Source organism: Saccostrea cucullata, unplaced genomic scaffold (assembly GCF_032062105.1).
Source record: "Saccostrea cucullata isolate Sc308-1 unplaced genomic scaffold, CSIRO_AGI_Scuc_v1 ctg7564, whole genome shotgun sequence".
Lineage (NCBI taxonomy): Eukaryota > Metazoa > Mollusca > Bivalvia > Ostreida > Ostreidae > Saccostrea > Saccostrea cuccullata.
The window spans coordinates 210-72,298 of NW_026938733.1; the positions used below are offsets into that span (position 1 = coordinate 210).

Below are 72,089 nucleotides of genomic sequence, written 5' to 3' on the forward strand. Positions count from 1 at the left end.
AGATTGCAATAATTTTAGTGGTTTTGGCCCCACCCCTCAGGCCCCAGGGGGGCGGGGACCATGAAATTCACAATTTTTGTTCCCCTCCACCCATAGATGCTGTATACCAAATTTGGTTGAAATTGGTTCAGTGGTTTCAGAGAAGAAGCTGAAAATGTTCAAATGTTAACACACGACACACGACACACGACGCACGACGCACGACGCACGACGACGGACGAAAACGGATAGCAATAGGTCACCTGAGTTACTCAGGTGACCTAATAAAGTCTCTGTGTCTATTAACAATGGATCCAAAAAAAGACTTGATCGCAAAAAATAATTGTCCCAAACTACTTTATCCCCAGTATATCATGATATAAAGTCATCACAAGTAAAAGTTGGTTTATAGTATTAATCTTACAATTTATATATACAGTTTCTGTAACTTTATTTTTATAATTTCCCTAAATACAAATTATTCTTGATACATGTATCAATCATGGTTGAAATTTCACACATTTGTCATTGAATAATCAAACTGATCTGTATATCACCTGTGGGCCTCCACTTCCAGCATGGAGTCATTCATACAAATAAAGTAGTTGTTTGGCCCCGTCTTCACCACCTAGAAAAAAAAACAACAAAAATTGTATTCATACATATTTACCATGATGGTAATAAAACAATTGTCAAAAGCATTATTTTTTCAAACTTACTGAACAGTGTTATTAAATTCTGAATTTATTTGATGTCCAATTTTTTTTCTATTGTACATTATTGATACATGTACTAGTAAAACCTTACATTTACAAAATCTAAATTTCTCATTCACTGATAATCAAACTTGGTATAAATGTTCAAACATGTCCTGTCCATAACCTTAAACTAATTTGACATTATACTTGATCCCCTTGCTTACAACCTCATTATCAGGAAATCCATATTTCTCATTTACTGAAAATCAAACTTGGTATAAATCTTCAAACCTGTCCTGTCCTTGACCTTACCTTGACATTATATTTGACCCCCTCGCTGATGAACTCCACATCCACGTGGTTTTTGAGTGACGTAGCCAGCAGGATCTGTCCACGCTCCAGTGAGGTCTGGAACATCTGGAAGCACTCCTGGATCTGGTGGTCCCCGATATGGAGCGCTCCGGATATCACCCCCAGCATGACGTCCGGCTTCTCCGCCTGGACGTTCTCAGATATCAGCTTGTCCAGCCAGCCCGTCGTTATCTTGTTGTTCTGGTATTCCTCGGTCTCAAAGAGTTTGATTAGGTATTCCACAGTGGTTCGGAAGTCTCCCCGGATTGAGAGCTCCTTCAATGCCACCACTAAATTCCTGTCATTTGATTAAAATTAAGTATTTAAAGAATGCTTCCTTCCATAAATTTTCTGTTCATTAAACTATTGATCATTCATTATAATTCCTCTTCATTTTTTTCCATATAAATTCTTTAGTTACTGTACACCAACTTTTATTCGTGTGCGAGAAATTTTCGAGAAATTCGTGAGAGTCTTGTCATCGCAAATATTTCTCGCTGTAAACTGGTCTTGAAAGTCTCGTTGTTTTAAATTAATAACAGATCCAAAATCGGTTTAATCGCCAAAATTTATCGTAACGAACTAGTTTTACCCAAGTTAATCACGAAAATCGCCATGAATTAAAGTTGGTTTACAGTATATCAGGGGATATTTCAGTGAGTAGAATTTAAAATGGTTGGTAAAAATTAATAAATTTATGCATAAATAAATTAATTCTATCTAAAGAAAGTGAACATTTTCCTTTGAACATAAATTAAATGATTGCAATTTATTTGAAATTTCTTTTGAAACAAAATATCCTGATATCAGGCATTACCATAAATTGCCCTACCCCCTCCTTCAAACCTTCCCTATCCCCTCACTCACTCTCTGGCGTCTTCCCGGTTCTCTCCCCAGGAGAAGCAGTGTCCAAACTGTGAGTCTGCATACTCATGTAGTCCCCCCGTGGCAGACACACTGAAGTACCCCCACACGTTCTTACTGCTGCGGAAATTCAACTCCTGGACTGTCCCAGAACTAGGCTTAAATCCCTACCAAAAGAGAATTTTAATACGCTATATGATTATTGTACTGTATAATATAATCATAATGAATTTAATGTTATTAATGGGATTCTACAACTATTGAATAAAAAGGAATATTTATCCTATATCAAACCAAAATGTATGAAAAAATCATAAAGAAGGGAAACATTAAGTTTACTCCACAACGGGAAACAACTCTATTTCTTGATATATGGATTGAGTTTTCCTTCTCATTTTGCTGTAACAAATTTTGATGTCTTTTTAAAGAATCTTACTTCGTCAGGGTTTTCGCTGGTGATCCTGGCTGCTATGACATGGCCCCGGGGTCGGGGGTGTATGGAGGGGTTAGAGAAGTCAATAGGACTGTCCCCCCAGGTATCCACCTCATACAGCTGTCTGATATCCTTCAACCGGTACAGGGGCAGACCCATAGCAATCTGTAATACACGAAATATACACTTATAAATACTGTATTATGCAACTATATTTATTCATCAATTGCAATTAATATTGTCTTTTTCATCAAACAATTGCTGGAAAAAAAATGCAAAAGTTCCACTTCTAAAATTCATGTGAACTATCAAATGAAAATTCTGAAACCTTTCTGCATATCTAACTAAAAATGATTAGGCTACTGTGTAAAATGTAAGAGGAGTTCAGGGAAGAAAAGTGACAGACCGATGAACAGACAGCTAGACGGACAGAGAGACATGAGTAACAACAATATACTGCAAATTCCTTAATATAGTTTGTGTCAGTTGGATATATATATATTGCAGCAATATAGTTTTGGTGCTTTTAGACACTGAAAAATGTAAATATAAGGCATATTTTTCTTGAAGCACTAGCACGCTTCATGAAATATGCCTAAGTGACAATTCTGTGTGATTTTTCACACACCAATAATTCACACTAAATTTAAAAACATTCCTTAAATATATACATAGAAGTTTTTTAATGGAGGTAAAAAGAATGTTGGCGAGATCTGGCAAACGTTCGCTCTGTTAAACAGGCCTCAGGTATGGGTATTTAAATCTATATTTATCTCTATTTTAACCAGGAAGTAAATTACAGATCTCGTTCAAGTCTCAACTGAAATCTCATTTGACATTCCAACGTCTAGCTGTCAACAATGTCATTTGTCGGTCATTCATAAAAGCTGTAAGTACATGTAACAATAAAGGTCATTTAATTTAATTTAAATCAACTTTTATGTGAATGATGGAATAAAAACCAAGAAAAAATTATTGGTGTACTAGAATAGCAAATTGAATGAATAATTATATCACAGTTGACATGTTTACAAATAATAAAAGATCCCCGTTCATGGTTACCTGGTATTTCTTTCCACATTTAATACTGCTCTTGGGGGTGAGACATTTAATCATATGGAGACGTCACCGTATGCTGGTGAAGGGCTTCAAATTTTTTACAATTACTCGGCACTCGGGGCCATAGAGCAGTGAGGGATTATAACGTGCAACGCGGCCGAGCTTGGTGTGTTTGGTGATATGTCTTGTATCACCGAGGCGTTACACTTAGGTTCGTTAACCTGTTAACTCAGGTTTTTGTTGACCAAATAAAACTACAATCACAAATATATACAAATAGTACAATGGGTTTCTCTTCTTGATTGGACAGCCACTAACTGTGGCCTATGGGTGTCTCCCGCAAGTAAATTTCTTCGAATCCTGCCACTCCACAATAGTACTGCCTCTTGGCACTTCCCCCACCTTTATCCGTGGTATGCCACCTCTCTCTATACCCAACCAACTGCCTTATTCAGGTCTTATGTTATGGTTATTGTAAAGTTTCAGCTATGTGCCCTCCGCAACTGTACGCCTTATTCAGGTCTTACTACAATGTATAAGAAGACACACGGCTGAAATTTGTAGCAAACAACGTCTCCAGATAGGTATCAAAACACTGTAATATAGCGTGTATTACTTCAGAGCAGTCCCTATACATTGGCAGATTCATACTACTTGTATGATCGTAAAATTAATATTTTTTAGTGTTTAAGAATTAAGTGAAAACGTAGGTCTAACGTTTATACGAAACTAAACAATGAAAATCAACTTCCGTTTCACTATCTTTATCGTGCCAACGCCGGCCGCTGACATGGGGCCTCTGTTTTTAAGGTCTCATCTGAAGGACCCGCAACTTTCACTTCAAAGTGCCGAGCGCATGGCAAAGGAACAATTGCTACCCATTTTATCGACTAGGTCAGTCGCGGCCAAGATACAAACTCACGACCTCCCGATCACGGAGCGAGCGCTCTACCCGCTAAGCTACTGTGAACGATAATATAGATTAGAACATTATAATGTATAAAACATATATTCCTATTTTTTCAGATGGCATTGTCTAAAATTGATATTCCCCTCCCAGCCCAGCACTTTTTAGAATGCGGCATTGAAGACTGTGAAAGAAACTGCGAGTTCTACTGCAACCTTTGTCATCAAAGATTGTGTAAACAATGCAGAGATGAACATCTGAAAAGTCCAGAAAACAAGAACCATGAGGTGGTCCTTTACCAGCAACGAAAACGACAACTTCCTGTGAAGAAATGCAAGATCCACCCCACAAAAGATGTGGACATGTTCTGTGAAGAATGCCAAGTTCCTGTATGTTCTAAATGTGTTACAAAGGGAGACCACCCAAAACATACATTTGTTGATCTTGAAGCAGTCTACGCAGAAAAATTTGCACTCTTCCAACAGGAAATCTCCAAAATTCACGAGTATTTTCTCCCCACATCACAAGATTTACAGAAAGAGATTAAAAAAGATTCCTCAGAAATCAAACACCTTATGGACAACATCAGAACATCCATGAAGACTGAAGGCGAGTCCCTGAAAAGTCTGGTGGACACAGTCATATCTGAGAACATGAAGCAGTTAGACCAGATAGAGCATTCAGTGTTAGAAGATCTAAACACCCAAGACAAGACCATTGATGATTACATCACTTATCTTAATAACCTTGTCAAAGAGCTCCACAGATGCCTGACCTCTACAGAAACCCAGAAATTAATGTCTGAGAAGAAACCAAAGATCCGATCCATACCAGAGACAACAAAACCAGTCACACCAGGATTTACTGCTGGTCAATACAACAAAAGTGATGTCACCAAGTTACTTGGTAAAATATATGTCCCCAACACTAAAGCAGAGAAGAGAGAAATACAGCCCATGGAAAGTGTCTACAATACAGCAATGAAACCTACACATAAACAGATGAAAGAGGACAGAAAGAAATCTGACAAGAAACAAACAATGTCTCTATCTGCCTCTGTCACCAAGGTCAGGGAGTTCAATGTACCAGGTGTTGATGAAGTATACCATGTATCACTAGATCAATTAGACAGACTCTGGATCAGTGACTATGATGGTAATCTTGTCCAAACAGATCTACAGGGGAATGTGATACAGAAGATAGAAACCTGGAGTGGAATGAAAGGTTTCCATACAGTGACACAGGGCAGGGATCTGATCTTTACAGACAAATACAAGACAGTCATCAATAGGATAACACAGGATAATAATATCACTGAATTCATTAAAACTGGAGACTGGTTACCTCTCAGTATACACTCCTCCCACATCAACGGTGACTTACTGGTGGGGATGATGAAATTAACAGAGACTAAAGGACTGTTTAAAATGAGGAAAATTAAAAAGGAAAGTAAAGTCACAAGGTACAACAAGACGGGAAAAGAACTACAGAACATTCAGAGGGATAACAAAGGACAGGATCTGTATGGTGAACCATGCTATATCACAGAAAACATCAATGGAGATATCTGTACATCAGGCTATGATAAAGCAGCCGTAGTGGTGGTGAATAAATCAGGACAATACAGGTTCTCCTACACAGGTCAGGCGTCAGAGTTCAGTCCTTTTGGAATCTGTATTGATGTCTTCGGTCACATCCTGGTGTCTGATGAGATCAGTAACTCTGTTCACCTCCTTGATCAGGACGGTCAGTTCTTGTCTCTATTACTCACACAACAACAAGGGGTAGAGTTTCCCCGTAGTGTGTGTGTAGATGATGAGAACAATCTCTATGTGAGACAACTAACCAACACACTGACAGTGTACAAGTATTTACAGTGAAAAATAACATTGCAGTTACATGTACTTATTCTTTTATACAACCATTCTGTGTGTTTACATGTCATTACACAGTTGTAATATTTTTCATTATTAAACAAGTACATGTAGACATTTTAAATCATGTGTATCAGTGGTATACTGGAAATGAACTGTTTTGCGTTATATACAATAAATGATAAGTTAAAAAGACACTTTAGTTTCAAAATAATCTAGATGCTATACATGTTAAAGGTGAATTATTTAACAAAAAGAAAATTTGTAATTCGTAAAGTCAAATGATATTTTCAGTCAGGTTTTATTCTGAATAATTTAACAGTTGGTAAATATATGTATATAAGTCTACTAGGTTTTGTTCGGTTTACATGTTGATGTATATAATTTGGGAGCAATCTTTATATAGCTTATATAATAAATTATCTTATCCTATTCTCTTGATTAATTAATTGATTGATATGGTATGCTGGAAATAAATTGTTTTGAGTAAAACAATAACTGATAAGTTTTAAAGACACTGCATAGTTTGAAAAAAACTTGTTGTTAATTAGGTGAATTATTTAACATATAAAAACTTTGCTAGTTTGTAAATTCAATTGATATTTTTTCAAAAAAAAATTTATTCTGAATTAAATTTAACAGGTGATAATTATATATGTGTTCTGGGTTTTGATGGGTTAACATGATTGTTGATGTATATAATTTGGGAGCAATCTTTATATAGCTTATATATCTAAACCTATTCTCTTGACTAATTTCCAACATGCACATTGTCGTATAGTAAACTGTTGCATTTATATGTATTGTACATTCGTTCTACATTTATGAGAATAACGTATTAAAATTGTCATGGCATCCATGATGTTAAGGTTTATGTTTGAGGGAGGGGGTGGGGGTGGGGAGATAGGATATGAGAATTGAGCATTAAATTTTGAAAATAAAGTTAAATATGAACTACCGGTATATTCCTTTCATTCTATTGTAATAGGTATTGGATATCAATGTTTACATGTCTGATGTGACCTAGCTTAGCCACATTTTCACTTGAAATGAACAAACTCGAATCTTTGTGAGATAATGCTTGTTTTTAATAATATTGAATTTTCAGGATCAGAATAAAAGATTTTGTGGTTGCCTATTTGTCAGGTCCAACACAATACCCTCATAAAGGTATAAGCTTGAAAAAGCTATATAGCTTTATAAAGGTATATAATTACAAATACCTTGATCAGTGTATTTTATGTAATGAAAATTCAAAAAATTTCTTTAAAAATTTAAAACTGAAAGTCGAGTTCTGAGTTGTCAGTAAATTCACCCATGCATGTGGGTAAAGCACTCTCACACAAAGAAATCAGAAAGCATGGTCGGGTGAGGAGATGTTCTTTTATGCATTCTTTTTTATGCCAGAGTGCTTTTCATGCACGAATGAACACACTGACAAAAACTCAGAATTCAACTTTCAGTATTTAATTTTTAAAATTTTTTTTTTGAATTTTCATTACATAAAATACCTTGATCTAGATGTTTCAAATACCTTGATAAAGCTCTGTAGCTGGACCTGTTTGTGTTGAAGACTGTTAATAGATTACCATACTTTAAAACATGCAAGAGAGGTTGTGGATGACCAGAAGCTAAAATCGACTCACTTTAGGATCAAAAGTTCAAGATCATTGTTAATGGTATCTTTAAACTCATGTTCTCAAAAACATATCCAGTGTTCCAGGTCATAGGAAATGATTCCTAACACTATAATTTCACTTTTTAAACCCAAAGCTACATGTAACAAGATGTGTTTGTTAAACACTGATGCCCCCGTATGGCACCATTTTGAAGATTAAACTTTTCTTGGATGCAAATTTAATATATTGGTACCCAAAGTAGGGTCTCTTACCTGGAAATACAATTGTAAAACATGAAAGCTCTATCACCATCTGTTCCCAAGTTATGGCAAGGCTAAATTTTTTTCATAAGTACAGAAATCTTTAAAATCAAGGTCAAGGTTATTTGTATCAAATGAAAGGTCTTTCCACAAAGATCATGTCTTTGCAGTATGGAAGCCCAAGCCCTAACCATTGAAAAGTTATGGCCAAGGTTAAATAGATTATATTAGTACAGTATACTCCAAGATCAAGGTCAAAAGGTCAAAGTTTTTGGTATTGAATGAAAGGTCTTGTCACAAGAATTACATATGTGAAGTATGAATGCCTTAGCCCTTACTCTTCAAAAGTTATTGTCAAGTTTAATGTTTTTTCATAAGTCTGGAAATCTCCAAGGTCCAGATCAAAAGGTCAAGGTTATTGGTATCCAATAGCTCCAGTAGCTCTTGCTACAAAGAATATATATGTGAAGTATGGAAGTTCTGGCCCTAGCCGTTCAAAAGTTATGACCAAGGTTAAGATTTTTTAAAAGGAGATCAGGAGTAAATTTGCTTAGTTATATAGAGGAAAAAACGGGACGGGAGGTTCACTTTGAGAGGCCGAGAACTTCGAGAGATCAGAGTTCGAGCTATCAAGATTCACCTGTATGTCAAATTCTAAGGTCAAAGGTCTTGATATTAAAATGAAAGGTCTAGTCAAAAGGATTAAATATGTAAAGTATGAAAGCACACTAGCTCTTACCCTTAAAAAGATATGATCAAGGTTTATTTTTTAAAGTAGGTCAAACTCCAAGGTCAAGGTCAAAGGGTCAACTGTCTTAGTATCCAATGAAGCGTCTTCTTACAAGGATTACATATGTGAAGAAAAAAGCTCTAGCCCTTATCATTCGAAAGTTATTGCCAAGGTTAAAGTTTTTCGTTAATACGTAAATCTCCAAGGTCAAATGGTCAAGGTTGGAGATATCCGGTAAAAGGTCTTGCCACAAAGAATGTATATGTGAAGTATAAATTTCCCGGTATCCACTGTTCAAAAGTTATGGTCAAAGTAAAAATTTGAATTTTTTGTGTAGAAGTGAGTCAAATTCCAAGGTCAAGGTCCAAAATGGTGGTACCAAAAGAAAGGTTTTGTCACAAGGAATACAGCTCTACTAAATCAAAAATTATGGACAAGGTTAAATATTTTGACAACAGAGAGACAGACAGATAGACAGATGGACACGACAAAAACTATATACCCCCGAAACTTCGTTTAGAGGGGCATATACATGTATATGTTAAATTACAAGTACAGTGGACCTTCAGATATCCAGACGCCAGATATCTGGACGCTTCAGTATCCGGACATTTTTTCATTGGAACAGAATTTTTTAATGCTATTTTTTCTTGTTTAACTGGTGATTCAGATATCTGGATGCTTCACATATCCAGAGAAATGACTGGGAACCAAAGCGTCTGGATAAATGAAGCTCCATTGTAGTTCTATTTTCTGGCCTTTGTTCTACTGTACGTCGAGTAAAATAAAGATAAAAAGTATTTCACCTGTTACTTTTCTTACCCGCTTGTCGTTCTTGATTCCGTGGTCTTATGATGTCTCAAAGGCCCACTGATTTAAATGGATTATTGGACATAATGTAAATCTAAACTTTTTTCATCAAGTTAATCATATTTTATTTTATTTTTTTTATTATAAACGCATGTCTGTGTTAAGATGAGTTATATGATTTTGTAGTTTATTCATTTCAAATTGAACAATTCGGTAGTAAATCACAGAAAACTGGGCTTTTCTTACGAAGATGACCCTGATGAATATCCTAAAATAATAACGTTTTTACTGGTAATAATAGGATGAATTTTCACTTAATGAAGCCATGATTTATTTCTTTATTTTTTTTCTTCGTACGCTACAACATTTTTTTGGTTTTAAAGTTGTTTGTATTAACTCGCATAATATACAAGTTTATGTTGTTTAGTTCTTGTCACAGTTGTTATTAGAGCAGAGGGACAGATGGGAGATGGAGTAGTGTTGTACATGAATATGTGAATACAAGATACAAGATACAAGATTTTATTAATCCAATTTGGGCCCCCGGAGGAGCAAAAAGATTTACAAATAGAAGGAGGAGGATCCAAATGATAGAACAAGCATGATGATGATATATGAATATAAATAAATGCTGTCAAATATTAAGAATTTAATTACTTGATCTTTTTCATCAATAAGTGTCTGAATAAAAATTGTCAAAGTTCCACTTCTAAAATTCATGTGAACTATCAAATGAAAATTCCGAAACCTTACTGCATATCTAACTAAAAATGATTAGGCTACTGTGTAAAATGTAAGAGGAGTTCAGGGAAGAAAAGTGACAGACCGATGAACGGACAGCTAGACGGACAGAGAGACATGAGTAACAACAATATACTGCAAATTCCTTAATATAGTTTGTGTCAGTTGGATATATATATATTGCAGCTATATAGTTTTGGTGCTTTTAGACACTGAAAAATGTAAATATAAGGCATATTTTTCTTGAAGCGCTAGCACGCTTCATGAAATATGCCTAAGTGACAAGTCTGTGTGAATTTTCACACACCAATAATTCACACTAAATTTAAAAACATATTCCTTAAATATATACATAGAGCTTATATTAACAATGGGTGATGTCATGGAAGTTTTTTAATGGAGGTATAAAGAATGTTGGCGAGCGCTGGCAAACGTTCGCTCTGTTAAACAGGCTAGACTGGTACCCTGACATTGGTTAACGGGCACAAGCGCCCTAAAAAACCAAAACTTGTAATTCCTAGCGGCAGCGACTGGAATCAAGGGCAGAGAACCAGTGCTATTAAACAGGCCTCAGGTATGGGTATTTAAATCTAAATTTATCTCTATTTTAACCAGGAAGTAAATTACAGATCTTGTTCAAGTCTCGACTGAAATCTCATTTGACATTCCAACGTCTAGCTGTCAACAATGTCGTTTGTCGGTCTTTCATAAAAGCTGTAAGTACATGTAACAATAAAGGTCATTTAATTTAATTTAAATCAACTTTTATGTGAATGATGGAATAAAAACCAAGAAAAAATTATTGGTGTACTAGAATAGCAAATTGAATGAATAATTATATCACAGTTGACATGTTTACAAATAATAAATATCTCTTTCCCCTAATTCTAAAACAAATATATATTAGATTGATTGTATATTGTTTAATGTCCCTCTCGAGAATTTTTCACTCATATGGAGACGTCACCGTATGCTGGTGAAGGGCTTCAAATTTTTTACCATTACTCGGCACTCAGGGCCATAGAGCAGTGAGGGATCTTTATCGTGCCAACGCCTGCCGCTGACATGGGGCTTGTGTTTTTAAGGTCTCATCCGAAGGACCCGCAACTTTCACTTCAAAGTGCCGAGCGCATGGCAAAGGAACAGTTGCTACCCATTTTATCGACTAGGTCAGTCGCGGCCAAGATACGAACTCACAACCTCCCGATCACGGAGCAAGCGCTCTACCCACTAAGCTACTGTGAACGGTAATATAGATTAGAACATTATTATGTATAAAACATATATTCCTATTTTTTCAGATGGCATTGTCTAAAATTGATATTCCCCTCCGAGCCCAGCACTTTTTAGAATGCGGCATTGAAGACTGTGAAAGAAACTGTGAGTTCTACTGCAACCCTTGTCATCAAAGATTGTGTAAACAATGCAGGGAGGAACATCTGAAATCTCCAGAAAACAAGAACCATGAGGTGGTCCTTTACCAGCAACGAAAACGACAACTTCCTGTGAAGAAATGCAAGATCCACCCCACTAAAGATGTGGACATGCTCTGTGAAGAATGCCAGGTTCCATTATGCTCTAAATGTGCTACAATGGGAGACCACGAAAGGCATAAATTTGTTGATCTTGAAGCAGTCTATGCAGAAAAATTTACACTCTGCCAACAGGAAATTTCCAAAATCCAAGAGTATTTTCTCCCCACATCACAATATTTACAGAAAGAGATTAAAAAAGATTCCTCGGAAATCAAACACATCATGGACAACATCAGAACATCCATGAAGACTGAAGGTGAGACCCTGAAAAGTCTGGTGGACACAGTCATATCTGAGAACATGAAGCAGTTAGACCAGATAGAGCATTCACTGTTAGAAGATCTAAACACCCAAGACAAGACCATGGATGATTACATCACTTATCTTAATAACCTTGTCAAAGAGCTCCACAGATGCCTGTCCTCAACAGAAACCCAGAAATTAATGTCTGAGAAAAAACCAAAGATTCGATCCATACCAGAGACAAAAAAAACCAGTCACACGAAGATTTACTGCTGGTCAATACACCAAAAGTGATGTCACCAAATTACTTGGAAAAATAGATGTCCCCAACACTAAAGCAGAGAAGAGAGAAATAAGGCCCATTGAAAGTGTCTACAATACAGCAATGAAACCTACACATAAACAAATGAAAGAAAACAGAAAGAAATCTGACAAGAAACAAACAATGTCTCTGTCTGCCTCTGTCACCAAGGTCAGGGAGTTCAATGTACCAGGTGTTGATGATGTATACCATGTATCACTAAATCAATCAGACAGACTCTGGATCAGTGACAGTGAGGGTAATCTTGTCCAAACAGATCTACAGGGGAATGTGATACAGAAGATAAAAACCAGTGGTGGACTTGGTTACCACACAGTCACACAGGACAGGAATCTGATCTTTACAAACAAAGAGAAGAAAGTCATCAACAGGATAACACAGGATAATAAAATCACTGAATTCATTAAAACTGAAGACTTGGAACCACTCAGCATACACTCCTCCCACATCAACGGGGACTTACTGGTGGGGATGATTGGTAAAGTCACCAGGTACAACAAGACAGGAAAAGAACTACAGAACATACAGAGGGATAACAAAGGGCAGGAACTGTTTAATACACCATGCTACATCACAGAAAACATCAATGGAGATATCTGTACATCAGACCTTCTTAATGGGGCAGTAGTGGTGGTGAATAAATCAGGACAACACAGGTTCTCCTACAAAGGTCAGGAGTCATGGTTCAGTCCCTATGGAATCTGTACTGATGTCCTCGGTCACATCCTGGTGTGTGATGGATTTTTTAAAAGTAACACTGTTCACCTCCTTGATCAGGACGGTCAGTTCTTGTCTCTATTACTCACACAACAACAAGGGGTAGAGTCTCCCTGTAGTGTGTGTGTGGATGATGAGAACAATCTTTATGTGGGACAACATGACACTAAAACACTGACAGTGTACAAGTATCTACAGTGAAAAATAACATTACAGTTACATGTGTCTTTTTCTTTTATACAACCATTCTGTGTGTTTATATGTCATTACACAGTTATAATATTTTCATTGTTAAACAAGTAGACATTTTGAATTGTGTGTATCAATGGTATATTGGAAATTAATTATTTTGATTTACACAATAACTAATAAGTTTAAAAGACACTATAGTTTGAAAATAATCTAAATGCTAAATTTTTTAACAAATAACAAATTTGCTAATTCGTATATTCAAATGATATTTATAGTCAATTTTTATTCTGAATAATTTAACAGTTGATAAATATATATAGGTCTACTGGGTATTGTTCGGTTTACATATTGATGTGTATAATTTGGGAACAATTTTTATATAGCGTTTATATCTAAACCTGTTCTCTTGATTCCTAACATGCACATTGTCGTATAGTAAACTGTTTTATTTAATATGTAATGTACATTGGTTCTACATTTATAAAAATAACATATTGTTATGGCACAACATTGTACAATTTTAAAGTTGTTTGATACTTATATGATAAGTTGTAATAACAAGAGGCCCATGAGCCACATCGCTCACCTGAGAAGCTTTGGCCATTCTGTTCTTTACCAGATTTCCCCCTTGTAATACATATTGTGACCCCACCCTACCCCACTGATCATAATTTACACAATTTGAAATCTATGCTTCCATATAAGTTTCAGCTTTGATTTTCAGATTTTTTTCTACATATTTCTATGTAAAACATTGTACCCAAATTGTGGCTCCGCCCAACCCCCGGGGGTCATGATTTGAACAATTTTGAATCTAAACTACCCCAGGATGCTTCCAAATAAGTTTCAGCTTCTCTGGCTCAGTGGTTCTTGAGAAGAAGATTTTAAAAGATTTTTCCTATATATTTCTATGTAAAGCATTGATTCCACGTTATGGCCCCGCCCAACCCCCGGGGGTCATGATTTGAACAATTTAGAATCTACTCTACCCCAGGATGCTTTCACATAAGTTTCAGCTTTACTGGCCTAGTGGTTCTTGAGATGAAGATTTTCAAAGATTTTTCCTATATATTTCTATGTAAAACTTTGATTCCCCATTGTGGCCCTGCCCTACCCCTGGGGGTCATGATTTGAACAATTTAGAATTTACACTACCCAAGGATACTTCCAAATAAGTTTCAGCTTTTCTGGCCTAATGGTTCTTGAGAAGAAGATTTTAAAAGATTTTTCCTTTATATTTCTATGTAAAACTTTGATTCCCCATTGTGGCCCCGCCCTATCCCCGGGGGTCATGATTTGAACAATTTAGAATCTACACTACCCCAGGATGCTCACACATAAGTTTCAGCTTTACTGGCCCAGTGGTTCTTGAGAAGATTTTCAAAGATTCTTCCTATATATTTCTATGTAAAACTTTGATTCCCTATTGTGGTCCCACCCTACCCCCCCCCCCCCGGGTCATGATTTGAACAATTAAGAATCTACACTACCCTACATGTAGAATGCTTCCACATAAGTTTCAGCTTTTTTGACCTGGTGGTTCTTGAGAAGAAGATTTTAAAAGATTTTTTCCTATATATTTCTATGTAAAGCATTGATTCCACGTTGTGGCCCCGCCCAACCCCCGGGGGTCATGATTTGAACAATTTAGAATCTACTCTACCCCAGGATGCTTTCACATAAGTTTCAGCTTTACTGGCCTAGTGGTTCTTGAGAAGAAGATTTTCAAAGATTTTTCCTATGTATTTCTATGTAAAACTTTAATTCCCCATTGTGGCGATGCCCTACCCCTGGGGGTCATGATTTGAACAACTTAGAATTTACACTACCCAAGGATGCTCACACATAAGTTTCAGCTTTACTGGCCCAGTGGTTCTTGGGAAGAAGATTTTCAAAGATTTTTCCTATATATTTCTATGTAAAACTTTGATTCCCCATTGTGGTCCCACCCTACCCCCCGCGGTCATGATTTGAACAATTAAGAATCTACACTACCCTAGAATGCTTCCACATAAGTTTCAGCTTTTTTGACCTAGTGGTTCTTGAGAAGAAGATTTTAAAAGATTTTTCCTATATATTTCTATGTAAAGCATTGATTCCACGTTGTGGCCCCGCCCAACCCCCGGGGGTCATGATTTGAACAATTTAGAATCTACTCTACCCCAGGATGCTTTCACATAATTTTCAGCTTTACTGGCCTAGTGGACTTTTGAAGCTCCTTTGGATTTTTTTCAGGATCAGAATAAAAGATTTTGTGGTTGCCTTTATCATGTTTATGTGTTTTAGACTGTGAATAGATTGCTTACAAACATGCTAGAGAGATGTTGAATGACAAGAGGCTAAAATCTACTCACTCGAGGAGCAAAAGTTCAAGATCATTGTTAATTTACTGTATCTTCTTACTCATGTTCTCGAAAACATATCCAGTGTTCTTAAAGGTCATAGGAAATGATTCCTAACACTATAATTTCACTTTTTAAACTCAACAGGGTAGTGTAACGTTTTCGGGTTCTTTTATGGGATTCGGCTGTTCTGTCTGAACAATTAAATAATAAATCAATTTTCTCAATCACAGATTTAGATTAATAGTATGTACAATTATTCCTTCGTTTCTCGGGAGCGCAAGCGCCTTCCAAGGACTGAAGCGCGTCCGCTTCTTACCTTCAGTCAAACAAGAATATCAGGTACTTTATCTAAATAATATATAATCAATCAAAGTCTCGAAAGTCTATTTCAGACACATAAGACTTGATTCAAGGTATTCCTTGCAGTACCTACCACGTTTGACTTCTCTGTTTACAACCGTCTTTCCAATTCGGCTGTCAACAACAGACTTACTAAAACAACAGATTGTCTCCGTATTTATACCTACAACAGGTCACATGACCTGCGGAGAACCTCAAGGAAACAAGAAACCGGAAGTCAGTGCAACTACCGAGAAATGAAAGGATAATATGATCTCGATTACAGTGTTTGCTTCACTACCCACGCCTCCAGGAAATGCGTCTCGCATTCCTCAATAAAGAAAAACTAAAGGCGTACAATTTTACATATGTTCATTATTATTTAAACCATGCAATAGTCTTCCTGACTATGTACATATTCCATAAAGATTTGAACATACTAAGCTCTCTGCTTAAATTTACAATGTTATTTGCCATATCTACAGTTTTAACCACTAAAACCAGAGTTCTTCCTCATGGGTCTCTACTACAGATTTTCCATCCTTTTGATATGTTTCCTGACACCGATCCAGACGTCTTCTCTTGGTCACTTCAGTCTGAGTAGCCTCTGTCATCTGCTCTGTGGGAAGAGTCTGTGTACCTTTGTCGACACCAACTGAACGGATGGAATCCTCGACACTACAATCCTGGACATCAGTCGACGATGCCACTGATACTGTTGCCGAAGGAGCTGCATGTTCTTTCACAGTCGTCATGGGATGCTGGAATGTAGCAGGAGCATCAGGAACTAACGAACGCTTGCTCAATAATCTCTTGACTTTTGGAGTGTGTACAGGAGCCGGTCTCGTTGGTTTCCTCTGCGTCACTTCGGAAGAAGGAAGGGAAGTCCCAGCCACTGTGGCTTCACCAACAACATCCGATAGATTCCCGGGATCCAAGTGCTCCCAATCACTCTCACTGTCCACCTGAGCGAATCCACCATGTCGAGTTTTACAATGTCTGACCATGTCGCTCTTCTTATTTGTAGCATAGTCGCAATGACTGCATTCAAACCGTTTCTGTCTGCGCTTTCTCCCACACTCAAGTACATGTTTCTCCCACTCTGATTCTTCACCAAATCTCTGAGAACACATAGGACAAAGGTGACCCTCTTTTCTTTTAGTGGTCTTGGTGTTTGCCATGATCTGCAAAAATCACAAAAACAAAATCCTGAGTATAAGATATTCTAAAAAAAACTAAACATATAATGAAATTGCGCTACACTAATCCTTAGTTGTACTGACAGCTTATAATTTGTATTCAACAATGAAGTCGTCATGCCACGCAGGTGCATTTCTAATGCGCCTTGGCCTATCTGAAGCACAACCGCTAGGGTTTTCAGCAATATCATACTGATCTTCATTTTCTTCTACAAGACACTCTTGTGTATCATCTTCCGCATTGTTTTGACTATTGGAATTACTGATATCCTCCTCTCTTTGAAGTATCTGTGATTTACACTTCCGCAAGCGATCACAGTGAATGATAGTGCTTTTGCCTTTTGTTCCACATGCAACCTTATATAAAACATCTGACAATTTGTCTTCAATTAAGAAAGGCCCTCTACAAAACGATGTTAACTTCGGAGAACAACCGCTCTTTCTGGTAGGGAAAAATACATAAACTCTTTCTCCGGGACTAAAGGATGACCATGCTAGTTTGGTATCATGGTACCTTTTCTGGCGCTGCATTTCACCTTGCATGTTTTCTCTGACCAACTTATGAGCTGACTCTAATCGTTCGCGTAACACCCAAACCCACTGACTTGTTGGAATATCCTTAATATCTGGAGGCATTTCATACATCAACTCTAATGGGGTAGTCGCTTCTCGTCCCAACATTAGCATGTTTGGCGAGAAATTGGTGGTGTCATGTTCTGTAGAACGATATGCCATAAGTATATAAGGAAGATGCAAATCCCAATCACGTTGATTTTCCTGTACGTAAGTGCTTAACATAGAGAGCAATGTGCGGTTAAAACGCTCCACCATCCCGTCTGATTTCAGGTGATAGGGTGTCGTACGGGTCTTTTTAATCCCAAGTAACCGACACATCTCTTGAAAGAGCTTGCTCTCATATTGTCGACCTTGGTCCGAATGAATGGTAAAGGGGATACCAAATCTGACAAATACCTGTTCCACCATAGTGCGTCCAATCGTCTCAGCTTCCATATTTGGCAGAGCGAATGCCTCTGTCCACTTGGTGAAATAGTCTGACACAACCAAAATGTGGCGATTTCCTCTATCAGTCTCAGGTAGCTCACACAGTATATCTGTGGCAATTCTTTCCATTGGCATACCTGATCCGGTTATCTGCATTGGGGCCCTGTGTTTAGGGTTTGGATTTTTACGTCTCGTACACTTGTCACAACCTGTAACATACTGGTAGACATCTTTTTGAAATCCAGGCCAGTAATATCTCTGCCGTATCTTAGCTATCGTTTTGTTCACCCCTAAGTGTCCTGACGTCTGGTTATCATGACACATTTCCAAGACGCGTCTGCGCTCTTGGTCTGGTATGATAGCTTGATAAACTTCTTTGTTGGGACGAAGCAGAGTCCACTTGCGCATGAGCAATCCATTCTCTATAGCAAGTCTGGAAAACTGATTCCACAAAGACTTCACTACGTAGCCATGCATAGACATATCGCTAAAACTTGGTCGCTCACCTTTCTCGACCCATGTTTTTACAAGCTTAATGTCTCTACATTGCTCCTGAGCCTCTTGCAGACTATAATCCATGTCGTCACTTTGTATATCCGATGACTGTAGAGTTCGTACAGCTGGTTCAACTTTCATATCATACTCAGCATTTTCCAATGATGGAGCATCAAACCCACACTGAGCGCAAGGTATTCTGCTCAGCGCGTCCGCATTACCATGCTTTTTACCGGGTCTGTGTTCTATTTTCATATCATAGGTACTGATCACTTCCAGCCATCTAGCCAACTGACCCTCTGGGTTTTTGAATTTTAAAAGCCATCGCAATGACCCATGGTCCGTTCTAATAAGAAACTGTTTACCATAGAGGTAGTGGCGGTAATGCTTAATAAAATGGACAACCGCCAAAAGTTCTTTGACTGTCACACAATATTTCCTCTCTGACTTGGACAATGTACGGCTAGCATACGCTATAACACGTTCTTTACCATCAATATTTTGAGATAATACCGCACCGATCGCTTCGTTGCTAGCGTCGGTATCCAGAATGAATGGCTTCGTTACATCTGGTAGAGCTAATACTGGCGCAGTTATCAGTTTGTTGCGCAGCACTTCGAATGCTTCTTGAGCTTCTTTACTCCACAGAAACTTCCTTCCCTTTTCTGTGAGTCGATGCAATGGTTTGGCAACTGATGCAAAATTCTTTATAAAGCGCCGGTAATAACTGCAAAGACCTAGGAAAGATCTTAACTCAGTCACAGTACTTGGCATTGGCCACTCAGCTACTGCTTTCACTTTCTCTGGGTCGGTTGCAATTCCGTCTTTTGAAATAATGTGTCCCAGACAGGATACCTTGCTGGCAAATAAATTGCATTTCTTGGCCTTTAACTTTAAGCCGGCCTGATGCAATCTCTGAAAAACATGTTGCAGGTTTTCAAGCATATCATCAAATGATTTGCCTACAACAATAATGTCATCAAGGTATACTAAACACTTATCCCATTGGAGTCCTGCAAGAACGGTTTCCATAAGTCTCTCAAACGTCGCAGGCGCACAGCATAAGCCAAAGGGCATAACCTTGAATTGGAATAAACATTGTCGTGTCACAAATGCAGTCTTCGGCTTGTCGCTCTCCTCCATACTAACCTGCCAGTAACCACTGTTCAGATCAAGCGTAGAAAACATCTCGTGTCCTGATAAATGGTCAAAAGCCTCATCGATTTTTGGAAGAGGATAAGCGTCCTTTGTGGTCACCTCATTTAATCGACGGTAGTCTACACAAAAGCGCATTGTGCCGTCTTTCTTGCGTACAAGAACTACTGGCGATGCCCAGGGACTGTTTGAAGGTTCTATTACATCCTTTTCGAGCATTTCCTTAACCTGTGCATCTACCTCATGAGTTAGATGAATCGGAATTCGCCTAAGACCTTGCTTGATAGGTTGTTTAGCCTGCTCCGTGTTTATCTTGTGGCGCACCACATTGGTCTGTCCTAAGTCATAATTAGAAGTTGCGAACAAAAACTGATTTTACGTAGGAAGTTATCAACTTTTGTCACTTGCTCTGGTAATAGATTACCTTTACATCTGTCTAACAAATCTTTCAGATCACCTCTCAGCTCTTTGGTTAAACCCTGAGGATAAAATGGTGATTTTGGTCTCTCCTCAACAGCTGTCATTTTCCCGATCAGAGTTCCTTGAAAAATCTGTTGCATATCATTAGTGACATTCATTAAGCAAATTGGTATCTTATCGCTACCTTTAACGAGAGTGCGTCCTACTAGCGCACACCCTTTCTCAATAAATTTTCGTTCTGGTTCCACTAAGTAATCAGCTCCTCCATAGTTATTATTTCCCGTAACATTGGCTGAAATAATTATTTCACTCCTCGGTGGTATGCAAATATTACTGGCTGCAGTGACCCTGTAACAACCTAGTGTGCCTTCCCAGGAAAATGGGCATGTCTCATAATTTAATCGCAGCGAACTCTCTTGAAGATCTATCAGCCCATTGTATTTCTTGAGAAAATCAAGTCCAATAATTCCGTCCACAGAAATATCTGCAACAACTGCATCAATAGTTCTATCTGTCTCACCAATCTTGAGAGAAAATGTTGCTTTACCATAATGGGACAGAACAGAACCACTAGCATTGAATATTCGCTGTGCGTTCTCCTTGAGTACAGGCTTTTCCTCCTGCAATGTATCAAACAATCTCTTTGAAATAAGAGTAAGGGATGCTCCAGTGTCAATCAAGAGTTTTGCACTGCTCCCATTCACATTTCCCTGGATGAAGATACCTGCTTCCTCGCACAAATTGTTTGCGCCAACATTGCCATTGTTTTTAGATTTTCTCTTTCTTTTACGTCTACTGCGCACTTGACATGCGCTTCCGCCATCTGACTTTGATTCATGTCGCCGCATATCCTTTTCTTTGTCTTGAACTTTGTTCTTCAACTTTGGGCAATTCTTTCGAATGTGTCCTTCCTCTGAGCAATAGTAACATTTTACCCTGTTCCGCTTGCCTTCCTTCTGAAAAGAATCTCTGCTGAATCTTGCATTTGCCTTAATCTGCCTCTCCAGATTATCTATTTTATTCTGCATTTTCTGCATCAGCGCTTTTAAATCTCCAGAGTCGGAAGCTTGAGCTCGGGCTTGTCCCTGACTTTCAATAGCGCGCATATGACTTCTTTTCTCTGTCTTATAGTAGGCGTCAAGTTCTACTGCCAGGCGAATAGCTTCATTTAGATTCTGGGGTCGACTCTGTTTAATGCGTAGTCTCATATCAGAATCTATCAATCCATCAATAAAAGCCTCTTTACCAAGAGTTTCTCTTACTTCTGCCGGTGCAGATGGATATGCCAAATACGTTAATCGGCGCACAGCTTGGCCTAGCTCAGATAGTGTTTCTGATGCCCGTTGACGCCTTTCTTTGAGTTGCGCACGGTACAACTCCGTTTGATTAGGTGGAGCAAATCTCTCTTCAAGTGCTTTCACTAAGAGGTCATATTGTTGTCCCGTTTCTGGCAAAACATTTCCTAATATCCCTTGTGCAGCTCCTCGCAGTGACACTGCTAAATACAACCCCTTTTCCTTATAATTCCAATTGTTGATAGCCGCACACGCATCAAAATGGGATTTATAATCTAGCCAAGAATGAGTTCCATCAAAGGTTGCTGGTTTAATGTTACACTTGGCTGTAGCTTTCTCACTTTGGTCCTTCTTCTCTTTATCAGCAACGTTGACTATCTGTCGGGGAAATGAGCTATCTATCCCTTGGTTTACCTCATTTCCTGAATTTCCATATCGACTCTGTGCATTCGCGGGTATCTGATGAAGCGCATCCACAGGTGTTTGATCCAGCGCATCTGCTATATCTGCTGCAGCGCATCCGCGGATGTACGCTTCCTTGGAATCGGTAGCTGTGCATTATGCTCTAAAGCAGTTCCTGAAATCTGCGCATTTAATGAAGATCTTGGAGTCTCAAACTTGTTTTGTATCCGACCCTCATGAAATAATTCTGCATCTTTCGTTTGCGCAGGAGGCCTATTCTGATACTCTCCTTGCGATGGCATTTCCCATCGAACTTGAAAAGGAGAATGCGCCAGAGTCTCACTCAACATATGGACCGGGTGTGGATGTGCACTTGACAAAATGCTCGGCGTTTTCCAATTTGGCTGTGGCACCATCGTTTCATATTGTTGAGCACGCGCAGCATAATCCCTTGTCGAACTGGGTGCATTTGGTTCTGCAGTCAAATTTCGTGTAGCTGTTTTTCTCCTCATTGTCACACCATCTAGCGCTCCTCCAGGCTGATTTCCTTGTGCGCGTTCACCAGTCAATGACGCAATTCCAGAATCGCGCATTGGTCGAGTTGTTTCAAAGGGTGTAGATTGCTGTTCTATTTCAAGACGCAATCTCTCACAACTCCTTTCAAGAAAGGATATCTCTTCGTTGATCATTTCCTCCATCGCACTCATGATTTACAAGTCAAATATAACAAAAGTAAAAAAACTTTTCAATTTACAATTTATATTACGTTGATTATTTGCCGAATCCCACCGCGCTGCCACCAAATTTATGTAACGTTTTCGGGTTCTTTTATGGGATTCGGCTGTTCTGTCTGAACAATTAAATAATAAATTAATTTTCTCAATCACAGATTTAGATTAATAGTATGTACAATTATTCCTTCGTTTCTCGGGAGCGCAAGCGCCTTCCAAGGACTGAAGCGCGTCCGCTTCTTACCTTCAGTCAAACAAGAATATCAGGTACTTTATCTAAATAATATATAATCAATCAAAGTCTCGAAAGTCTATTTCAGACACATAAGACTTGATTCAAGGTATTCCTTGCAGTACCTACCACGTTTGACTTCTCTGTTTACAACCGTCTTTCCAATTCGGCTGTCAACAACAGACTAACTAAAACAACAGATTGTCTCCGTATTTATACCTACAACAGGTCACATCGATGACCTGCGGAGAACCTAAAGGAAACAAGAAACCGGAAGTCAGTGCAACTACCGAGAAATGAAAGGATAATATGATCTCGATTACAGTGTTTGCTTCAGTAGTAACTTACTTTTGTAAATGGCACACCCCTGCTACTTTATACTTTTCTTACCCGCTAATCGTTTTTGATTTTGTGGTTTTATGACGTCACAAAGGCCAACTGATTTAATCGGATCATTGGACATAATGTAAATCTACACTACTTTATCAAGCTAATAACATGTATATAATTTTTTTTTTAAATATAAATGCATGTCTGTGTTCAAATGAGTTATATTATTTCGTAGTTTATTCATTTCAGTTTGAACAAGTCATTAATAAATTATGGAAACTGAAAACTGGGCTTTTCTTCAGAAGATGACCCTGATGAATATCCTATAACAATTACGCTTTTACCCTCCAAACACAAAGACATACTCTAATCAAAACTTCAGAAACAAACTATAAACATTTTCCATGTTTGATACAAAATCAAGAGGATATTTCATCGTCTTTTGACGAAAAAATATTAAATGTCTTTTTTAAATCCAAGAAAATCACGAAATGCAACAAAAAATAGAATAATAAATCAAGATTAACATATATCAACTTACAATAGAAATTAGGTCTATAGAAATATAAAAGGAAATTTTAACAAGACTTAGTATATCCCTCATGTATATTCCAAAAATAAACACGTGGACCAGTGGTATTGAAGTCCAGGCATGATAAGCGTTTATCACTCAAAATGTCAGCATTTGTTTGAAGTTTCATGTTCTCTGATCTGAAAGACACATATTGCTGCAATATCGATATAGCAGTAGAATCCCTGAGTATATGACATGATCGCATTCTTGTACAGAAAGACAAATGAACACATTAATTATTATGAGTACTACGAAGAAATTAATTTTAAGCTCAAAGCAAGTGAGATTCTTACAATACAGTCAGACACATTGATCCTGTTCTTTGATACAAGACTGTCAAGATACATGTATTAGTGAATGTACAGTGTATGCAGTACTTATTAAACTTTACTAAACTGAAAAACAATCGATTTATTTATTCTTTGAATCCTTATTATTATACACTTTATAGATGTATTTTCACTTAATGAAGCCATGATTTATTTCTTTATTTTTTTCTTCGTAGGTTACGATATTTTTTTTTGTTTTAAAGTCGTTTGTACTAACTCGCATAATATACAATTTTACATTGCTTAGTTCTTGTCATAGTTGTTATTAGAGCAGAGCGAGAGACAGGAGGTGGAGTAGTGTTGTACATGAATATGTGAATTAACTGAATATAAATAATCACTGTGTAATAATAAGAAGTGAATTACTTGACTAAAACATTAACAAAAAAAAAATTTTCATGTTTGACTTCACATTTTTGTTTTTAACATATAGGCCTGTCAAATACCTATCAAATAGGTGGCGCATTCACTAGGTCAATATTGTCACGGAGAATTGAATCCTTGACCATGTTGAACTCTTGATAATAAAAATAATGTTGTAAATAAATTGTTTTTAATACCCTGCAACATGAAAGTGAATTCATTCCCACACTCCCATCTTTCTCTCTTTGGATTGCTTTTAATTATCCTTTCTCTCAATCGATCGAAGTATCAAACGATGAGAATAATCACTGACTGATAAAAAATGACAAACATCTTGCAAATATGCTATGAAATTTATTTAAAAAAAAAAATATACCAGCCTGTTTGAAGATCATATGATTTACACGGTATCAGTGATGATTATGATATTTCTTAAAATTAAGGTGCAAAATGACACGACAGTTTGTAAACAACTCAAAGCTCTGAACAGCGACTGAGCCTTTCTGACATCATAGTCTAAGGGAGAGAAGCAAAAGCTCATTTTCCCGATTGAGTAATTTTGATCAACTGTGTTGTCGCTATCTTGCATTAAAAAGCTAAATAACATTTTCAGTCTTACTTTATCAGCTCAGATAAATTTATTCCTGTATGTAACTAACATGTTCAGGTATTTGTTTCTTATGACCTGCATTTGCCAAAAACTAAAGGAAGGAAAAAAAGCAGCTGTATGTTCTATTTTTTGGAGACACAATTTGACTCAAAAAAATATTATTCCACACAGAGAAATTTATTTTCCAAGAGAATCTTTATTTCACCTTTGCATCTACTACATGTACAATTACAAAATTTTAAAAATCAACAATCGTGACAACAATCTGTTCTCTGTTTTTCCTTTACCTGTAACTGGGCGGCCGGTAGGTTGATGTCTGCCACCATCTCCGTACACGGATGTTCCACCTGTAGACGTGGATTGAGCTCCAGGAAGTGGAACGTCTCCGTCTCCTCGTTATATAGATACTCCACAGTACCGGCACTGACGTACCGCACCATCTTAGCCAGGGTCACCGCGGCCTAGAGAGAAAATATAATACACTCATTATACAGGTACTCCACCGTACCGGCACTGACGTACCGCACCATCTTAGCCAGGGTCACTGCAGCCTAGAGAGGAAATATAATACATTGATTATATAGATACTCCACCGTACTGGCACTGACGTACCGCACTATCTTAGCCAGGGTCACTGCAGCCTAGAAAGGAAATATAATACATTGATTATATAGATACTCCACCGTACTGGCACTGACGTACCGCACCATCTTAGCCAGGGTCACTGCAGCCTGGAGAGAAAATATAATGCATTGATTAATAGCTATTTGTTAATTTCATGACCATTAGCTAGGGTGACAGCAGTCCTGGACAGAAAACTATATTACATTGATTAATTGCTATTAATGTTAATTTCATGGCCAATGACTTTTGTCTTGCTCAGTGTCTCAGAAAACATTCACAATCAATCCTTGCTATCTCAAACTCATTTGGATTGAGATAAAATGTACGAGTGCATAAGGATGTGAGATACGGGGTGAAATAGTAAAAAAATAAGTGTTTGGGGACCTCCAAATCACTTTGAGATACTGATAATGAAAATATTGGCATACAAGGTATTGAAATTCAATTATTTTTTGAAATAAACACACAGTCTTTTCTCTGCTGTAAGAAAGCATACAGTATTTCACTTGGCTCACAAAGTCTTGGAATAGTTTATTTAAGTAGTATTTAGTATTTAAGTAGTATTTATAATAAGGTGATAAACATATTTTTACCACAATTGCCCCCAAGCTCTACATACCTGTTCCATCTTTTCGAACACCTCGGGTTTGGCTATAGAGGCGGGTGCCTCCTCGATGATCTTCTGATGTCTCCTCTGGATGGAGCAGTCCCTCCCAAATATTGTAAAATTTCTGTTGGAAACAAAATGAGTGCATTTCTTTATAAGCAGATTCCTTATTCAGGATTCAATTTGGCATTATCAGCAAGGGTTCTGATCAGGCTGGCTAAAATTTATTATCCATTGACTATTGAACAATTCATTCTTTCTAGTCGTTATCACTATATCTCTTTACATTATAAAACTGCTAAAACTACCTCTCACTAAAAATGTATTTTTATACCTTTTTTTTTCATAAACCCTATAAATTTGCTTCTCACTATAATTTTCACTTATATGGTATCTCTCCTTATCCTTGCATAAAATTTCTTGTCATTATTTATGCATTTTACAACAAAATAAATTCTTTCAATTCAGTACCTGTCTGAAGAGATTGGGGAAGTCGTTGGCATTCTCCGCCTTCCTGATGCCCTTCCCTCCCCCTCCCTCCGAGGCTTTGATCACCCTCCGAGGCTTTGATCATCACAGGAAAACCCGATTTTATTGGCCCTTGTCAACATCCGCGACACATCCCTTCCTGTTGAGGTCCTGGGGCACACTCACTGGGTAAAATATTGTCACTCAGAGTAGTTCAGGGTCAAGCCTGGAATAGAAATTTTCAATAAAATTATTTTCGCGAGGTCCAATTTTCAGGATCATGATGCAGTGAAGAAAGACTGTTTCATGGTGATTTGTTTTTGTGGATAAATAAATTTTATGAATTACAAAGATAAGAGGGTCTCTTCAATGACATGCAAGTACAGCAAAAATGGTTGATTTCACAGTATCGTGCCAATTTTTTTTCTACTTTTTACAAAATCTAATACTTTTTATTGATTGTTTAAAATCCCTGGTAAACACAAAGAGCCATATATTAGTATAATATACTGACACGCAAAAGAAACGCAACATTACGGGGAAATAATTGTGTAAAGTAAAGAATTTTGTATCTTAAAATTATGGATATCTTCAATTTGGTAAATATCGGTAATTTAACGGTTGAACGATTTTCGTACCATAACCGGAAGTCAAGGTTGAGTCTGCTTAACAGAAATCAAAAATTGCATGTTTAACAAAACATTTGGCAATATTACGGGAGTTTTAAGGGTTTATACTGTTCATCTTAATTAAAACAGCAGTATTTCAAAAAATAAAATCTCCTTTTGTTTCCCGTTACAATGCTAAGGCTTCTCGAAAATGGCTTAAGTAAGCATTCCCATTGCTCTAACTGGAAAATCTGAACGTAAAGGTAATAGAGTTGATGATGCAAAAATACACTGCACTACGCCTCAACGGGGTCTTATGTATCATATGCATAAATTATAGTCCTTGGAAGGGAAGTCCAAGAGTTACTACAATGCGCTAAGTTAGAGAAAATTCGACCTAATCATCTTAAAAACAGGCATTTAAAAATGGCAAAGAATAATTCCTTTGCTCAGATCTCGATATTGATTAACCTATTGTATCGTAAAAATTAAGCTGCAATTGCTGTTTAGGATATTCTTGCACGTTGTTATTGAATGGCTGGGAGGGGGGGTTGTTTTAACAGTCATATGTTATTTAGTAAAGTTAAAAGACAACCATTTAACATTTTTATCAAGCCCCGATGTTCTGAAAAGTGAGTCTAGCCTTACTGTATTCTTTTTTGAAAATCATTAGATAAAAAATTCAAACCTTTGCAGATTACTGCTTGTTGCGTTTCTTTTGCCTGTCAGTATATATATACCTGGTCCACTCCATGGCATTGTGGGGACGTTGGCAGTCAGGGCTACAATAGAGGAGGCAATCTTGTCCCCCAGGGCCCAAATAGCTCCCTTTGGTGGACCTGTTCAACAACAAGAAAAGATAACTCTACACCCTATTTGAAACAAGTTAGACGAAGATTATGCCCCATACAGATATGATTTTATAAGTTAATAAAAAAATAGTTCTGTAAAATCACATATTTTCATGGGGTCAAATTTTCAAGGTTTGAGGAAAAATTAACTTTGCAGGACTTGATTCTGTGATTGGAGGATGTTTAGTAGCAATTTATATGACATTTTCATTTTTTGTAGAGGTCATAAATTTGTGGGTCTTTCCATGCCTGAAAAACAATGAAAATTAAACCCCCACGTGAATTAGTGATTTCACAGTATTTCTTTACAAAATATATTTTAAAATAATTTCCGCAAAATATATGCTACACTACAGTGTCTAAATTTGATATCTGAGAGTATAACTTAAAATTGACTAACTTTACCAATAAATATGATTCCATTTTTATGGAGTAGTTCTGGTAACTTGGGATTCTCTGAAGCATGGCCCCAGCCAGCCCAAACAGCCTGCAAAACAGAAGATAATTATAGATTCTTACATTGTATACATGAATACATTAATTTTATAGGCATCTTATCAAATACTAGAATACCAAATATAACTGAATATCAAATCTAAGTAGTTTTTTCAGGAGATGGGATTGTACATGTACTAAATAAAGTGCCGCGCCACAGCATGATACGCCCGTCAAAAAATTACTCAATTTTCTTGAACAGTTAAGGTGCTAGGAAATCACATCAACCTTGATTCTAAGATTTTGATGATTTTTCCATTCCTTAAAATATTTATCCATCCCCTGTGATGTAGGCATCAATTATAATAAATATTACATCACAGATAGATTTCTGTGCTGGTTGTGTTAGACCTTGTCAAATGCCCATCATCAAATTAGTCTTAACAACTTAATCTATACCAAATTAATTTTGAAAAGAAAAGGCTGGCCATCAAATGACCAACAGTTCCTCTGTCTAATCCCCAAAGGGTACAGCTTAATCAGAGCTACTGAGACAGCTAGCCTTCCAACATTGAACTCATTAATTACCGGTAATCTTTAACTGAATGCTTGTCTAATCTTTACTACCAAGAGATGAATGGGTCTGCACTATCTACTATAATTTTTGTTTTAAAAACATAAAAAATACTCAAAATTTTTTTTTTTTGGTTGAGATTTAATGTCCGACAGGTTTTAATATGTAATTCATATGAACATGCTGATTCCATCCCACCCCATAAAATTTGTTTTTAAATTAATAATATTACATAATATCAGATTAGTCTATTATGCAAATCAAATTAGTTTTAATTATTTTTCAACAAATTCATTTCAAAACTTAAGCTAGTCAACAAAAGCTATTTTTAATCGAACAGGCAAACACACGTTCTACCCAAGATGCATCAGATGACAAAGTTTGATAATCCTAGGCCTAGTAGTATTAAAGTTATGAGCCGGAAACGAAAAAGCTAACAGACAGATGGACAGCTAGACGGACAGACGGACGGACACGAAGCCTATAACATAATACGTCCCGTCTTAAGAATGGCGTATTAAAATATAATGTTCAAGTGACATTATATTTAATATTTAATGATTCTAAATTTTTCAGATATTCAATAAGCTCAGGACTCTCTATGATAATGTGACCTTACCACAAACCAGGTTTGAATATTTACCTGTACTTGAGTCCTTTTGGCTATATCCAGGATAAGTTCTACATTGGCGTAATTATTGTTGTTTGTACCGCCCTGTACTGGAACATACTGGTCTGCTAATCGGATGTATTCTGAAAGTCAAAACAGATGAAAATTTCATTAAAACAAAAAGAAAAGATTAATCTTGGAAAAATGCACAATGAGAAGTAAAGACATATATCAATTATTATTACATTGGAGATAACAAACTCAGAAAATCAACAAGAGGCCCACGGGCCTTATAGGTCACCTGAGTATCATGTAACAACTTTCCAGCGATTGTATTTGGCTTGTGTTTTAATCCAAAAGCCATGAAATTACCAAATTTTGGAGGAGGCACCATTGCAAAATAATTTTTCTGACTGATACAGATGATACTATATGCCTGTATATATTTGTATATTGTATTCTTGCCTTTTAATAGTTGATTTTTTTTTAAATTTCTTCAGGTTATTGTTTATTTCTTCCTCAAATGAACTTAACTTCTCCCATAGCTTTATTCATTACATCTCATGCATAAGCAACCCTTTCTGATGAATGATGCTTAGACTGTAAGCTATAACAGAGACCTAAACAATGTCCCTGGCAATATGCAATAGCTACCACGGGCATTTTAAAACCTGGGGGAGGAAAATAATTTACAGACAGATATTTTTGAAACGAATACATAACTATCTCACCAGCATGTCATTGTGCAACAAAGTCGTCAGCATTTTATTTGTCCTTTGAGGGGTGAAACCTTTTCCTGTCAAAAATCTTTATTTATTTACAAAATACGTAAAATGTCAGAGACACTGGTACCAAAATTTATATTTAAAAAAGTTGAATTGAAGAAAATAAGAAAAAAAATCAACAGAAAATATTCACTTTTAAATGAAAATGTTTACATAGCCAATCGGGTAACGTCTACCCATTCAGTACTCGTCTCCATCTTGTTCAACCAGGAAATGATGTAAGCGTCCGGGAATTTGGTACCCTTTTATCTATATTTCGACGCGGTACTTCCACAACTACCAGATGCCAATTTGTACTAAGAAAAAATAGTTTGAAATTGAATTACGTAAAAAAATGAAATACAGCTTATTTTTTTTTTTAAAGAATTACTTTACTATAATTAATTTCCTTCCCTGACGCCCCCCCCCCCCCCCCCATAAAAAAATTTTGGGAGGGGCAAATCTTCTCAAATAATTAGTATTCTACCTATAATTTAAACCCAGTAAATTTTAAGATCCCTCCCTCAAACCTGCTGACATTAATTGCTTGGCGCACATCTCCCCGGGGAAGAATCACAGATTAACGTTAATTCGGCTTTTATTGAGTTTGCTATATGGAGAGAATGCTAAGGTTTTCTTGGCATGGTAAAAGATTTTAACCCCCCCTTTTCTATTTGTGTCACGGTAAAAGATTTTAACCCCCCTTTTCTATTTGTATCATATAATCAATAGAGCCCCGCCCTAACACCAGAACCCCTGACCCTGGGGCCATAAAATTCACAATTTTGGTAGAGGCACTCTTGTTCATCATAACTATGTACTTAGTGGGTTTATTTAATACCCAGGAGCAGAGAAGAAGATTTTCAAAGAAATAATGCATTTTCACTACCCACTTATTTAGCCCCGCCCTAGAACTAGAAACCAGCGGACACAGGATGAGATCTAGATTCATCGTGTGCATCACATAAAGATTAGAAAAAAAAAACAAATTGTTATTCTCTTCCCTAATGTCTGTTAATCACCCTGCCACACACAATAGCTGTCTTGCCAACCCTAGCCACAGTAAAAACCGCCTTTAAGGCAGGGATACCAGATGCCTATATATAAATTAACATTTGACCTTGCTTTTATATATAATTGTGAATACAGACTTTTGTTGGTGTACAGTCCTTAACAAATATGTCAATGAAAGATTATTTGTGAGAAAAAAGTCGAAAAAGTCCAGGAATCTATATCGAAGGGGGGGGGGGAGGTCCTGTCCTCAAGCAGAAGTTTGCAAACGTTGAATATTCAGTCAATTGTGGCATTACAAGATGACATCAAAAGAAGTCGTCATGATGTTTGTATGCAACCTGATTGCAATTCCATCACATCTGACTATGTTTACCGGTAACATTCACATAAAAGACACCCTGTCACACACAATAGCTGTCTTGCCAACCCTAGGGGCCTTCAAAGCAGGGATCCAAATGCCCGAGTCAAGACGACCTTGGTTTTTATTGTTCACTTTAAGTGTACAGTCCTTAGTCACGGTATGTACAGAAGTTCCACAATATTCAGTGTACAGTCCTTAGTCACTGTATGTACAGAAGTTCCACAATATTCAGTCAACAGAGGAATGAGCTTAAGAAGATTTTTTTATTCAGTCATTTATGTGTACCAGTAACATTCACATAAAAGAGGCACGGAAGTCCAAGGGTTACTTCACTGCGACAGGTTCGAGAAAATTCGACTTCAGCATCTGAGGCACTTATATTTCCAAAGATTTCATTCTTTTGTTCCGAGTGATGAATCTAATGCATGGTAAAAATCTGGGTGCATTTATTGTCTATGGTTGATTTGCACGCTGGGAATGGAAAAGGGAGGATGGAATTGGACAGTTATGTGTTACCTTCTGAATTTAAAAGATAACATTCAATATTCTTATGAAAGCTTTGATGTTTCGAAATAAAGTTTTACCTACTGTCTTCATTTTTGAAAATCATTACACAAAATATTCAGATACATTTATTTGTATTTCACTGCTTGTTGTATTTCTCTTGGTGTCAATATAAAATGATGTGAAATCATGTATCAAAGAACACTAAGTTGATAAGATGCACAGTAGCAACAACCATTCACTGTACATGACTGTAACCACGGATTGAATTGGGTGAGGGACAGACGGACACCTTACTATCGCATAAGCTCATCTGGTCTCCAACCAGTAGAGCTAAAAATAAAGAAACAAAACATTTAAACTCTTTAAACTCAAAACCCTTTTTTCAAAGAGGTGATGGGATGGCAACAAAAAAATGAAGCAGCCAATCAGAGCATCATAATGAAAATTTCTATATCGAAAGATAAATATACTCAGAAACACATAGGGGGTCAGCCCCCTCCTTCCCCCACTGCATTCTACCAGCCTTTTCTAATTTTAAAAGTTTTAATTTCCCTCTTTAGTAGTTGTGTAGCTAAAATGAGATGGAAAACACAAATGGTCCTTACATATCCTGTCTATATTAATACAGACATCAGAAAGATTATACCCTATATCTCTAATTCACCATCTGTTTTAAGTGAGAGGAAAAAAACTAAACAGTGACTTCCTACAACACTGTCTTCCTTAACCATGAAAGGAAAACCAAACAATACGCAATCATTGATATCTTTTTATTAAAATTCACCACATGGCTAGGTGAAGCAATATTACTTTTACATTCAATTATTTAAATTTGTGTTCAATATACCAAAGTATATTTACTAAAATTCAATGCACACAAATGGACATTATTTGACAGTCAATAAATTAATATTCAGAATATACACAACTTGGTTTAAAAGTAAACACTATATATGATATTCATCAAAGGGAGAGTAATAATAAATTAGTACAAAAATAATCGTTTACAAACCCTGGTAATGATTCAAATATCATAATGAATTGAATTTCAATACAAATTCATACACAATTCTAATACTTAAGTCATTATGAATGACAGATATGGATTTCATATAATGCAATTTTATGCAAATTTGATCCAAATTGCACCTAATGATTTCATATGATTTGTTAAATAGGTATGTTTTTAAATACAGTCACTGTTGATTCTAATTGTTCATTCTTGTCACGTGTCCATGTTGGCCAGAATTCTGGAGACCTCTGACCTTTGACTTGAGGTCATGTGTTGTGTTAAGTGGACAATGGAATCCATGGCAACCTCTGGATTGTTTTGTATCAAGCTGTCAACAGAAAACAAAGTGTATTATTTTTGTTAAAAAAATTAATAGCATAAGTTTATCAATTAAAGAGACTATATATATCTTTTGTCAACAAACACAATCAAAAAAGGAAAAAGCTATTTTTAGTATATACACAGTCAAGGTCACAAGGTCATTGACCTTGGTTTTGTTTGAAAGAACTTAATTAGTATGTGTACTAAATATGAAATCTCCTGGTTCAAAAGCTATGGGAAAAAGTGGAAAAATATTTTTAGCATATAGGTCACAGCCAAGATTACAAGGTCATTGACCTTGGTGTTGTTTGAAAGAACTTAATTATTGGAGTATGCATACTAAATATGAAGTCCCTATCTCCTATGGTTCAAAAGTTATGACAAAAAGAGGAATGTAAAGCATACAAGTCACAGTCAAGGTCACAAGGTCATTGACCTTGATGTCATTTGAAAGGGCTTTATTAGTGGAGTATGCATACCAAATATGAAGTCCCTATCTCTTATGGTTCAAAAGTTATGACAAAACGTTGAAAAAGCTATTTTTAGCATATAGGTCACAGTCAAGGTCACAAGGTCATTGACCTTGATGTCATTTGAAAGAACTTTATTAGTGGAGTATGCATACCAAATATGAAGTCTCTATCTCTTATGGTTCAAAAGTTTTGGCGAAGGTTAAAGTTGACAACAGACGGACAGACAAACAGACAGACAGGACAAAAACAATATACGCCCGTGATCTATCGATCCGGCCACATGATTTTTAGGTGAATTCTATATACTGTATATCCCAACTATCAGAATTTCTGGCCTGTAAAACAGAAACATCTCATGTTGTCTAATACCTACCTCCTGACTTGTTGTAGGACGTGCTCCCTCTGTAGACATCTGATACCTACCTCCTGACTTGTTGTAGGACGTGCTCCCTCTGTAGACATCTGATGTTGTCTGATACCTACCTCCTGAATTGTTGTAAGACGTGGTCCCTCTGTAGACATCTGATTTTGTCTGATACCTACCTCCTGACTTGCTGTAGGACATGGTCCCTCTGTAGACATCTGATACCTACCTCCTGACTTGTTGTAGGATATGCTCCCTCTGTAGACATCTGATACCTCCCTCCTGACTTGTTGTAGGACATACTCCCTCTGTAGATATCTGATGTTGTCTGATACCTACCTCCTGACTTGTTGTAGGACGTGCTCCCTCTGTAGACATCTGACATCTGATACCTACCTCCTGACTTGTTGTAGGACATGCTCCCTCTGTAGACATCTGATGTTGTCTGATACCTACCTCCTGACTTGTTGTAGGACATGCTCCCTCTGTAGACATCTGATGTTGTCTGATACCTACCTCCTGACTTGTTGTAGGACGTGCTCCCTCTGTAGACATCTGATACCTACCTCCTGACTTGTTGTAGGACATGCTCCCTCTGTAGATATCTGATGTTGTCTTATACCTACTTCTTGACTTGTTGTAGGACTTGCTCCCTCTGTAGACATCTGATGTTGTCTGATACCTACCTCCTGACTTGTTGTAGGACGTGCTCCCTCTGTAGACATCTGATGTTGTCTGATACCTACCTCCTGACTTGTCGTAGGACATGCTCCCTTTGTAGACATTTGATACCTTCCTCCTGACTTGTTGTAGGACATGCTCCCTCTGTAGACATCTGATGTTGTCTGATACCTACCTCCTGACTTGTTGTAGGACGTGCTCCCTCTGTAGACATCTGATACCTACCTCCTGACTTGTTGTAGGACATGCTCCCTCTGTAGACATCTGATTTGGTCTGATACCTTCCTCCTGACTTGTTGTAGGACGTGCTCCCTCTGTAGACATCTGATGTTGTCTGATACCTACCTCCTGACTTGTTGTAGGACGTGCTCCCTCTGTAGACATCTGATACCTACCTCCTGACTTGTTGTAGGACGTGCTCCCTCTGTAGACATCTGATACCTACCTCCTGACTTGTTGTAGGACGTGCTCCCTCTGTAGACATCTGATGTTGTCTGATACCTACCTCCTGACTTGTTGTAGGACGTGCTCCCTCTGTAGACATCTGATACCTACCTCCTGACTTGTTGTAGGATATGCTCCCTCTGTAGATATCTGATGTTGTCTTATACCTACTTCCTGACTTGTTGAAGGACTTGCTCCCTCTGTAGACATCTGATGTTGTCTGATACCTACCTCCTGACTTGTTGTAGGACGTGCTCCCTCTGTAGACATCTGATGTTGTCTGATACCTACCTCCTGACTTGTTGTAGGACATGCTCCCTTTGTAGACATCTGATACCTACCTCCTGACTTGTTGTAGGACGTGCTCCCTCTGTAGACATCTGATGTTGTCTGATACCTACCTCCTGACTTGTTGTAGGACGTGCTCCCTCTGTAGACATCTGATACCTACCTCCTGACTTGTTGTAGAACGTGCTCCCTCTGTAGACATCTGATACCTACCTCCTGACTTGTTGTAGGACATGCTCCCTCTGTAGACATTTGATACCTTCCTCCTGACTTGTTGTAGGACGTGCTCCCTCTGTAGACATCTGATGTTGTCTGATACCTACCTCCTGACTTGTTGTAGGACGTGCTCCCTCTGTAGACATCTGATACCTACCTCCTGACTTGTTGTAGGACGTGCTCCCTCTGTAGACATCTGATACCTACCTCCTGACTTGTAGTAGGACGTGCTCCCTCTGTAGACATCTGATACCTACCTCCTGACTTGTTGTAGGACGTGCTCCCTCTGTAGACATCTGATACCTACCTCCTGACTTGTTGTAGGACGTGCTCCCTCTGTAGACATCTGATACCTACCTCCTGACTTGTTGTAGGACGTGCTCCCTCTGTAGACATCTGATGTTGTCTGATACCTACCTCCTGACTTGTTGTAGGACGTGCTCCCTCTGTAGACATCTGATGTTGTCTGATACCTACCTCCTGACTTGCTGTAGGACGTGCTCCCTCTGTAGACATCTGATACCTACCTCCTGACTTGTTGTAGGACGTGCTCCCTCTGTAGACATCTGATGTTGTCTGATACAGCGTTGTCTATACTGTCTTCTCTGATCTGTTCTGTCAACCACTCTACCATAGCTTTGTCATCCTCCCACAGGTATGCCTACAATGTCAGGAGACTATCCCAATCATAAAGCAATGACAATTATTTTAAACTTTTTTCACAAAATGTCATCAAAACATTTACTGTCAAGGAAATTTGATTTTTTCTTCACCTAAATTTTCTCAATGTACTTGTCCTTACATATCTGATTCACTTAAAATTACACACCTTTCAAAACTCAAAGTTAACTAGTGGGTATTGTTTTTTAACAAAAAACACATGTCTCCCCTTCTTTACCAACATTTACAAACGCAGCTTTACTATCAAGGGCAAAAATAATAATGCAGTGCATCTTTCAAGTCTTAAAATTGATCTAAAGTTATGGTCTGATCTTGTTGTTTTTTTCCTTAATTCAACCTTGAATGAAAAAAGTTGTCAAGGTCAAATAATTTGATGTAGTGTATTTCGGCTTAATGTTGTCTTTACTTGTTCCAAGTTTAAAATCCTTATGTTAAGAAAGGTCTCAAGTTATGACTAAGGATACATTTCATATCAATGTTTGACCTTGACCCAATACTAATTAGATCAAGGTAAAAATATTTCGATCACATAGACTCTCCATCTATGTGTCCTCTGCATATTCGAAGTTTGAGTCTAAATGTCAAAGGGTTCTCTAGTTATGGTCAAAATTTGTTTTTTTCTATATTTGACCTTGAAGAAAGAAAGGGGTCAAGGTCAAAGTCCTGGTGCACTAGATCTTTTATCTAATATTTCTATGTTACTGAAGTTTGAAGTCCTAATATCAAAGGGTACTAAAGCTATGACATAATCTCTATTTTTATGTTAAAGTCTGACATTGACCCAATAATATTGGACCAAGGTCAAATATTTTGATCACAAACACCTTTCTCAATGTGTCCTCTGCATATTACCATTTTGGAGTCTAATTGTCAAAGGTATCTCAATTATGGTCAAATCAAGTTTTTTCTCCATTTGACCTTGAAGAAAAAAAGGGGTCAAGGTCTAAGTTCTGGTAAACTGCATCTTGTACTTAATGTCTTCTTTCTATGTTTTAAGTTTGAAGTCCTAATATCATAGGGTATTCAAGCTATGGTCTAAACTCTATTTTGATGTGAAAGTTTGACCTTGACCTTATAAACATTGAATGAAGGTCAAAAATTTTGATCATATACACCCTTCTCTTATGTGTCCCCTGCATATTCCAAGTTTGAAGTCTAAATGTCAAAGGTATCTAAAGTTATGTTCAAATCAGGTTTTTTTACTCAATTTGACCTTGAAGAAAGGAAGGGGTCAAGGTCAAAGTTTTGGTGCATTACATCTTGTACTTAAGTCTTCTTTCTATGTTACAAGTTTGAAGTCCTAATATCAAAGGGTATTCAAGCTATTTCCAAAACTCTATTTTAATGTAAAAGTTTGACCTTGACCTTATAAACAGTTCAAGGTCAAAAATTTTGGTGGCGTGCACTCCACCTTAAGGTCATCTATTTATGTTCCAAGTATGAAGTCTTCAGGTCAAAGGGTATTCGAGTTACGGCCTGGACAAAATTTGGATGAAGAAGAATAAAAATAAGAATAAGAACTAGAGCAAAGCTCGTTGCAAAGCAACGAGTAGGTCTTCCGTCATGTTTGACCGGAAGTGGCTTTCATTTTTAACAGAAATGAGAAATAACGTCCAAAAATGGTTTGATTCCTCTAATTCCATGTTAATTATTGCAAAAGTAAGCCATTTTCTGTTACTTCCGGTTTGACCGGAAGTGACGACGACGGACGGAAAATTAATTATATTGCTCTTAGAGACATATGTTACCAGAAAACTTGTCAAGAACGGCAAAAATACGCGTGTTCAGACTACTTCCGGTTTGACGGAAGTGCTCCCTCTGTATTTTGACGACTTCTAGATAAAGCTTGACATTTTGAACAATTTTGCTTCTTTGACGTACCACAAATTTTCAATACCTACCTCCTGTACCCTGATTTAAAGGGCCAGCCCTTTTTTCGAGATGTCATTTGAAAGATCTTAAAATTCTACACCTTTTTTGTTCTACATGCTTTAACAAAATATTTCTAGGTAAAAAGTTATTGTTGAAAAAGTGCTTAAAATTTTGAAATTCTTGATAGGACTATTTTCGGGCCAAAGCGAGCGTCGGCGCTTCGTACTTCCGGTAGTTGTGATATACTTAGTGCACTTCTCCAAAGGTTGCTCTAGCATCACTGAAAATTTCAAGCTTCTGTGTAAAGTGCTTTTTGAGAAAACTGCCGGACAAAGTGACCCTCTAAAAATCACTAAATTGCAGGAAACTCCGAACCGGAAGTGACGTCATCGAAATAAAAAAATATGTGTCTAGATTTTTTGATGTTCTATCAGTCCTGAAAGTTTCATGAAAATCGATCGAGCCGTTTTCGAGAAATCGCGCGTACAAAATCGGTAAGAAAAAAAACAATAATAATAAAAATAGTGGAAAAGAAACCTGAAAAACAATAAGGTCTTCCGCTGAAGACGGAAGACCTTCCTGAGCAAAGCTCGTTGCAAAGCAACGAGTAGGTCTTCCGTCCTGTTTGACCGGAAGTAGCTTTCATTTAATAAATATGTGAAATAACGCCCAAAAATGGTTTGAATCCTCTAAATCCATATTAATAAATGCAAAATAAGCCATTTTCTGCTACTTCCGGTTTGACCGGAAGTGATGACGACGGACGGAAAATTAATTTTAATGCTTCCAGAGACATATGTTACCAAAAAAACTGTCAAGAACGGCAAAAATACGCGTTTTCCGATTACTTCCGGTTTGGCCGGAAGTGACGACGCCGGGCGTATTTTGATGACTACAATTGATTCAGCTTGACATTTTGAACAACTTTGCTTTTCACGTATCACAAATTCTCAATATTTTTTTTAGATATAAAGGAAAAACTTTCGGCCCTTCCAGGCCCCTAATTTAAGGGGCCAGCCCTTATTTCTAGATGTCATTTGAAAGATCTTGAAATTCTACACCTTTTTTGTTCTACATGCTTTAACAAAATATTTCTACGTAAAAAGTTATCATAGAAAAGGTGCTAAAAGTTTTGAAATTCTAGATAGGACTATTTCGGGCCATAGCGAGCGTCGGCGCCTCGTACTTCCGGTAGTTGTGATATAAGTGCAATCCAAAGGTTGCTCTAGCATCACTGAAAATTTCATGCTTCTGTGTTGAGTACTTTTTAAGAAAACTTCCGGACAAAGTAACCCTCTAAAAATCACTAAATCGCAGAAATCTCCGAACCGGAAGTGACGTCATTAAAATAAAAAAATATTTGTCTAGATTTTTTGATGTTCTATCAGACCTGAAAGTTTCATGAAAATCGATCGAGCCTTTCTCGAGAAATCGCGCGCACAAAATCGGTAAGAAAAAAAAACAATAATAAAAATAGTGGAAAAGAAACCTAAGAAAAACAGTAAGGTCTTCCGCTGAAGACGGAAGACCTTAATAAGAATAAGAAAATCGACAAAAACAATATGTTTCCCCTTCGGAAGGGGAGACATAATTAATAACAAAATATGTCTCTTCTTCACTCAATCAGAAAATCACAACAATCAATAAATTGTTAAGATAAAGTCTATGAAAATCATTAAATACATGTACATTCTGTACCACTAATTTTACTTGCTAACTAACTTTAAATAGCACTGGTACAGTTCATCTACTTACATTGACAGTGCCCCTGTCCTCCACAAACCAGCGATGTAACATGGAGTTGAGCTCCCCCTCCCCGACGTTCTGTGTGAACTGCTTCATCTTCTTCTTAAGCTGCCTCTCCAACAACCGTCGCTTCAGGTGCCAGTAGAAGAACTCACGGCTCTTCTGCCATTTAAGTATGTCCTGTGTGTTGAAAATAAAAATGAAATTGTGCATCAAAGGTATACTGTAAATGTACTATATTTAGCCGTACGATATTTGGCACTTTATGCCTTTCAAATTACATTAGAGTACATACAATGTATATCAGTGAAATCACTACCTATTACAAAAGTTAAAGTTTGTTTTATACGTATGGCAAAGAATGAAAGAAATTCAGACTAGAGAAATTCAGAAGTCAATCTTAATCTTTAAAATGTGAAAATACCAAAGTTTTTTTTTTTTGTTGTTTTTTTTTTTTTGTAATTTCACATCATCACATATTGTGAAATATTCAAATGATATCTTTGAATGTATACTTTTAAAATAGGTCATTGAAAATTATTTTCAAATACTTGATCTGTACAGTGTTCAAAATATTTATTTTCATTTCTTTTATTGAATTACACTCACAGTAATAACCCCCATTTCCTCCATTCTCCCAGGAGTGTCATGGAGGTCAGCGAACTGTATCGCCACCTGGTGGTACATGGGGAGTAACTTTTCCTGGCGAGCTGCCAGCTGTTTCTGGAGCTCCTCCTTCTCGTCCGGATTCAGCTGTGGACTGGTCAGTTTCTCCACGATCTGGCGACACGTCTGATCCAGTCTCTGTATGGTCTTCTCCAGGTCCTTCCTCCTGAACTTGATTTCTACAGTTCCCTCTGGCTCAAGGACACCTCCCCTAGAATTAAATTATCACAATATTTATTCAGACCAAATGTACATTTGGGGACAAAGTTCTGGAAGACTTGAAATGAAAGAGATTTAAAATTTTCCTTCCTTTCTTGAGTAAAAATGTGCATGAAAGTATAAAAAAAAATGAGATTTTTAAAACTTGTCTGAACTCTTTTTTTTTTCTTGGTACCATTGAAAAATTTTGAACAGTCGCTCCTATTATAGAATGCATCAATTTATATTTTTTTCAATTCCTCTTTTAAAATCTCATACCTGCTGAGTTCATCAGCATACATTTCCATGTGGGTGGGGTTAATGTTGGGTCAACCACTACCCAGGCTCCACCCCTCAGTTCAGCATACGGGGGGATGTAATTCATGATGGGTTGATTATATTCTGTAAGGGCATCCACAATGTAGGATCCAAACTTCAGAACCTGGTCATGCATATCTGAAAATTTGAACAAGGTATTTATAATCGAAAGATTGCAATAGATGTTCAATAAATGTTTCAGTATTTACCATTAAAACTAGAACTGTCCAATTGGGACAAAATACCCCCCGCTGGGTTTTTCAGAAGTAAGTTTTTGCATAATAAAGATATGTATCAAACACAAATTATAAAATTATTCTTCCAGTGACCTTGAACTTCCCAAATGACCTTGGGTCAAGGTCATGACACACCCTTGGGTCATAGGCAATCTTTGAGTAAAATAAGAACCTACCAAGTTTATCAATAAGAAAGATATGGACCAGACATAAATTATGAAATTTTTCTTCCAGTGACCTTGAACTTCCCCACATGACCTTGGGTCAAGGTCATGACACACCCTTGGGTCATGGGCAATCTTTGTATGAAATGAGAACCTACCAAGTTTATCCATAAAAGATATGTGTCAAACATGAATTTTGAAATTTTTCTCTCAGTGACATTGAACTTCCCCAAATGACCTTGGGTCAAGGTCATGACACACCCTTGGGTCATGGGCAATCTTTGTGTGCAATGAAAACCTACCAAGTTTATCCATAAGAAAGATATGGACCGGACACGAATTATGAAATTTTTCTTCCAGTGACCTTGAACTTCCCCAAATGACCTTGGGTCAAGGTCATGACACACCCTTGGGTCATGGGCAATCTTTGTATGAAATGAGAACCTACCAAGTTTATCCATAAAAGATATGTGTCAAACATGAATTTTGAAATTTTTCTCTCAGTGACATTGAACTTCCCCAAATGACCTTGGGTCAAGGTCATGACACACCCATAGGTCATGGGCAATCTTTGTGTGAAATGAGAACCTACCAACTTTATCCATAAGAAAGATATGGACCGGATACGAATATAAAAATTTTCTTCCAAAGACTTTGAACTTCCCCAAATGACCTTGGGTCAAGGTCATGACACACCTTTAGGCCATGGGCAATCTTAGTGTGGAGTAGTAGATTCTAATGTCCCCTGTAAGAAAGATATGGACCAGACACATTTCCACAGACAGACAGACGGACAGCTGGACGGACAAGGTGATTCCTATATACCCCCCCAAACTTCGTTTGCGGGGGGTATAACAATCAAGTTATAAAATGTCATATTTACTGTATTATATGATATATATTTCCAAGAAAATACAGATACAATATCTGTTAAAAATGCTGCAGCATATGTTTACACTTGAATTTTAAACACGTTTTACATAAAATTTTGAGTCAGCTACTGTACAGAAAAAAACTCAAGATTTTGCATTAAAATCATTCCACGAGAATAATTTGAACAAAATACCAGAACTGCCCATGAAAACTCTCATGATCCCATGATTTTCTGACTTTATTAATATCCAGTACCTTTCATTCCCCCTGAGAATCCTCTCCAGTTAGCGAACACCATCAGAGGGAGGTCCTCTCTGTTGAAGTCCTTAATGGCCTGAGCTGTCTTATAGGCCGAGTCAGGAAACCATACCTGACCAGCTTGTTGTATCACCTATAGACATCAAGTGCAATTTCATTTTAGCAAAACTTACTCTTTTGAAGTCCCATACTTTTAAACAAGAATCCTCAGTTAAAATTCATATCATCTCTAAAAAATTTCGAATTCAATAACAATAATTTGGAGCAAAACATTTTTTCAATAAAAATCAATTTATTTAGACATAGTTTGACATAATTCTCTAATAGTACACTAGATGTACAAAGGAAAATAAGGATGGTACCTTGGGAGTCCAGATTGGCTGGGTCAGCTGGTATAGTCATTTCTACTGTCCTGGTCTCTACACAAATCACCCCCACAGGGATCCCTCCCAACCTGTAAAACACATAAAAATAACATGGCTCATAATTTCCTCTTCTCTTGATATTGATCTTAATACATATTGAATTTATAAATCAGCTACAGTAAATGCATTAAGGGAGACAAACCTTGCTCGACCTGTGACCACTGTTTGTGCCCAAGGCTGTAGGATTTCATGGAAAGACTTGTGATCAAAGAAACCTTTCTGCCAGGAATTCTTATCATCTACAATTAACACAGCAGTGATAAACATTATTGATGATTCAGGAATGAAATGTTTTAACAGAGATTCAGAGTCTGTACATGGATTATAAATGCACTATGTTTACCTGGATTTTGTCGGCCATTCAGCATCCACCTGGGATCGTAGGGGGCCTTTGTGGGGATAAAGTCCACCAGTCTGTCTATAGGGTCCCCTGTATCTAGTACTGGTAATGGGGAACCTTTGCACTGAAACAACAATCCAGATAAATTAGACTCAGTGATTAGCCCTTACACTAAATCAGCATTCCATAATTCAGATAAAATAGCGTATTAAAACAAAATAGAAATCCTGTGATTTTTTTTCTTATCATAAAGAAAGTGTTTATTGTTGATTATCTTTCACTCCATTCTCAAAACACCGTTATAATACAGGACAGTACCTTAGGCATATATGACAGCCACTTGATGATTTTGTAGACGCCCTCAAAGTCATCGGCTGTTACGTCGTGTGTGACTCCGTTCGTGTACATGATCTGGATTCCTCCCAGCTGATTGTTACTGGTGTACACCTCCTTACCAAGGACCTTTGTTTTAATTAACAATGACATTAATGAAAACTTTTTTTATTCCCTTCAAAAGTTACTTTCTCATATCTTATAATAGTACATGTAACAACTTCAAGACTGATAAATTGTAAGTGCAAGGATGACAAAATATTATATATTTTGGCTATTCCTTTTTATTGATAATCTCATTTATCTCTGCATTAACTGTAGTTCAGAACTTTATATACTGAGCAAACTACAAAGTGTCTTTCATCCTTAAGGAAACTACCATACCTTGTTGAGTGCACCTGCACCGGTGAGGATGATGTGGGAGTTCTCCACCTGTATAGTTCTCTGTCCCAGTCTGACCAGGTAGGCACCAATACCTATAGCTCGACAGGTAACCTAAATATAGAACAATCTGTAAGCTATAAAACCAGATAGGCACCTATACCTATAGCTCGACAGGTTACCTAAATATAGAACAATCTGTAAGCTATAAAACCAGATAGGCACCTATACCTATAGCTCGACAGGTAACCTAAATATAGAACAATCTGTAAGCTACACACAAACCAGATAGGCACCTATACCTATAGCTCGACAGGTAACCTAAATATAGAACAATCTGTAAGCTATAAAACCAGATAGGCACCAATACCTATAGCTCGACAGGTAACCTAAATATAGAACAATCTGTAAGCTATAAAACCAGATAGGCACCTATACCTATAGCTCGACAGGTAACCTAAATATAGAACAATCTGTAAGCTACACACAAACCAGATAGGCACCTATACCTATAGCTCGACAGGTTACCTAAATATAGAACAATCTGTAAGCTATAAACCAGATAGGCACCTATACCTATAGCTCGACAGGTAACCTAAATATAGAACAATCTGTAAGCTATAAAACCAGATAGGCAACTATAACTATAGCTCGAAAGGTGACCTAAATATAGAACAATCTGTAAGCTATAAAACCAGATAGGCACCTATACCTATAGCTCGACAGGTAACCTAAATATAGAACAATCTGTAAGCTATAAAACCAGATAGGCACCTATACCTATAGCTCGACAGGTAACCTAAATATAGAAAAATCTGTAAGCTATAAAACCAGATAGGCACCAATACCTATAGCTCGACAGGTAACCTAAATATAGAACAATCTGTAAGCTACAACAATCCAGATAGGCACCTTTACCTATATCTCGACAGGTTACCTAAATATAGAACAATCTGTAAGATACAAACCAGATAGGCACCTATACCTATAGCTCGACAGGTTACCTAAATATAGAACAATCTGTAAGCTACTCATTAATCAGATAGGCATGTATACCTATAGCTCGACAGGTTACCTAAATATACAACATTCATATATAGTCCTAAACTCAGAGCTAATCTGTAGGGCCTTCCAATATGGATCCCCTTTTGCATTTCCTAAATTCTTTTTTCAGCCTTTAAATTAGTTTCATTCCATTAGTAACAATAAAGCAGTAAAGGTTTTAAAATTAAACACTCAAGAATTTTTCACTCATATGGAGACGTCACCGTGTGCTGGTGAAGGGCTTCAAATTTTGACCTTTACTCGGCACTCAGGGCCATTGAGCAATGAGGGATCTTTATCGTGCCAATGCCTAATCCTGACAAGAGGCCTCGGTTTTTAAGGTCTCACTAAGAGAACTGTTACAGCCATTTATGACTGCTTTTTGGTCCAAATGATGTTTTATGAATAAAATATTATTTTTAAATCAAGCATGTACTTACCAAATTGATTGTAATGATATCGTTGTAAGCTATAGATGACTCCCCGGCAATCATTCCTGACCCTCTTAGATTCTCTACCCCCAGTCCTTCCTCTCTCCCTGTAAATATAACAAACATTGATTTTATAGAACAGATGAAAACAAAACATTGTTCTGACAATCATCAACCTTAGACTCAAGTTTAAGATGTTATGGTCAAATGAAGGCCTTACCTATGACGTCAATAATTTTATATCTGGGTTCTCCCTCATCTTCTATTAGTTCAGCATGGACGGAATTCATGGCACTAACTTTCTTAAAATCTACAGGGGTCAGGTAAAGGTATTTAAATCCCTAGAAACAAAACAAAATTGTCTCAATAGAATACAAATGTAAGCAAGAATTACTGTTTTATGGGCTTCAAACAAAGTACACCTCAACTCTGTGTACTCGTTCAATGCTAATTCTGTGATACCCTAGATCTGGAAATTTTTACGTCGATTTTATTTTGCGAATTTGGGTCAAAATAGTGTCGATTAATTTTTACGTTTCAAAATTTTGCAAATTACCACTCTTTGTTTACATTTTCTTATTGCTAATTTATTTTTAAGAAAAATATATTTGCGAATGCAATGAACTCGGAAATTTGCTAAAAATTTATCTACAGCAAAATTTTCCAGATTTATGGTATAGTGTAATATGCTGAATATAGCAATGTGCAGGTTACAAGCAATTTAAGTCTTTATGAACATCATTTCTTATATTTTTTATGTTGACTTCATATAATATTTTGAACTTCTGGGAATAAAAATCACTTCACTTTAAATATGAATTCCTTATAAGCATGTTCCCTGTCATCATGTTTTACCGTATGTGTTCTGGTTAGTCTATAAGCTGAGCCTTACCTTTTCTATATCTTTGGGGTCATTCCGGGCCACCTTTATAAGCTAAGCCTTACCTTTCCTATATCTTTAGGGTCATTCCAGGTCACCTTTATAAGCTAAGCCTTACCTTTTCTATATCTTTAGGGTCATTCCAGGCCACCTTTATAAGCTAAGCCTTACCTTTTCTATATCTCTTGGGTCATTCCAGGCCACCTTTATAAGCTAAACCTAACCTTTTCTATATCTTTAGGGTCATTCCAGGCCACCTTAAACAGGTGTTTGATCTCCTCAGCCAGACCTATCCTGGCTCCACTGTTAGCTGAGATGAAGATTCGGGGAAGTCCCTCTCTCCGCGCTTTCTCTGAGGCTTTCTGAAAAGTGATTTTCAATGGCTAAAAATATGGATCTGGCTAAGAAGTCTTAGATTTTTCACCCCAAAATGAAATTTTAAAGTAATCATTACATAGCTTCAACAGTCAACAGAGAATGCTCACTCCTCCAAGGCACCTGATTCCACCTCTGGAATTTTCAGATTCCTTTTTTTATACCCTCTTCACAGATTTGTATTATTTATATTAGACTTTTTTTCGATCGATCAATTTTTTGTTATATTTATCATTTTCTAACATTTATAAGCTTTATCATACTGGATGATACTGTAAATGTACATGAATTAGCATATTCAAAATTTAGTGCAATCACTGGGTAAAGCTTAATCATTATCTGGCACTACAGAGGTCCGGGTTGTGTATTGTACTTATAAATGTTTTGTAGGCGGTATAATGAGTTAGCCCATCTTTGTCTGCACCAAAGCCACTTAAATATGAAGCCTACTTTTTAAAGTACACATACAGTACCTTAAACAGGAGATCCTCCACGGGTCCAAATGAACCAATCTTGTATGTGATGTCATTAGATATAACTATGATGTCACGACCTTCAGGGCATTCTGGTGTCTTCAAGGTCATCTGCCAGGCTACCATTCCAATCTGAAAGGTAACACGTCCAACAGAGGATAAGATTCCGATCAAACCTGATATCCAATGAATTCATTTCCAGACATGAACAGAAAACAGATTGGTATCAATACTACAGTCTAACCTCGTTCTCTCCTGGCAGTCTGTTCTGTTTACACAGATTTATATGTATCAGTATTACAGTCTAACCTCGTTCTCGCCTGGCAGTCTGTTCTGTTTACACAGATTTATATGTATCAGTATTACAGTCTAACCTCGTTTTCGCCTGGCAGTCTGTTCTGTTTACACAGGTTGTTGTCTTTATCCAGGACCAGCTCTATACAACTGAAGGCATCAGCTGGAATCTTGTTCTCCTCTCTGTGATCCTTCCAAAACTTCTGTAAGGCCTGAAATACAGAAAAACAAAGTCAAAACAACAAAACTTCTGTACGGCCTGAAATACAGAACAAGAAAGTCAAAACAACAAAACTTCTGTAAAGCCTAAAATACAGAACAAGAAAGTCAAAACAACAAAACTTCTGTAAGGCCTGAAATACAGAACAAGAAAGTCAAAACAACAAAACTTCTGTAAGGCCTGAAATACAGAACAAGAAAGTCAAAACAACAAAACTTCTGTAAGGCCTGAAATACAGAACAAGAAAGTCAAAACAACAAAACTTCTGTAAGGCCTGAAATACAGAACAAGAAAGTCAAAACAACAAAACTTCTGTAAAGCCTAAAATACAGAACAAGAAAGTCAAAACAACAAAACAGCTCTCATCACAACTTTTTTTATATTTTATGCCTGAAATACAGAATAAAAAGGGATCACTTCTAAAGTATTCAGTAACTATTCATCTTCCTCTCTTCTCATTTTTTTTACCTTAAGAAATAATTGGATTACATAACATAGAAGCAGAAATTTTTGTAAGGGAAAAATTTTTGCTCTTTTTGTTCCAAGGGTAACCAACATATAATAATATCTGGATAAAAGTTTTGATAATTGATATCATCAAAAACAAAAGCAAAATTTAATTCTCAAAAGATTAACAGGAAGTGTTTAATTTCTTTATCAATTTCTGTGATACCTGAGTGAACATTCCTGGAAAGTCATAGACATAAGTTGTTCCGCTTGACTGGGCCTGGAATCTCTTCAGCTGTAGATGGTCCTTTGTGGGGTAGGGCGTGCTAATCAGTAGACCGTGAAGGGCTCCTTGTTTTGTTCCATAGGCTTCAAACATCACCTACAAAAGGTACTCAGGGTTGATACATGAGCTTAAAGAAGCCGACTGGGGGTTAACTGTGTGAAGTAGTAGCAGTAGACAAACTCTTTAATTTTATACCATACATAACTTGTATTGACTTCAGTATACTTGCCAAGTTTGGAGAAAATCTTCGTCAGACTATCTCAAAATACAGGTACATTTACTATGAGGTTATATGGGGGTAATGTCTGATATTAGGTCGTGATCTTAACAGGATGCAGGTTTGAAGTTTTTGTTTGACTTGGTTCAAATCAATTCTCAATACACAATTAAAATGCAGAAAATGTAGATGGCAGGCAAAAGAATACTAACTAAAGAACAATTGCCCTTAATTCCCTCCCATCTAACTAAATGCAGCATAGATCTACACATCACATCCCTTCTCCGATTAAAGTTTACTAAATTAATATCTAATTTTGGTTAAAACTAGAGGTACTGTGAGCAATGAGCTCACTAAATGATACCCCCCGCCTCCCATAATGTCGTTGTGTTGCTTTATATTGTTTTACAGTAATGTGTAAAGAGGAATAACTCGTCCTATGAAATGTTATCCAGAAGCTTCTATTACGAGGGTTGTCCCGTAAAATCGTGGACAAGTTGTCTAGTTTGAAAAATAATCATCACTGCGTTCTGAAATTTTCACCACTTTTTAGTAGATAAATTATGAATATATATAGCACATTTCAAATAGATATATGCATAAATAAACAAATTTTGATATTTTATGTTATGTACTGTATCGCCCTGCGGCGCACGGATTATAACGTCAAGTTGTCTAAAACAACGTCACGTTTCATGTTTGAAAAAAATAAAGTTGGATAAGCCCCACTTAAATTTAGAAATTTTACCGATTTACATACGTGAGTGTTTATATCCAGTTAAGGAACCACTCGTGCGATCTACTGAAGATTTATTAGCAAGTTACGGACAGTATTCTCACCATCATTCAACTAACAGAGAATCTCATATCGACGGTCGACAGTGACAGCGGCTTTTGCTATAACAATGGCAGTCTGTTCGTATGTTTTGTACTACCTGGGGACTCGATAAAGAGAACTTCGCTAAGAAAACTTCCATTTAATTTATATTTTAAAGATCTGGTGATATTTGTCATATTTTCTTTCCTCTGTATTTATTTAAAGTCTCTTAAGGTGTCATTACAACATCCTAATCTAACTTAACTGTTCTCCGGTGCGCCGTAACGTCATCAAACGTCGCCATTTTTCGTGTATTGTATTTATCACTTTCCCATTTCGAATGATCGGGAAAATGCCAAAAATTAACCAAATGCCTTGAAATTTTCAAAAAGAAGACAGAATTGTTTAAGGAATCTAATTAGGACAATTTTCATCCTAATCTTATGTATTGATAACTTTTATTACGAAATAATACTTGTATATTCTCTAATAAAACCTTGCTATTTTTACCGTGCGCCGTAGGACCGTACCCTGTGCATATTCAAGCAGAATAAAATCTTTATTTTTGCATCTATATAATCAAAATCATTATGATACACTTAAATATGATGAATAAACATTTACTGAAAATTTCAGCTCAGTGCGCCCATTACTTTTTGAGAAAAGCGCTTTGTCCACGATTTTATGGGACAACCCTCGTATATACAGGATATCTATGAGGCTTCAAATAGAGGTGATAGGTTGTAGAATAATTTATCATAGAGTCAAATGCTGCCTGACGTTTTTCATACCAATTGTTAGTCCATTATTTATACACTGAATTTATTACGGATTTTTCCGTTATTTCACGATCATGACAATGAACACACGGCGGGTGTGACCGGTCAGCAGAGGATGCTCACTCCTCCATTGCACCGTGTTTACTCTGCTCTTGTTTTGTATTGTTTTATGGACTTTGAGATTGAATACTGTTCGTTATCCCCATATCCTTCATCGAAAGAGCAATTAAAAGTCCCTTGGTCCTATTGTTTTTCTATAACATATATATTGATTGACTTGTATTGTGAATTAGGTGTGGAAGGAAATTGAAACCTAAATACCATTCAAGTATCGTGGTACATCATTGTATTAGTATAATGTTATTGAACAAATGACTCATACAAAAGGTTACTACAGGATTTTTTTCCGATATTGTGCCAAGGGTTGGGATATTAAATCCTAGCTTCAAGACGTGGGATATTTAATCCTATATTTCTTCATTTAGTTGGAGTTTTTGTCTTATGGGAGAAATAATCCCATTTCTGCAACAACCATGGGATTTTTTTCCCCACATGGGAAAAATTGTCCCACAGTATTACTGTAAAACGAGAAAATTTGCCGCATACGTATTTTAGCGCAAACGCAAGTGGGAATGCATTGGCGCAAATAAATTTTAGCGCTTGCACCTGTCAGTTATATATATAAATGCGATATTTTGTTTTTTTATCCACACCCGTATATGACTTTTTGGTTAGTCAAGCACGGAAACACATTAGTACTCCCGTATATCAGTAAACATTCGTTAACTTTGCCGCCGTACGTGTTGATATCACATGGACGTGGCACAATGTTTAAATTTATTTTATTTCTATTTTCAATTAAAAGAAATGGAGTATTTACTCATTTTAATCATATCAAAACAATGCATCCATCGACAGGAAATTACTTAGATAAAACGGTAATCCTAATATCAGGTATTGTCTGCACGCTCAGTCGCCATGCTTGATTGCATTGTTTACCTCGAGGCGATAGATGATTGACACGCCGAGAAGCCAAATTTTGAAGGTGCTAATGATAATAATCGGGTAACAACTACTGGAGTAACAATAGTTTAATTAAATTATAATTTGGCGAGTTGTGGTTATTGCTTTTTATATTCTTAGAGAATACTATTATACGCGAGAATTAAATTTTCGCGAGCACATGTGCAGTGCGAATAAAAAGTGATTTACAGTAAATTATGAGTGTGTATAGTGTGTATAAAATCCAATGACCTTCGACATTACGTAATCGTGCGTTCCGGTTTACATGTACTTATGTAAAAGCTTTGAACACACACAAAAAAAATGATATTACGCACAATAAATTTTAGCGCTCAGGGGCTCTTGCGCCAAAGCCGCTAAAATTAGAAGTACGCCAAATGTTCTCGTTTTACAGTATTTCTCCCGTGGGATTTTGGTGGGATTTCAAGTGGGATGACCCCCCCCCCCATTCTCCCATGGGATTTTAATTCGGGGGAAGTTTATAAGAAAACTAAAACATTGTGGATGTTGAGGTTGACATGTTGAGATGAGAAGAAAAAATCCCTCCAAACTTAGGAAAATTTTTAAATTATGTCTTTCCGAAAGGGTACCTACAAGTCCGGACATTGTTTGAAAAGATATGAGAAACAGATATGCTGATGCAATACGATTTCTAATAATATAACAGACAAGTGGTCAGAAAAAAAAAAAGTACAACATGTGCATTTCAAAAAAAATGTTTGAATTTGGAATGAAAAGTAAGAAACTCTGTTATTTCGTAATTCATTCTTAATATTTACATAGTATATATTTAGACTTTTTGTATATTTAATAGTAATTAAAATATATCAAATCTGTATCATAAATGTGCAGTTTATAGCTGATGGAGCTGTAGCTGACTTACCATTATTTTTTTTCAGTTGACTAAAATTCAAATGTAATTAAATTTTTGATTGCATGTTAATTTTGATATTTTTAACTTATTTAACAAGAGGCCCACGGGCCTTATAGGTCACCTGAGTATCGTGTAACAACTTTCAAACAATTAAAATTCAAATTCGTGTTTACCCCAGAGGCCATGAAATTCACAATTCAAAACTTTGAAAGAGGCACCATTGCTTATCATAAGTATAAACTTACCATGCTTACTCTATTTACTTAATACCCAGAGGTAGATCAGAGTAACAAAGACAAAATGCACTTCCACTTTCTAACCACTGACCCTGGGGCCACATATTTCAAAATTTTGCAGATTTTATCATAAAATGGTTGATTAATACTGAAGAACAGATTTCAAAGCATTAATTTATTTTCAGACTATATACCCCCCCCCCCCCCCGAGCCAGGGGGCATAAAAAATAACCATTTTGCTAGATGCACCTTTCTTCATCATAAATATATATATACTTGGATCATTGGCATATAACCCAGGAGCAAAGGAATTTTTTTTAAAGAATTAACGCATTTTTCACTATATAATCAATAGAGTCCCACCCTAATACCAGAACCCCTGACCCTGGGGCCATAAAATTTTGAAAGTGGCACTCCTGCTCATCATAACTATGTACTTAGTTAGTTTATTTATTACCCAGAAGCACAGAAGAATATTTTTAAAGAATAAATGCATTTTCACCATATAATCAATAGAGCCCCGCCCTAAGACCAGAACCCCTGACCCTTGGGCCATGAAATTCACAATTTTGGAAGTGGCACTTTTGCTCATCATAACTATGTACTTAGTTAGTTTATTTAATACTCAGAAGCAGAGAAGAAGATTTTCAAAGAATAAATGCATTTTCACTATATGATCAATAGTGCTCCGCCCTAAGACCAGAACCCCTGATCCTGGGGCCATAAAATTCACAATTTTGGAAGAGGCACTCTTGCTCAACATAACTATATACTTATTTAGTTTACTTAATACCCAGGAGCAGAGAAGAAGATTTTCAAAGAAATAATGCATTTTCACTATATAATCTATATAGCCCCGCCCTAGAACAAGAACCCCTTACCCTGGGGCCATGAATTTCACAATTTTGGGAGAGGACTCAATGCTCATTACATTCAAGCCAACAATTTGCCTACTTAATGTCCAGGAGTAAAGAAGAAGATTTTTAAAGATTGCACTAATTTTAGTGGTTTTGGCCCCACCTCTCAGGCCCCAGGGGGGCAGGTAGCATGAAATTCACAATTGTTGTTTCCCTTCTCCCATAGATGCTATGTGCCAAATTTGGTTGAAATTGGTTGAGTGGTTGCAGAGTAGAAGCTGAAAATGTTTAAATGTTAACGCACGGCGCACGACGGACGACTCACGACGCACGACGACGGACAACAACTGAAAGCAATAGGTCACCTGAGTTTACTCAGGTGACCTAAAAATTTTATTTCATTCATGTAGAGATGTCTTGTTTTATTAAATCTATTGCCATAATTTTTTTACCTGTACATTGTAGTAAATAGCCCAATTATGTTTATCATGAGCTTAAAGGGTAACAACGTCAAGAATACTTCCTGAAGTGCACTCTTCCTCTTGTTTTTTACATTGTATATTCTTTGGAGAAAAATAACCATTGTTATAGACGTATCTCTCTTAATAACCCTTTGAAACTTTGCTTTTTTTGCAATGGATATCATTAATAGGATTCTTTTTATGACGACATTGTCTAACTTAAGCAAATTTATATCAACAGAGCAATTAGGAGTCTGCTCCAATACAACTTTAGGGTACGTATGTTTTTTAAGTATGGATTTTTTAGGCAAACAGTATAATTTTTTTTTATCGGAAAAAGAAGAAGAAACATCACTTTTTCATGCAACAGAAATATGTGTTTGAACTTTTATTTAGAGGTCCTCTCACCTGTTGTGAAAATTACCTTAAAGTTGGCGACAGATGTCAAGGTAGGTATGACTATAAAATGTTTGATTTTATTATTAAACCTTTCAAAATGGTATCGGGCTTTAACTTTGCATTGCTTTATAGTTTGCAATCCCAGTACCATTGCATCTGGTAATTGCAATATTTTTTTTAAAAAATCATGGAGCTAGGTGTAAATAACAACAAAGCTTGCAAAAAATGTACTGTCATTGATAGGAAACACACACAAAAAAATATATAACGAAATGAAAGATAAGATTTTTCATTTTCTTTTTATTTTTATCATGCTGATCATCATAAAAATATGATTCTCTTGAAAGAATGCTTGGCAGGAACGTTTGGTACAAATTGCAACCAGACTTGTCCAGAAAACTTTTATGGAAGATTTTGTAATGAAGTGTGTGATTGCAAGGATTGTGACAAGAGTTTTGGTTGCCATAAAGGTAACATTTGCAAACAGTTTCAAATGCGGCATTTCTATTTTGTTTTTTCCCTCATAAATGTATTTTTCATAGTTTCTGATAAAATAGATTATTTCTTTATTTTTTTAGATACATTAGAACAACAAGCTGTACAGATTTGTATAAAAATCATCATTTTATCCACAATCGGCAATATTATCATCTGTGTTACATGTGCAATCTTCGTTTATTGTAAATTTTGGTGAGTTATTAACCTTTTGATTAAACTATTATTTGTCTCTAAGGAACTGTCTTTTTCTATCTACATGTATGTACGCGGGTGTTAATATCAAAGGAAGAGATATTGCATGCAGTATATGATGATAAAAAAACTAAGAAACTTAATAAATTGCCTTTTATTTTTACAGGAAACATAACACATTAAATGCACCAGAGAAGTCTCAAAATAAAGGTAAAAGATATACTTGATCAAGTAATTAGTTTTCGGAGAATGGACTTTACTAACTGGAAAATTTTAAAGGGATAAAGTTAAATATTCTAGAAAATAAGGCGGAAGATTTTTATATGTTTATTTTTGCACGACTATATGCACCACAACATAAGATCAGGATTTTAGTTGTTCATATCAATATTCCAAACATGAAAACTCTAAAAATTAAAAAGAACTCCATTTATATATAAAAACTGGTAAAAATAGTTCAATACTTCCACTTTCTCATATTAATATCGTATTCGTCTGCATTTCAATCTCTTAAGGACATACTCAACGTACCTTATCTTCCGATAATTTTTCAAGACATTCTTAATTTAAGATTTTAGTATGATCAGATGCTCATAGACAAAAATTCAGCTTGTATTACCAGGAGTTTTTGAAAGATACCAATTGATGAAAAATTTTGGATGATTTAAAGAAAAATATATGAAAATTACTAGGTATATTTTTTAGATGTTACTTTTACTTTAGACGTGTACTTGTTTCAGAAGAAGCGTTTAACACCATATATAGACATTTAAATATAGCACATAGTCATTTCAAGTATCGGAAGTCTTCAATTAAAAAAAAAAGAACAAAAAAGTTCAAACTACCTTGTGTATGTCCTCAAACAATTTTTTCGTTCTTTGGAAAACAATTAGATATAATAAATTGTTTTATATATGCGTATTTAAGAAAAAAATAGTAAGTATGCATAATCTAGCATAATTAGCATCTTTTTCATGGCTAAACATTTTTAAGAGGTAAAAAAATAGTCTTACATGTACATAGAAATAAATTGTTTACTTTCCTTTACAGGGTCAGAATTTACTGGAGAGAATACTGTCAATCAATGTTTGAGTACTAGCACCAGCAATAAACTAGGAGAGCATAATCACTATAGGGACACACAAGAATGTACAGAATCAATTGCGATAAACATTCAGGAAAATAGACCCGCATTCTGCAACCATACAAAGCAACAAACTGCAAATGAACAAAATGCTTTATCACTGTACACAGCTGAGGATGTTTATGTATCTTTATACGAGGAAATAGAACAATATAACGTTTTATCATTAAAACACAAATATTAGACATGGCGATATATTTAAGAATTTCCAAAATCATCTTTGTACCGTGTAACGGAAATAAAACCTTCAAACTTTAGAAAACTGTGAACGCATATAAAAAAAATAATAACCTTTAGAAATTTCAAAAATAGGATCAGGTGCAAAAGAAAATTACAAAAAATACAGATAATGATAAAAAACGAACTCAAATAAAACCTGTAAACTTTTAATGCTTGAAAACGGGATATAAATCACGGTATCTAGATATTTTATCATCAGATAGCATCAGTTTTCGAGGAGAAGAAATCATTCTCTATTGACATCCCAAGCCAGTTGTAATTATAAGCCCAATATATTGATTAAAATTAATCAGAACATTTTGCTATTGTTTAGCACAAAACAAATGTTGTACCCAATGTTGTTTTTTAATTGTTAGTAGGGTCATTTACTACCATAGATTTTACGAAATACTGATTTGAAAATAAAGATGATGAAATTCCTTCAACATTAACTTGCGAAGGACGATCAAAAAGTTCGCGAACTATCTCTATATCTACAAAACAACATTGCAGATAAGAAAAAAAAACATTGGTACACACATAGCCAGACACAAGTTCTATAAAAAGCACTTGCTGAATACAGTTTTGCTCCTTGGTTGTGACGTAACAATGTGAAAATGACGTCACTATGTATGTCACCTGTGACGAAAAATGCTTGTCTCACTTGTATACGTTTAACAAACGACTGTTGAATTTATGATATATCTTAGAAATGCCTTTGTAGTAGCGCATAATAATTTGTAAAGTTTAATAAGATAATGTACTTCCTATAAATTCAATCAATGAATGGATTGGTCGTTTGAGTGAAGTAAGGCAGATAATTAAAAATAATATTTGTTTTGTTGCCCAATGAAAGCAAGTTTGAAAAGAAATGTGTTTTTAATAAAGCAATTTGCTATCAAAGACCTCCAATTTACATTTTAAAAAAAATAAATATTTCAGCAATAATATAATTATTAAATACCTAAGCTATTGTTTACTTTAGATTTTAAACATATTAGATATGATAAAAAGGAGACATTCATGTTCTATCTACTTTGAAGAAACGTCTCTCCATCGACAGAAGATTTGGGTTTTGATGGTCGCCATAATTATTTTTGGAAAGGAATATCTTATCCACCCATTCTGATCCGAGATTTGACCACTTCTGACAAATGAACTGTTGTTACAAAAACTAACTTACATGGAAAGAAATATAAAACTCAAAAAAATCTTTCAGCGCTTGTGACAGAACGCTACGGAGGGGGTCACGTGACCGCTTATACCATGTGATTAGCGCATGAGCAGGACGCTTGCAGATGATGTGCATTAAAGAGAGAGGACTTATGAAAAATGTAATCAACACTTAAATCAAATATTTAATTTGTTTCTTTTATGGAAGTTATTCAGTTTGTTTGCGAACTTTTTGATCACCCCTCGTATACGTCAAGGCAATTTGAAAACTGTTCGTACGCAGAGAATTCTCTTGAGAATCGAGTACATGAATGTTGAGAATCGTAGTAAACATCTTAATAATGCAAATAACTTTAAACATTGCTATTTGAGAAGGGAAGTCGATTGTGACATTAGCTGACATCATTTTATTGTCATAAAATTAAATTGTTAGTTACCCGGCACTTGCAACTAATCTTTAGTCAACAAACAACAATTTTTAGAATATTAATTGTATTTATGTATTGAATGCGATAACTTAGTTGGAGGTTTCCGGTAGGATTAATTTTGGTAAAATATAAAAATTCTTAGATCCACGCCTTGGTTGATGGATTACGTGTGATAGAAGGTGTAAGGTCACGTGGTCAGCTCAGCGATTCATTCAGTTGTATTGTGATAACCCGCCTGCTGACCACGCTAAAATTAGAGGCACGTCTATTTTGAAGATTTGTTACAACGTCTGTGATTGTTTAACTTAGCTGAACGTGCCCTGGCTTTCTGTCGAGATGAAATTCCAAAGAATTGAAAGGAACAAAGTATTGTTCGTGTTGTAAAGTGCCATTTACAAGAACGGGTGGATTTTCTGGTTTATTGTTTACTGATGCGGTGGTACATAATATGTGCGCGGGTTATCAAATATATTACCTGATACATTTGGTGTATTTTTCTGCCGATATGAACTTTATTTATAAGCAGATATTCATGAGAAGAACATATTTCATGGAGCTATTTTATTGCGACATCAAACGTGTAACTTTTTCCTATAGTCTGAATTTTGAAAGGATTTCAAAGTAAGCTTTTTGTTACTGGTTGAACGAAACAAATAGATACCTTTAATGATTACTATCTCTATATCGATCTCCATGATCAGTGGACACAGAGTTTGATCAACAAAAGTTGTGATAGATAACGAACATCCTGCAAGTATCTGCTGCAAGCATCGCTATTTCACAGCTGGGGCCACAGCGGGAGACCCTGAACCTCAACGACTTGGGCGTTTTAGGTCCAGCCGGCGTACACCTGTGCTGCTTCACCGCGTGCATAAGAGAGTTTGCCTTCCCATGTAATTAAGGACGAAGGCCAGTATTATGTTTACTTTATATTTGATTTACAATTATACATAACGCGCTTGGGGGTTCCAAATAGTTTTTTGTGTATAAGTTATCACTTTCAATTATTCAAAGGCATTGTTTAATGCTCAAATCATGTATACTCTATGGTGTAAGCTTTTAAGTTAGCAACTTTATGCAAAGTTATTTAGTTTTATTGAACTACAATGAGAATTTCAATTACCTATCATAGTTTGCATATTTCATGTTTTTGCATTCAACATGATGTAAAACAGCTAGGCAGCATTGTTAAAACACTGCCCCTTCCTTAACAGGCATCTAATAGGTAATGCCAGCTATCTTTTAAGGTTAGTTGAGAAATGTGTATTGTAATCATGTAAATAAATGTACCAATATCTCATTTTCACTCTTTAGAGTTTAAGGGTTGTGGACTGAGCTTTATATACATAGTGCAGATAGTTACTATACTTTGGTGCTTCTTGAATTGCTCCTTATTGTTTGATCAGTTTTGGTACAAAGTTTATATGTAACATTTCATGTTTTGTATATTGATAAATATTGAATGGATATTGTACAAAGTCTAGGTAGTCAAGGTATATATACTAATTTGGTTGGTGTAGACAATATTAACATGATTACTCAAGATGTTTATCATTTCGGTGGATAATTTATGTACTTATTGGGTTGGTGTTGTTAACGGTTTAAACTGTTGATACAAAGTTGATAGTTACAAATTGAATCGGTGTTACTCAAGTGGTTGATTATTTTAGTACATTGTACAAAGTTAATAATTATGTACTAATGGGATCAGTATTACTCTTTCAAGTTTATTCAAGTTTATTGTTTTGATAAAAAGTTGATAAGTAGCTATTTGATCAGTGTTGCTTAAGTTGTTTATTGTTTTGGTACAAGGTTTTACCTATTGGGTCAAAGTTACCCATAGTGTTTATTGGTATGGTACACAGTAGATATGTACTTATTGGGTCAGAGTTACCCATGTTGTTTGGTACACAGTAGTTATTTACTTATTGGATCACAGTTACCTTTGTTGTTTATTGTTTGGTACACAGTAGATTTGTACATGGTCATGTTGGGTCAGTATACCCATATTGTTATGGTGCACAATATTTGTACCTATGGGTCAGTATACCCATATTGTTTTGGTACACAATATTTGTACCTGTGGGTCGGTATACCCACACTGTTTTGGTACACAATATTTGTACCTGTGGGTCGGTATACCCACATTGTTTTGGTACACAGTAGATTGTACCTGTGGGTCGGTATACCCACACTGTTTTGGTACACAATATTTGTACCTGTGGGTCGGTATACCCACATTGTTTTGGTACACAGTAGATTGTACCTGTGGGTCGGTATACCCACATTGTTTTGGTACACAGTAGATTGTACCTGTGGGTCGGTCTACCCACATTGTTTTGGTACACAGTAGATTTGTACCTGTGGGTCAGTATACCCATATTGTTTTATGTGCCATCTTTTTGCTAACTTTTTCATATGATGTTTTCATTGTCTTGTCTTACAGATACTTTTTTCTAGTCAGTTTTGGGGGATCAGACATTATCATATTTTACGTAACTGCTAATCAAAGCTTGTGAATCTGATCCCCTTCTTGTTTGTTAAATTGTTCACATTTATACCGTCATTTTAATAAATGACATTATTCATCTCCATGAAAGTGTTTTATTTGACTTATACAAAATTAGCAAAAACAAGCTGCGGTGAGCTTGCATATAAGCATAAGAATACATAAAATGGTATATTTGTCGAAACAAAACATTAAAATACTCTTAATTTTCGTTTGTCTCGAAAAATACGATATTGCATATGTTGAATGTCAAAAAAGGAAACACTTTTTTAAATGAATGCAAACCATTAATTTTTATTCATTTTCATTTTATATTTTTTCTATTGATTTAATACAAATTGTAGACATATATTACAAATGAATGACCTTTATGTATAAAGAATCATTCTATAGCAAGACAAGAGTGAGTTTTTGAATTGTTGGTCAATACAAAAGAAGAAAAAAGAAATATTGAGTTGTTTTTCCTGTATTACTGCTATTTGTTCTCTTTAATATCCATCAAATCAAATATCTTATAGAGAATTGTTATAGAGGGTCGTTTTAAAAAAATGTTTTATTAAACGCACTGACAATGGTCTTTGACTTTTGTCAATTATGTACATGTAATAAAATTATCTTTATTAGTAACTTTACATTCTTTTGAATTGCAAGAGGACTAAGTAAATAAATACACGTAGGAGTATATTTCGGATTTATGTGATGTCATCGAATTAGTTTTGATTTAAGGTAAAGATTCTGAGAAAACAAGTCTTGTTTTATTTAAACAGATTATGTTTATCTGATTGCAAACTCTTAATTGAAAGAAATAAATTTCTCTTTATCAAAGAATTCCATACTAGAAACCATCTCCGGATTTGTGAATCAGAAAATAGAAGAACAAAAAAGTCAGAAAAATCATAATATTTAGAACATATTTTCAAAAACTTGAAAATATGAACATGTTTTTAATCTAATTAGGTTTAACATTGATGGATTCAAATTCCTGAGGTATTATTATGTATATTTTCCATGTATCTCTTTGGCTTATTTATAATAGACTGTATTTTTTGGTTAAAATTCAAGATGAATTTGTTCCTTAATATAGATTTAGCTATATCGTGTTCCTTGTTTTCGACATCATCCGCAAGATGACTTCCTTCCTATCATACAGATTTGAAATTTTATATCTACACCGTCTCCAGTTAGTATTGAAGGAAAATTTGTAAAAAAAAAAATTTCCCCAAATATATGAGTATATTTTAGTTTACCTCTTTGAATTATGCAATCACGAATTGATTGCAGATGTGTCATTACATTTGAAACTTATCATACATATTAACTAAAATTTATTTTTACGAATTCCTCCTGGTACTCAATCTTTTATGTAAGATTGATGCTCAATCTTTTGTGTGAGATTTCTGTAAATACTTAACGAATTTTAACTCAATTAGATTTTGGTTTAAACTTTTTTTTTACATCATTGCGTATAAAAAAATAAATTTTCGTAGCTAATGAGAATGTAGTATGGGTTATGTCATGCATTTGTTACTAGATCATGAAATTTACATTTCTTTTCATACATGTACAGGGATAAGCTTTTGCTCTAATAAAAAAATGAGAAAGATAAAAGAACAAGAGGCCCATGGGCCTTATAGGTCACCTGAGCATCATGCAACAACTTTCAAATGATTGAATTTGGTTCATGTTTTAAGCTAGATGCTATGGCATTCACAATTTTGAAAGAGGCACCATTACTAATTATAATTATACACTTAGCAATTGTTTAGTTTGTTTACTTAATATGGATAAGCAGGGTAGGGGAACAAAAAAAGTATGTCAACTAATCAGTAATATTCAGCAATAATCAGGAGTGCTCCTACCACACATGAACCCCTGACCCTAGGTCTACACATTGCACAATTTTGAAAAGGCACACTTGCTTATCAAAAATGTTTGATTAATACCAAGGAGCAGATTTCAAACAATTCATTTTCAGTATATAAGTAGAGCCCCCCTCCCCATTTTGGTATCCCTGACCCAGGGGCCTTGAAATTCACAATTCTGGAAGAAGAGCCAATCCCATCAAAACTATGTAAATAGTTCATTCTGCTTATTACCCAGGAAAAGAGAAAAAGATTTTCATAGATGCAATGTATTTTCACCATATAATCATTATAGAGCCACATCCTAACACCATAACCCCTGACCCTGGGGCCATAAAATTCACAATTTTGGTAGAAGCATTCTTGTTCATCATAACTATGTCCTTAATTAGTTCATTCTGCTTATTACCCAGGAGTAGAGAAAAAGATTTTCAAAGATTTAATGCATTTTCACTATATAATCAATAGAGCCCCGCCCTAACACCCGAACCCCTGACCCTGGGGCCATGAATTTCACAATTTTGGTAGAGGCACTCTTGCTCATCATAATTATGTACTTAGTTAGTTTATTAAATACTCAGGAACAGAGAAGAAGATTTTCAAAGTTTTAATGCATTTTCTCTATGTAATCAATAGAGCCCCGCCCTAACACCCGAACCCCTGACCCTGGGGCCATGAATTTCACAATTTGGGTAGAGGCACTCTTGCTCGTCATAACTATATACTTAGTTAGTTTATTTAATACCTAGTAGCAGAGAAGAAGATTTTCAAATATTTAATGCATTTTCACTATATAATCAATAGAGCCCCGCCCTAACACCAGAACCCCTGACCCTGGGGCAATGAATTTCACAATTTTGGTAGAGGCACTCTTGCTCATCATAACTATGAACTAAATTAGTTTATTTAATACTCAGGAACAGAGAAGAAGATTTTCAAAGAAATAATGCATTTTCACTATATAATCAATAGAGCCCCGCCCTAACACCATAACCCCTGACCCTGGGGCCAAAAAATTCACAGTTTTGATAATGGCACTCTTGCTCATCATAACTATGAACTTAATTAGTTTATTTAATACCCAAGAGCAGAGAAGAAGATTTTCAAAGAATTAATGCATTTTCACTATATAATCAATAGAGCCCCGCCCTAACACCAGAACCCCTGACCCTGGGGCCATGAATTTCTCAATTTCGGTAGAGGACTCAATGCTGATTACAATCATACCAACAGTTTGACTGCTTGATGTCCGGGAGTAAAGAAGAAGACTTTTAAAGATTACACTAATTTTAGTGGTTTTTGCCCCACCCCCAGGCCCCAGGGGGGCAGGGACCACGAAATTCACAATTTTTGTTCCCCTTCACCCATAGATGCTATATGCCAAAATTGGTTGAAATTGGTTCAGTGGTTTCAGAGAAGAAGCTGAAAATGTTTAAATGTTAACGCACGACGCACGACGGACGACGGACGACGGACGACAGACGACGGACGACGACGGACAAAAACAGATAGCAATAGGTCACCTGAGTTTACTCAGGTGACCTAAAAATGAAAATCTTCATATTAGGGTTTTTAAGTCAAGGAAGTGAGATTAAAGGAAACTTGCCTCTTGTTTTAGAAGAAATATAATCTATACAAAATTAAAATGCACCTGGGTGGTCTCATGGACAGCTCGTCTAGACCATTAGAATTTCAATGTATTTCATGACTATTCTTATTTTTCCAAGGTATAGTAATTATTTGGTTTGATATAAGTATATTCCAAGAAGACATGAAATTTTCATAAATGTGCATTCCTTAACTTGTAAAATAGAAGGACAGGTAACGAAACGGAGCAATTAACACTGGCGTCATTCTGGCAGATTGCGATTCCCAAGGTTTTTTCCAGTGGTATTTTATGTATATATGTATAGAGTTTGATAAACTCTAGCCAATAAACAAAATACATACTTCAACAATAAACTTGAACTTAATTGCTGTTAACACAAGAACGTGTATTCGTTGAGGCTGGCATAAATTACATTCATCACCATATTGTGATTACTCTTACAAATACCAATGCAGGAACGATTACTTGAGCATTCATGGTAGTGGTAACGCATTGTTGCCGAAATTTTTGTAACAGAAGTCCATTTTACTACAAATAGATACATGTATACATGTGGAGAATCCACGCTGATGTACGCATTATCAAGGGAAGGATAATTCCATTATGTATATAATTTATAAAGTCAAACTATGAGGGTTTAAATGAGCCCTTTCTTTGAAAATATCAATGATTTATTCCTGCAATTAATAATACACAAATAATTAATACAGTATTGAAAATACTGTAATTGAAAATATTGTGAGAGCAATTTTCATTGTGGACCTAAAATGTAATTAGGAAAAGCTGGTATTTTGGAAAAGGTGCACAGAGTGTGTGTGGTGTGTGTGGTGTGTGACGGTGTGTTTGTGAGTGTATTTTGTTCTTTTGTATGTATGAAAATTTTCAAAAATAAAGCATTAAAAAAATTAATACAGTAAACATACTAAAATCGATTGCATTTAATTGACTACGCCCTCGATGCGATTTAGATATGTCCACCAAATCCTATTCTAACGTTGCGTTTCTTCAATTTACCCTTAGAGTGTATCCTCTGTTTTGTATTTTGACCACGATTACGTCGTACCTAAAATAAGGTATAGATAAAGGGCAATTTATCATCAATCTACTTTGATTTATATGCATTTTTATTGAGAAATATTACTCAAAAATCATACATCTAGCAACAGATAACAGGAAATCTGTGAGCCAATGCTCACTAGTAATACCCACGCTCTTATGTAAATAAGCACTATCTTGTTAATATACACAAGTTCAATTACAGGCAGATGCACAGAAAAATATGAAGTTGACATTAGATTCAAATCAAAATTAATCCCACCATATGGCATGCCTCAACAAAGAGTGTAATAAAATTTAAAGCATCTGGTATGAAAAACTAATGAGAAATTTGCCACGAAGATTTGTTATGTTTGAAACTGACAGACACACAGACAAACAGGAAGTTGACATCGTATTTGAATAAAAATGTATCCCAACATATGGCATGCTTTAGAGAAGATTATTTTAAAATTTCAAGCATCTGTGATAAGTAGTTGCTAAGAAAACTGCGACGAAATTTTATATGTATGAAACGGGCAGACGCACAAACAAACAGGAAGTTGACATTGGATTTGAACAAAAATGTAACACAATGTATTGCATGCCTCAGAAAAGATTGTGTTAAAATATCAAGCATCTGCGATGAGTAGTTGCTGAGAAAACTGCGACGAAACTTTGTTATGTAAGAAACGGTTAGACGCACAGACAAACAGGAAGTTGATATCGGATTTGAGTAAAAGTGTATCCTACCATATGACATGCCTCAGAAAAAATTGTGTTAAAATATCAAGCATCTACGATGAGTAGTTGCTGAGAAAACTACGACGAAAAATGTGTTTCGGGCGGACACTTGGACAGACAGACAGACACACACACAAGGGTAAAACAGTATACCCCCCTCTCCTTCGGAGCGGGGGTATAATTAAGAAATATACCTGTTCTGTTTCGTCTGACTTTGTTTCAGTAATTTTGGAATGACTAGTGCTTTTTCTTACGCCCTACGTCAGACAAGGAATCGTCTATTATAAAGCAAGTCAACATCAGAAGCATTATTGGTGAATTTATAGCTTTGCTAATCAAAGGATTAAGTATTTATATACATTTCACCTTCTGAAGTCGGTGTCTCAAGATTGCTGAAAAAGTGTAGATTATTGGATTCAGCGCTGAATTAATAGGAAGAACCACTTCTATGACCCAGGCATACACTTTAGCTGTGAATCAATACCGAAGAATGTCAAAAGACCTGTAAATCACAAATAATTAATATATATATTTCAATAAGGTTGCAACTCATTGGTTAGGCAACTTGTATATCAATCTCTGATAAAAATGGAGTCATTTTTTTCATTTAATGGTTTCTCATCCCGTTAAATGATAAGCATACTAGCCAATTACTCCGATAGGGATCCAACACAGCATATCTGTAACTGCCACCATTATAAGGGTTTTGGCCAAATTGTTTTCCCTCTTCTTTTGAGAAGTGCATTGTAAGTTCATTTCATTTCTCATGCGAACAACATCAGTGAAAATGATTAATTGACCAACTAGTATTGCAATGAAAATGATGAAATTCGCTCCGACAAAGATTGCCATTGAGTATTCCCATCCAGGTTTACGTAGAACGGATAGAGGTAAAGAAATACAAATACCAGAACTAGAATAATAGTCGTCAAAGTACTGATCTCCAAACAAAGGCAGCAAGGATAACAAGAGAGAAATTGTCCAAAATAAAAGGGACACTACTTTTGCAGCAAGTTGATTTTTTTTTCTAATTTTGAGAACGGAAAACGAATGACTACGATTCGATCTATTGTTATAGAAAGAACAAAAAGCGCAGATGCTTCGCTAGAAATTGTGGCCAAAATTCCAGCAAAAATGCATTGAGGGCTATATCTCCACGATTTGTCTTCAAAACCATATCGACCACTAAATATTAAATTAGCAATGACTATTATATAAAGATACACTCCCACTAAAAAGTCTGCTAATCCAAGGTTCATAGAATAAATGTCGAACGATGTTTTCTTCTTTTTCCTCAAAACAAGGAATCTATAAAGTAGTACATAGGCAATTTAGCCACATATGATCCACATATGCATTGCCATTCATATGAGGATCATATGTGGCTCATATGAGAATCATATGTATATACAATCATATGAGAATCATATGTGGCTAATCATATGAGAATCATATGTTTACACATATGTATATCATATGATCGTATTTACATATGATTCTCATATGAAAGACCCTGCATATGAGAATCATATGTATATTTTGACAGTTGTCATATGAGAATCATATGAAACTGATCATATGAGAATCATATGAAACCATATTCACTAATTTGCCCTTGTTATACTCAGGTAAAAATCATACATAGGCAATTTAGCCACATATGATCCACATATGCATTGCCTTTCATATGAGGATCATATGTGGATCATATGATAATCATATGTATATAAAATCATATGAGAATCATATGTGGCAAATCATATGAGAATCATATGATTACACATATGTATATCATATGATCGTATTTACATATGATTCTCATATGAAAGGCAATGCATATGTGAATCATATGTATATTTTGGCAGTTTTCATATGAGAATCATATGAAACTGATCATATGATAATCATATGAAACCGTTTTCACTTATTTGCCCTTGATACACTATGGTAAAAATCATATGAATATTTTGACAGTAAACATATGAGAATCATATGAAACAGTGATCATATGAGAATCATATGAAACAGTGTTCACTAATTTGCCCTTTGGTATATGCAAGTAAAATTGCAATTTCAATAATATATATCAATAGTAATTTAAATTTACATTAATTCAAAAGAATTTCTTAGCAATTACTTAATATGTAAAGTTCTACTCTGTTTAACACTCTCCCCCCTTTCCCTTAAAAAAAATCTTTTCTGTAATAATGCATTTCGCAGATAAAATTGATAAAGAATAAATTAATTTGCTTTTTATTTCAAACCATTTGGGTTTGGTTTATTACTTGAGTAAAATCAAATTCACTCCCTATTTTTTTCCGGACCGGTTTTGACTTTTACCGGATGAAAGTGCACGTCATGTTTGACGTCACTGCTGCAGCAGAAGTGCTGGGTGTTGGAAAAAGTAAGTTATCTCCTAACAATTTTTCATAAAGACCTTTAAGTCATATTGTTTAAATATCCTTTCATTACGGTTACAGGTTCATATGAACTTATTTCTATAATACTCTCATCACTTGTAATTGTTAAATTAATGCATTTCGCAGACCTACATAATGTTAGTGATCTGTAAGTATATTTTGGATAAATTTGTTTCTCATTGGATGTAAACATTACAATTTACATGTTAGGCTAAAGGCATCTTTTTGCTTTGACTTTTTTACGTACTGATTTGAAAGTGAAAGTAGAAACCCTGTATAGCAGTTGGCGTTTTGTATGTTGAGATCGTTTATCAAGTCGATTCTTTCATCAACCACAGGGACTTGCTCCTGGCGTGTAAAAATTATTTATAAAAAAAAAAACAACGATCTGCTATTTTTATAGTATATCGTTTTTTGGGATCAACTGGAGTATACGGACAAATAGTTCCCATGAGCGTAGAATGAAGCAGTTATTCGGTTGAAACATGTAAACATTTATTTGTCTACCATTTACTGGTCGACAGTTGACACTTCTAAGAACTTAGCATGTCTCTTTGTTGACCGTTGACAGGTCGACAGTTGACAGTTTTTTGTTTTTTTTATAAATATTTTTTACACGCCAGGAGCAAGTCCCTGTGCATCAACTGTAATAAATTGTTAAATTGATAAGTCAGGTTTAAAGTTTAGAATTTAATGTAAGTCCAAAAATAAGAATTTCACAAATATAATTTAGAACAAATTTCGTAGATGGAACAAACTGAATTTTACAAAGAATTTCTTAAGATTTCACAAACTGAGTTTAACAAAGAATTGTCCAAAAGTAAACAAACTGAATTTAACAAAGAATGGTCCAAAAGTGACTCACTTACAAATTCACTCACATCTAATCTTTGACAACTCCGCCCACTTTCGTACTGACGAGCCAATTAAATTAAGGATAGAAAATTGCAAGAACAGGGGGAATCCGTATGACATTAATTTACAACACTGAAATTAGGTAGAGCTAAGCATAACAAATTCAAAGAACACGATCCTAAGATCTAACCATAAAGTTGATAACAAGTATGAGTAAATGACATTGATATCGTGAGGCAGGAAAGAGATGTCAAGAATTAAATATTGGTAACATGTGCAAAAATGCCTTTCCTAAACATCAAATGAAAACAATTAACTTTCAACTACGGATGTCAAACAAGACCGAAAAGTAATAAACAATTATATAAAAAATATATTCATAATTAATAATTTGTCATTTATAAACCCTTATAACCCATAATCATAACACAACTTAATGACAAATGTTTGTTTTTATGGCCAATAGATGCATTCAACTTGAGTTCAGTGTCAAAGTGCAGCTTTTTTATGAAGTCCACGAAGCCCAAAGCTGATAAGACTGGCGATTGATCCTGAAGCTGATTCTGACAGACGATTGCATCATCACAATATAAGGTAAAAAAGGTAAAAAATATTGCAATAAAAATGAAAGTGAACCTTTATGACAAAATATTTCTTGATAATTTCTTTTTGTTCCTTTATAATTCTACATTGTTTGCACGGCTTCATCAAAAATAAATTCAACTCAATAATATAGAAGTTTTATTCTACATTATGAAACAATTTTAATTGTAAATGCACTTTTTAAATATGGAAAGTATGAATAGAATTTTCTTGCTTTAAAAGCTATGAAACTATACAATTACTTCAGGGGGTAAATTGAATTTTTGAATTTCAGCAAAAAATTAATAATAACAGTGGCAACTTTCAAGGTACAAATACATGTGCATGTGCATGTGACTATGTGTTGAAAGTACATCAGATAGCTAATCCATTGAATATTTACATCTATGTATTCATTGACATTTATAATTTTTTTCCAACACAAGAGAACCTAGTTTCAGGTGAAATTGTAAGATATTTACGACAATTGAGAACCTACAAACTTGTACTCTCTCTTTTTGTAGTTTAAGTTTTAGTTATGCTTAGAAAATATCTACTGTGTGAATATTTGTTTTACAGGTTCAATATACAGTCAGCCTCTCATAAGAAAAAATCCAAAGATCCAAGGCTTGCTTCAAATTTAAGGTAACTACACACTGTTTAATAGACTTTGTTATATTCTTCTCAACAAAGTATGGGATATCCTGGAATCACAAAGTCTGTTTTTGTGTCATAATCTTCTTAATTTTTGTCAATTTGAATTAGTATATACTATTTGAACATTCCAAATTCAATTGTCAAAATAAAAAAATTGATTTTTCAATGATTTTAATATGAAGCATATCTTCCAAAAGTGTAATTGTCTTGCATATCTTCCAAAAGTGTAATTGTCTTGCAAAATTCAATTCAACTGTCAAAATTAAAAAAAAAAAAGCTTTTTATAATTTTATTGTGAAGCATATCTTCCACCAGTGTAATTGTCTTGCAAATTAAATCATAGGATTCCACAAAGCACCTTGTATAACATATATAAATTAGTTTTATCTCATATCATATCTGTGACGGTGAATTGGGAATACATTTGTTTGCTGATGATAAGTTACCTTAATATAACTTGTAGAATTGATTTTGTAATTTAAGAATCATTTTATTTTTATTTTTGAAATTTTTGTAGGGAACATTCTGTGCCACAAAGAAATTGTTTAGGAAGGGGAGAACTGGTGAATTTGCATTTTTGGTACAGGTTAAAGGAATTTTCAAAATGGTCAGATCAGAGGGAGGACAACTGAAAATATTGAAAGATACAGATGGAAAAAGAACAAGGAAATATATGGAATAATTATGAAATGGGGAGGATGTACACAATTTTGTCTGAATTTGTCCTGTAAAGATTTTCCATTCTTATTTGTATGCTGGAATATCAAATAACTTGATTTTTCATAAATTTACAATAGAGAATACATGACAAATGTTATTGGTGATATTTCAATTTTGCTGTGGACACTTTCATGTCATATGGTATTTTTATACAAGTTCATGATCTAATAATGTTATTCATTTGTACATGTATACACATTTAACTACTCAATCATTTTGCTGAAATCTTATAATTTGTACTCATTTTAGAATATGTTAAATACATGTATCGACAAATGCTACTGACTTGTTTGTATATTTGTATACTTGTTTAGAAAGTACACTGTGAAAAATAAGTTATTTCTCTTGATGAAAATAATTTTATCAAAAATGTTGTGTAAGCATTATAAGATATTTTAAAATATGTAACCAATGAAGATATATCATTGTAATGTAATGAATTTTCATCTAAAGCAGAAATA

General features: G+C 35.7%; 1 protein-coding gene, 1 long non-coding RNA gene and 4 pseudogenes across 3 annotated transcripts; 3 read left to right on the plus strand and 3 right to left on the minus strand.

The window, feature by feature from the left end:
- Positions 1 to 536: 536 nt before the first annotated feature.
- LOC134251105 (acetyl-CoA carboxylase 1-like) lies at positions 537 to 30,079 on the minus strand (annotated as a pseudogene).
- On the plus strand, positions 3,123 to 7,308 carry LOC134251102 (uncharacterized). 2 transcript variants are annotated; one of them, XM_062733473.1, is made up of 3 exons: positions 3,123 to 3,214; positions 4,411 to 6,185; positions 7,274 to 7,308. In XM_062733473.1, exon 2 carries the CDS (start codon positions 4,411 to 4,413, stop codon positions 6,169 to 6,171), a length of 1,761 nt encoding a protein of 586 aa, XP_062589457.1. In that variant the 5' UTR covers positions 3,123 to 3,214; the 3' UTR covers positions 6,172 to 6,185; positions 7,274 to 7,308. The 2 variants fall into 2 exon arrangements, with proteins under 2 accessions (XP_062589457.1, XP_062589456.1); XM_062733472.1 differs by lacking the exon at positions 7,274 to 7,308 and having other exon boundaries at positions 4,411 to 6,432.
- On the plus strand, positions 10,979 to 13,554 carry LOC134251103 (uncharacterized; annotated as a pseudogene).
- A 3,410-nt stretch (positions 30,080 to 33,489) lies between the features above and the next one.
- LOC134251104 (acetyl-CoA carboxylase-like) lies at positions 33,490 to 49,426 on the minus strand (annotated as a pseudogene).
- Positions 49,427 to 55,353: 5,927 nt separating this feature from the next.
- LOC134251106 (uncharacterized) lies at positions 55,354 to 55,891 on the plus strand. The gene is made up of 3 exons (XR_009988670.1): positions 55,354 to 55,451; positions 55,560 to 55,671; positions 55,838 to 55,891. It is a non-coding gene; the product is annotated as an uncharacterized LOC134251106 (long non-coding RNA).
- Positions 55,892 to 65,579: 9,688 nt separating this feature from the next.
- Positions 65,580 to 72,089, minus strand: part of LOC134251107 (G-protein coupled receptor GRL101-like) — a 7,964-nt pseudogene continuing 1,454 nt past the window's right edge.

What these genes read in the sequence shown, in the direction of transcription:
- LOC134251102 (XM_062733473.1), top strand. Translation starts at nt 4,411, where the DNA reads ATGGCATTGTCTAAAATTGATATTCCCCTCCCAGCCCAGCACTTTTTA.